The sequence below is a fragment of the Gopherus evgoodei genome, chromosome 6 (assembly GCF_007399415.2).
Source record: "Gopherus evgoodei ecotype Sinaloan lineage chromosome 6, rGopEvg1_v1.p, whole genome shotgun sequence".
Lineage (NCBI taxonomy): Eukaryota > Metazoa > Chordata > Testudines > Testudinidae > Gopherus > Gopherus evgoodei.
The window spans coordinates 63,563,691-63,635,779 of record NC_044327.1 but is presented as its reverse complement, the minus strand read 5'-3'; the positions used below and the strand labels follow the sequence as shown (position 1 = coordinate 63,635,779).

Sequence of the window (72,089 nt, the reverse complement as noted above, 5' to 3'; positions counted from 1 at the left end):
AGTGGTGCTCACAAGAGGTGAGTGCACCCCATTACATTCACACAAACACAATTTCTTGAATCTCTCAGCTTACAAAGCTAGGCATCTTAGTCACCATGAGTCCAGATGTCCAGAGCTCAGATCTCTACCAGCAACTAAAATAACTTTTCTAGCCACAAAATGTCAGGATTGCACCGTCTATGCCTAATAGTGAAAGCTTATGCTCAAATAAATTGGTTAGTCTCTAAGGTGCCTGTCATAAACAGATAAGAAAAGTTAATAGCACAGAAGTACTTTATATCTCTGACTGTAAAGGGTTAACAAGTTCAGTAAGCCTGGCTGTCACCCGACCAGAGGACCAATCAGAGAACAGGATACTTTCAAATCTTGAGGGAGGGAAGTTTTTGTGCTGTGCTGTGAGTTTTGGTTGTTGTTCACTCTGGGGGCTCAGAGGGACTAGACGTGCAACCAGGTTTCTCTCCAATCTCTCCGATACAGGCTCTTATAGATTCAGAATAGCGAGTACTAGGTAGATAAAGCGAGTTAGGCTTATGTTTGTTTTCTTTATTTGCAAATGTGGATTTGGTTGGAAGGAGTTCAAATGTGTATTTGGCTGAAAGGATTTTAATTTGTACTTGTATACTTAGGCTGGGAGAGTATTCCCAGTGTCTATAGCTGAAAGACCCTGTACCTATTCCATTTTAAATTTACAAAGATAATTTTTACTGTTTTTTCTTTCTTTAATTAAAAGCTTTTCTTGTTTAAGAACCTAATTGTTTTTTTATTCTGGTGAGATCCCAGGGGACTGGGTCTGGATTCACCAGGGAATTGGTGGGGAGAAAGGAGGGAAGGGGGAGAGAGAGGCTGATTTCTCTCTGTGCCAGGATTACTTTCTCTCAGGGAGAATCTGGGAGGGGAAGAGAGAAGGAGGGGGGAAGGTGCATTTTCCTCTCTGTTTCAGGATTCAAGGAGTTTGAATCACAGCGATCTTCCAGGGTAACCCAGGGAGGGGAAGCCTGGGAGAGGCAACGGTGAGGGAAAGAGTTTACTTTCCTTGTGTTAAGATCCAGAGGGTCTGGGTCTTGGGGGTCCCCGGGCAAGGTTTTGTAGGGACCAGAGTGTACCAGGCACTGGAATTCCTGGTTGGTGGCAGCGCTACAGGTTCTAAGCTGGTAATTGAGCTTAGAGGAATTCATGCTACCACTCTGAAAACTGAGATTTGGGAATCCTCCCATCCTAAAGGGGTAAAACTTCCATTTCTAGTCCTATAGGGAGATGAGATTCTAGCCTTTAATGTCATGATGTTGTTATGTATAGGAAAGCTGATACTTGTGGTTATAGGTGCAGGATCAAATCTTATCCATCCTGGGCTTCAGGCAATGCAGCTCAGGAGAAATATCACACATCAAGGTCACATATCTAGGACTCCTTCTAGGTACTCAGTATTGCCCACTCTCCTGTTGGAATTTCAGAGGGGGCTGGAGCTCATCTCATGCTGACATGAGAAGCTCTAGCCTTCTCCTCAAGTTCAACCCTTTCAGAAGCCTCTCTCTCATGGGCAGTGGGTGAAGCCCCACTTCAGGGAGGTTAGCCCCCAGCTCCGCCCCTTCTGCCCCCACCCCCTGTGGCTTGAACCCCCCTCCCTCCCATGGCTGGAGCCCCGAGACTCCCTGCCCCCCAACCCCATGGCCAGAGGAGCTTTGGGACAGCCAGAGCCCTGAGGCTGCCCCCACTTGGAGGAGCCTGAGGTTGGCTGGAGCCCCCTCAGCCGCTCCTCCCCTCTGCAGACCCCAAGCTGCCACCAAAATTCAAAAGCTCTTCTCTCTTCCAGAAGAAGAACCTGAGTTTTTGCTATGCCCCATGAAGCTTCCAAGGCAGCAGAGTAGGTGGTAGGTTTTACTCGGCATCCCAGGTTCATTAGTAATCTCCCTGGAAGCTGAATAGCACATACTGACTCCTCAGCCACCACAGAACCTGCATGGGGCATAACAATAAGCAAAATTTCCCCCCACCAAACCTGCAACCAGGGACCCACAGCAGTGGCTGCACGAGGGGGCAGAGCCTCGCCTGGACTATTATACCCACCACCCATGCTTTCTCTCTCTCCTTCACTCACTTTCTCACTGGGTGGGGTGGGGGGGAAGAGAGAGGGAAGAGGTGGGAGCAAAGAGTCCAGCAGCTCAGGATGGCTCCACTCTCCCTGGTGAGCAACTGCAACAGGATGGTGTCTCGGCTCCTTCCCCTTCTTCACTGCAGCACCTGGCCTGGGAAGGTGGGGCAGAGGCTGAAGCACTCCTGGAGCTGCTCCCCCAGTCTGGGAAGAGGGAGAGGGGACCTCACTGCAGGTGAAGAACCCCAGGAGGAACAGAAGTGAACTTGGGGCAGAGGCAGAATTGATTGGGAAGTAGAAGGCCAAACTGATGTGGGCAGTGTTGGGTAGGGATAGGATTGATTTGGAGTTCGTGGAGGGCATAGGACGAACATGCACACAAACCCTTAAGGAATCTAGCACTGGTAGGGTGGGCAAAAATTGACACCCCACCCGCACCCCGACAGGTGTGTAAAAGGCTGTAACAGCGGCAGGGTGAACTTAAATGGAGCTCAGTAAGAAACCAGCATATTTAAATACAGCATAATTGAGTATGCTCATGAGGGAAGTCTGAGAAGGAGATATGGACTACGGAGCACACCAGGCCTGCAGCGCTTCCACTTTCACAGGTAAGTTTTCTTCATGGCAGGTTTTCTGCTACAGCCACACTGTCTGAACTTCAAGGGAGCAGAATTGCCTGAGAACCATCCAGGAGTTCGGACTTGAACTGTGATGATGAGAGGTTGGGGTGGATTATAGTGCCCGATTCCTGTGTTGGGGAAGGCAAGAAGGCAAACTGCTGAGACGTCTATGCCATGGGAGATGCACCAATTCTTTATCGATGCTGCACATAAAGACTCGGATCCTGCACTTCCCTAGCCACTCTGTTGTCTAGCATTACTGTGGCTGAGTGGCCCCTGATGTGTAGGAAGTGATGACAAATGTGGCAAGCTGCCTGAGTTCCAGAATGTTGATGTGGAAGGACGACTCACAGGGAAGTCTGGGGTGTGACGTCCTGGAGATGAGCACCCCAAGCTGGTAGTGAGGCATTCATGGCAACTGTCCTTGTTGAGGATAGACATGAAAAGGAGACTCCCACACAAAGTTTATAGTGCTCTTCCAGTTGAGAGCACTGAGACACTCGTTTGGAGAGAGAGCGAGAGAGCTGGATGCATAAGTATATGCAAGTATGTCACCTCTTGACCTCCAGTATTCAAACTAGTGCAGAGGATCGAAGTATGCAACTGTCATTGCTGAGGCCACTATCTTGAAATGCTGCAAAAGTATTAAGGTGTTCAGAGTCTCAAGTCCAGGATTGGTCTCAGTCATCCTGTTTTCTTAGAAACCAAGTAGTATCTGGAGTACATTTCCCTATGAAATCAGGGAATGGGTTTGACTGTCCCCACAAGCAGGATAGATTGAATCTCCTGCCTTAAGAGACCCACATGAGACGGGCCTCTGGATAGAGACCAGTGTTGGGGAAGGAACTGGAGTTGAATTGGGTGGAATATCCAGTTGTAACCACTTCTAGGAACTACTTGTCTGAAATTATAAGCTCCCAGGCAGGTAGGAAATGAGAGACAAGGTTTCCATAGGGTGGAGGAAGCGTGGTTTCATGCAGCATGAGATCCAGAATAAGGAGTGATCTGTGACCCTCAACCAATGGGTCAAAACAGTCACTTATAGGCAGCTATCAGTTGCATCATCACTGTAGATGAAGGACCCTTTTTATGAAATCTGGACCTTTTTCTAGGTGGTTCTGTTGGTCTCAGGGAAGTTTGGTATCAGACTGGGAGAGATCATTGTGCCATCTGTGATTTACTGAATCTTCTCTTTGTTGTATGTGCACATATACACTGAGGAATCAGAGTCACCCTGGAGTCTTTTAGTGAATGAAGAGAATCATCTGTGTCATTGCTAAAGAGTTTACATTGGTATTTTGCACTGACTGGGAAAGCAAGACGCTTGTAGACAAGAGACTTGACACATGTCAATGGTGGTAGCCACTGAACACAAGGTTTTGTCCTCCATATCAACAGAAGCCCATAGCAAAGCTTTTGCAGTCATCTCGCCTTCTGTAATTAGTGGTTGAAACTGTTCTTTTTGGTCCTATGGCAATAGGATGTGAAAATTTACTGGAACTGGTGAAGTAATATTTTGCCATCAATACCTGATAGTTCACAGCTCTAAATTGGAGAGCTGTTAAGGAACAGCTTTTGTGATCAGAAAATTCCAAGCACTTTTTATTGGAGGCAGTCAACCTGTCAAAATATCTATTTCCGTCACTCACAGCATTGACTACTAAAGAATTAGGGTTGGAGATGAAGGAAAAAAATACTCCAAACCCTTAGTCAGCACATAATACTTTTTGTCAGCGCTCTTGTACGTGGGGCAGTTGGTAGCTGGTGTTACCATAACATACGGGCTAGTAAGAGTAATGCTTTGTTAATGGGAAAAGCAATATTTTCCTGAGGGGAGGTACGCAGAATATCCACAATGGAGTGTTGAGTTTCTTGAATCTCCTCCAATGGAATTTGTTGAGATTCTGCTATTCTTTTCATCAGGTCTTGAAGAACCCTGAAATCATCCACACAGGAGGGTGGTGGGGGCATACCCACCTTGTCAGGTGAGAAGGAGACATGTTGGATGGTGGCATGTCCTCCTCAATCACTAGCTCCTGCTACAGGTATCCTCCTGGCAAGAAGGTCCTGCAGTATTGGTGACTGTTTGTTAGTCTGAACAGATCATTGTGGGTGAGGGCACACTATAAAATACTGGTCACTATAAGGGGCCATGAGGTTCCAAAAAGTCCACTGTGATGGAGTGTAGGAAATGGGAGCAGGACCTCAAAGGTGTTCCTATCAGAGCTGATGTGGAGGACATCGGTTTGTTCTGGGGATCTACTCCTCAGGAAATACCTCTGGCAAAGAAGGTTGGAATGGGTAGGTGGTGGACTCCCAGACAGAAGTGTCCAAATCCGAGGAGGTGTCATCTCTCCAATCTGATGGAAGGGTTACTGATATCAGTACCAGCTGTCAAGGTGAGACTGGCAACCGAGTTGGTACTGGAGGCTAAGTCTTAGTATGGGGGTGTACTAGCACGGATAGGTAGAGCCCCGCATGGATACAAAATTTGTATCCGCATCCAATCTGTGATCCAAAAATATAGTCTGCAGATATCTGCATCTGGATATAAAGCAGATATCCACAGATTTGCAGGGCTCTATCAATAGGTACTTCAGCTCCAGAGGGAGTGTGGGTACTAGCCAGTGTTCTGTGTTGCTACCCCTTAGAAGAGGAGATTGGGGTTCCTCCATGACTTGGAGGTCCCACATGGGAGAGGAATCTAGTCAGCGCTAGTGAACCTGAGCAGAGCTCTACTACGACACTGAGTGGTACCAAGAGACAATCTGGGATGAACAGTCTGTACATTCTTTGTGGCCATGACCCCAAAAAGATGGTTCCACAACATTTGTCAAGGATGATTTCTCAGAGTCTTTGCTCCCAGAGGAGGGCCCTGATTCTGGTACTGATGACAGTGCCATACAAGGTTGCTTGCCCATTACGAGTTGAGGTGGAAGTCTTTTTAGGAAGTACCGTAGCTCAGTACTAGAGCCAGTAGAAATCTCACCAGTACTCACATCAGGGGACACAGTCTCCTTGTTACCTGATTTTAAGGGTGACTTCCTCTCTCCAGGGAATGGGTTTTATTTTTCTGAATACTTCAAAGCGTCCAAATCTACCCCAGGGTCTCTGTTTACCTAGGCCACAGAAGTCACCTGAGTGGTTAAGGCCGATGTACAGAAGGGAGATTTGGATCCCACAGGTCTTAGGGTTCACTCCATGAGGAGGAGCTTTAGTCTATCTGCTCTTGAAAACAGAGTAGACTTTGTACTTAGATGGGACATGGACCTCTCTGAGGCAACTGGAATGCCAGTCTCTGAAAGGAAATGACATGTGGCAGATCTGGCAGGGTGTGAAGCCAGGGGTCTTTGGCATAACTCACTCAGAAAAGGCTTCAAACAAACCAAGGCCAAAAGCAAAGGAGGCTTTGACTGCATGGAGGAGAAAACCATCTGGAAGCACAACCTTGTGTCAAACAACATAAAATGATACAAAAAAGTCAATAATTAAATAAATTTTAAAAATTGAAGAAAGCTACAATGCTAATAAGTGGACACCACAAAGCTCAGTCTCAAGCCAAAGTCTGTTGAGAAGGAATCAAAGCAGCAGCAGGTCTACCTCTCCCTATATATATCCTCATGCCAGAGCACAGGGATACATAGGGTGCAGGAGTGGACTTGTGGACACTAACAAATCTCCAGTCAAGAGTGACAGGCACAAACACATCCTGATGCAGAGCACCCATTGGGCTAACAACTCAGAAGAACCCCAGAGTACATTATGGAGAACGAATCACTTCCTGAGTCTTGCAGGTGACCGGCTGATTCTAAATATTGTACAGATGGTGTATGCACCATTTCATCCACTCTGACTTCCCCCGTAAGCAGTACTCTGCAGAATATGACAGTTGAAGGTGACCCTCTACTGAATTTTGAAATCTCTTCCCTCGCTATCTTACACTTCTTTACATTGAATTTCATAAGCAACTGACCTTTCCATACTCATGGTTTAAGTAGGGCATGCTGAATTTAGTTACTGTCCTCTTTTTGTAGAGATCCAATCTCCCTTTATATTTCTGCAGCTATCACGTAGCTGCAATAGTTTACTACTAGTTATTCTATTATGGTAGCACCTTGTACCTCCTACTGGGATCCGATCTCACTGTACTGTCCTGAGGAACTCAACATCTGAACAGATGAAACAAACAAAAGGAAGTATTATCAGTGCTTAATTTGTGCCAGGCTTCCCAGAAACTGGAACTCCATCAGCTGCTGTGCTTGGTCACTGGTTCTCCACAGATAATGCAGGAACACTCTTCCCTATCTCACCTCAGCCACCTAAGTTCCTTGTGACAACTTTTAAAAGCTGCACCAGAAACCTTCCTTACTGAGCAAGGACCAAGAACAGAGGGTTCATCCTGGCCTCCATTCTGAGATAACAACTTGGATATGGTGCCAGTTCCTGGAAAGTTATGACAGTTTCCTATGGAATTAAAGAGACAAGAGACAAGCTTGGGCACTTAAATTCATAACTTTGTTAGGCACCAAAAATCATACACTTAAGACAGACCCTGGATTTATGGCTCATTGGAACAATTTGTAACCCATTAACTCACCTTTGTCTTAGAACTTAAGAGGTATTAACCACGCACTTCACCTTGATCTCCTGTGACATATTAATTCTTGATGCTAAACAATCTGTTCCACCTTTTACTTAGCTATGACACTGAGTACCTTTCCCAGATCTGAAGAAGAGCTCTGCGTAAGCTCCAAAACTTCATCAACAGAAGTTGGTCCAATAAAAGATATTACTTCACCCACCTTGTCTTTCTAATATTCTAGGGCCAACAGGGCTACAACAACCTGTAAACAAATATGGATTTATGGGAGTTGGACTTCTGCCACAATTCTACTGAGTTGTCAAGAGGTCCTTTGAAATCTCCCAGAAGTTACTGCATCAGAGAGTTGTGTTGGGACAAGCAGGGCAGTGCACCATCTACAGCAGACTACCGTGCAAGTAATGATATGGGGCAAGTTACAGCCAAGTTAGCACAGCTTGTGTTAACACATAGCACACCAGTGGTACTTACACCATATTCTTTAATTGGTTCATTTCTCTAATGTAGATGCAGCTTCTGTTTATCTAGCATTTGGTGCTTGCTTTCACCATTTTCCCCTCTACCAGTTATTGACAGTAGATGTTATAGCTCAGTCCTCTTAAGAATAGTAAAAAAAAATCAAACAACCGAGCTCTTCAACACTTTGTACAGCACAGAAACACTTTACTGGAAAAATCTCAGCTCTCAAATCTTCTGCGGTATATTGTATATAAACATATCAACTCAGTCAGAAAAACAATTCTCTAAATAACATGGCCCTGGAAGTCCTTTTAGTTTAAGGAATGAAGCATCTGTAAACACAGAACTGGTTAATTTAATTTGAGATTAGCTGATTGTAAACCAAGCATATTTTTTGAAATAGAAACTCTCTGCGCTGATTAAATGCCCCCTCACTGAAATACGAATGTGTTCATTTTAAAAAAAAGTGATCTACAAAACTGCTGTATTTTTTAGGGCTGTGAGCTAGGCTGCTCTAGCCATTTCACATTAGGGTGACTGCATTCAGAATCAGCAGTAGTGTATTAACAAGCCACTGCATATTTTAACCCTTTTCATGACTCAGGTGATTTCTGCGCTTAGTCTACATGTACACTTAAAACACTACAGCAGCACAGCTGCAGCTGTAGCCCTTCAGCGTAGACACTTACTGCAGCTGTAGGTAATCTATGTCTCCAAAAGGCAGTAGCTAGGTCGATGGAATTCTTCCATCTGCCTAGTGCTGTCCACATTAGGGGTTAGGTCGGCTTAACTACATCTCTCAGGGGTGTGGATTTTTCACACTCCTGAGAGATGTAGCTATGCTGATGTAATTTTGCAGAGTAGACCAGGCCTTAGTCTAAAACCAAGACTACTGCTACTGGAGCAAATCTCTCTCTTGAGACTTGTCTACAGTTAGATTTTATAGCACTCTAACATGCTGGCTCAGGGAGGTAAAAAATCACCCCCCTGAGCACAGCAAGTCTGAGTGTTTTAAAGTGCTAGTGTAGACAGGCTCCGAGCTCTAATCTAAATCAATTTAAACCAGCATCATAATCTGTCCAAATCTGCCCTAAAAAGGTTACGTTAAACATAAAAACCATGTGTATCTATTTGATACTATTTTATTTTTCCATAAGCAGCTAACATCGACAAGAATTTTATGTAACACTGATATCAGGCAATGTATATGCATTTATGCAGAATGTATGTTACCATGATGAATATTAACCCCTCAACACTAACACACAAGCAAATATGAAAACACATAAAGAGTAAACAGAGTGGCTATTAATAGTACTAGTGCTTATGTAGCCTTTTTATTTTGCAAATATTAACTCAGGTCAAAATGTTCAGAACCTCAAATTAGTGGCCAGTATGCCAGTTGTTGGATGCCCAATCTGAGAGACTCTGAGTACCTTCAGCTCCCATTGACTTCAGCTGAAGTTGTGAGCACTCAGCACTTCTGAGAATCAACCCTAAGATGTCAAGTTGGGCACTCAAAGTGAGGCACTCATAATCAGTAGGCAGTTTTGAAAAAGTTGACCTAAATGAGTAGCTCAAGGCCCCGCATAAGCCATTGTCAGACCTGGGATTAGTAATCAGGAGTTCCTGGCATTTATCTGGTGCTAGTTAGCTAGACCATGGTGGCTCCTTGATGTAAATACAGTGGTAAATGTTGATATTTTCAATAAATGTGTGCTTACATTTCATGACAGCAGCATTTACTGTTATATTAAATCAGAAGTTCTCAAATTGTGATCCATAGAGCCAGAATTAGTCACTTCTCAATTTGTTTCCAATTATTAAAAGATTGTTTCCTACTCTATATGGACTTCTTCTCACACTGTTCAGCAATGCTCTTTCAACTGAGTTACCAGAACTTAGTTTAACAAAGAAGTAGGGTGACCAGATAGCAAATGTGAAAAATGACACTTTTTTCTGATGAGGGGAGTGGGTATAGTTGCATATATAAGACAAAGCCCCTAATATTGGGGTGTTTTGAAGGAAGGCACCATTTCCACCCAGTTCCACTCATGTAACTAACTGGCAGAGTCCTGAGTGAAGAATCTTTGTTTCCCTGGCTATTGCCAAAGCCAACCACCTCAAATACATTGTGCAGAGGGCCAGCAGGAAACTGAAGGAGCTCTGATCATTGGTCAGAGAGTGGGTTAGTGAGCAGCCACTAATGCCCCAGACTGGCTCCTGAGGAAGCTATGCTGGAACTAGGTTTCCATTCATATGTTTAGAAAACAAACATTTCCATTTAAGGAAGTGATTTCATTTCAAATAGCCAGAAGAGTGGCACAGAATGATTTAAAGAAGTGATATCTTTACCTTTGGAAAGAAAAGTGCTTTTATGGCATTCATTTGTTTTATTCTCAGTTTGTCATTAAAATTATAAGCCACTTTCTGCAGAGCACATTAGGAATCCAGTCTCCTAGCAACACCCCTCCCACAGTCAACAAGAAGGCAAGACAGTATTAATTCCCTCCCAGCGTTAGGAGATTCTGTTCACGATACAGATCGTGCTGTACATTTTCCATGGGAAGCGGAGCTTGAAAGAAGCTGTCCCTTGTTGAATAGATACCACATCAAAAATTCTCTTTGTGACTAAGACAAATTCCAACCTTGTCCTAAAAATAGACTTGGGAAACTGATGTCCTTTTTTCCTCCCCCAAGAGATTCCATGCACAGAGTTCTGTGAAGAAAATGTGTATTTAATATATACAAGCCCCCACTACCCTAACATTGATTTAAAAGAAAGCGTTTCTTTTAAAACAGGATGTTTCTTTTAAACAGCATGTTCCTTTTCTAATACACCACCATGATTTACTGGCTGACATACACAACCATACAACAATTCTATTAATAGAGTCTGGACCCTCATGAAAAACTCTGCAGCCAGCTCTTTTCAAAAATAATTGTCTGACTCAGACAGCACAGACTTTTAATGATTGTTTGTCTTAATATCTAGGCAAAATGCCCCGCCACCGCATATTTATGCCACAGTCTGCTTGAGGATATGTGATATTCAATCACTAAGGCCTAAATTCAGCCCTCAGATACATGACTCCAATTTGAAGGCAGAATTTGCCCTTAGTCTAGGACAGTAGCAGGTATTACGTGGTCAGGACATCTCTCCATCCATTTAAGAAAGCAAAATAACATGGTAGGGCAGTTCTCCAGTTGTCTGTTGACCACTTGTGGGTCTGGGAGCATATCTAAGCTATTCATTGAGCTATTTCTGTCACATCGATGAAATCTGTCAGTGTTCAGGCTGTAATGACTCCAGTAGTTGTAGCCCCATCCAGGATGCTTTTAGAATTTCCAAAGACTTGTTTAATGAGCTAAATTAAAGAAACGAGCACCTCTACACACTGCACCGGCTTCGTGCCTTGTTTCATTAGGGACTTCTTAGTGTGAATCTAACTATGATCAAATCTGAAGACAGCATCAAAACTGGAAGAGCAGACATCATTCTGGAAGCCAAAACCCAACTGCAAAGTGACCTGGAGAGATTAGACCAGAAGGAACTGCAAACATAAGGAGATTTGGTACGAATAAGTATATAGATCTATAACACTATCACAGCAGGGGGCAGACAATATAACCAAGCAGGTGTATCCATTACAATAAAACAAGTATAATTTAACCTTATCTCCTTTATGCTACCCTACTAGCACTATTTCATGTAAATAAGCACCACAGTAACTACGCTGCTGGGAGAGGAGGTGAGCCATAAGATGATGCAGTCTCATCATATCGTGATAACATTCTTTTCATTCCACTAGTATCTCTGGAGGATGTTAAACAGAAGCTACTAAAGTTAAACATTTTTAATATCTGTTTTAAAATAGCTGACTGTGGAGCTTAATGGACTGCTAATGTTGATTTTCAATAAGTTTTAGAGCACTGGGCAAGTTCCAGAAGACAGGAAGAAAACTAATGTGCCAATTTTTTAAAAGGGTGGATGGGTGACCCAGGTAATTATAGACCTGTCAGCCTGACATCAATCCCAGGCAAGATAATAGAGCAGCTGTTATGGGACTCTGTTAATAAAGAATTAAAGGGGGGTAATGTAATTATTGAAAATCAGCATAGGTTTATGGAAAATAGATCCTGCCAGTCTAACTTGGTATCTTTTTTATGAGATTACAAGTTTGGTTGAGAAAGGAAATAGTATTGCTGCAATAGACTTAGACTTCTCTAAGGCATTTGATTTGGTACTGCACAATATTTTGATTAAAAAAATTAGAGTGATATAAAATTAACATGGCACACATTGAATGGATTAAAAACTAGCTAACTGATAAATATCAAAATGTATTTGTAAATGGGGAATCGTCATCACGCTGGTGTGTTTCCAGTGGGGTCCCACAGGGATCAGTTCTTCACCCTACACTGTTTAACATTTTTATCAATGACCTGGAAGAAAACATAAAATCACTGATAAAGTTTGAAAATGACACCAAAATTGGAGAAGCTACAGCCCACTTCCTCAGATGCATAGATCTGCATAGATATGGCAACTTCCACCTTTTCATGTTCTCTGTATGTGTGTGTATATTATCTATATCTATCTTCTTACTATACATTCCATTCTATGCATCTGATGAAGTGGGCTGTAGCTCATGAAAGCTTATGCTCAAATAAATGTGTTAGTCTCTAAGGTGCCACTAGAAATACAGGGTAAAATGGAGCTCTTGCATCTCAAATGGCACTGACGTTCAATAGTGACATACATAACTATTGGCTTTATTGATCATGTCTGCACTGTACGAGTATCCATATGACTACACTGATGAAAACCTGCTCCAGCATGCATTGAACTCACTAAAACCTGGGAAGCTTTCTTTGGGGGTTGGAGGAAATGACTCTTAGTTGGTACTTTGAAATCCTTCTCAAAATCCCAGAGTAAATGTTCCCAGATAATACTAAGTAAAATGAAGAAAAAGTATTAATGATAATTACCCAGTTGTTTGTTCCTTCAAACCAAATTCCACATGACTGATTGACTGGACAGGGAAAGTTGAGTATAATATATACTGGATTTGAAGGGCAGTTAGTTAAAAACATAAGAATGGCCATACTGGATCAGACCAAAGGTCCATCAAGCCCAGTAGCCTGTTCTCTGACAATGGCCAATGGCAGGAGCCCAAAGGGAATGAACAGACAGGTTATCATCAAGTGATCCATGCCTTGTCACCCAATTCCAGCTTCTGGCAAACTGAGGCTAGGGACACCATTCCTGCCCATCCTGGCTAATAGCCATTGATGGACCTATCTTCCATAAATCTCCCTTTTGAACCCCATTACAGTATTGACCTTCACAACACCCTTTGGCAAGGAGTTACAGAGGTTGACAGTGCATTGTGTGCAAAAAATACTGTGTGTTTGTTTTAAACTTGCTACCTATTAATTTCATTTGATGGCCCCTTGTTCTTGTATTATGAGGAGAAGTAAATAACACTTTATTTACTTTCTCTATACCACTCAAAATTTTATAGACTTGTACCATATCCCCCCTTAGTCACCTCTTTTCCAAGCTGAAAAGTCCTAGTCTTATTAATCTCTCCTCATACGGAAGCTGTTCCTTACCCCTAATCATTTTTGTTGCCCTTTTCTGAACCTTTTCCAATTCCAAGATTTCTTTTTGAGATGTGGCAACCACATCTGCACTCAGTATTCAAGGCATGGGTGTACCATGGATTTATATAGAGGCAATATGATATTTTCTGTCTCATTATCTATCCCTTTCTTGATGATTCCCAATATTCGGTTCACTTTTTTGACTGCTGCTGCACATTGAGTGGATGATTTCAGAGAACTATCCATAGTGACTCCAAGATCTCTTTCTTGAGTGGTACCAGCTAATTTAGACCCCATCACTGTATATGTATAGTTCTATACATAGGTATATATGTATAGAAGCACAACTCCTCTCCGGCACACACACCCTTTTGAAACTAATATCCCTATTTTGGCACTCCTGTAACTTTAGCTAAATTGATTTTATTGCCAATTTTTGCACTAAACCCCACAGCTAGCTTGCTGAGTTCCAACTAAGAATTATTTTAAGGACAAATTATACATCTCTGAACACAGAGTCTTATATCACCACCCTTTAGACAGCTTACACTTGCAGTAGCATACCAGACACTACTATAACATCTAGGAAAATTAAACCTTATTCTATATTCTATACATCAAAAGAAAAATAAAGGGAATGAAGTTTTTAACCCTACTGGTGAATCCAACAGTAAAACAGGTGGCTTCAAATCACGTGTATGGCTGAAGTATCATAGACCACTACGACACAATATTTTCCTGTTGATTAAGTTGTTGAACTTGCATCAGTTAATATACAATAAGAGTAAGTTTGATTTGCTGCAAAAGTCTGACTACACCTAAAACTATTTTTGTGATTATATATTCTCACAGCAGAGCTAGAATGTAGGTCTCTCAGCAACCAGTAATCATAACAAATGTGGTCACTTGATTATTTAGAGTGTATTCTCTTCCCAAAGGATCTAGTTTTTTCTGTGGCACCTGTTGCGTGAATGTTTAACATTTTTGACCTGAAATGACAGGCTCGGCATTATGCTCTCGTAAGTTATCACTTCACATTTACAAGGTTGTCATGCAGCATATGTACAGTCATCTGACTCATAGCATACTATAGTTACTCAAATCACATTTCAATACATGCATTGCCAGATGGACCAGTCGTATAGCGTACACTATGTAATTACGGATCACACACAGAACTGATAATAAAATGACATCTTTTTTCCAGATCTTAGTATAGCTGTGCTATCATTTTTCCATGCTTCTGAGTTTATTTTGTTTTGCTTTACTACAGGTGTTGTAATGTCACTTTAGGCCCTATTCATCCTGAACACTTCTGTTCAATAGAGCACCAGAACAGGTATTAATGATGTAGCAAAGGTAGAAAAGCCTACCTGAGTCAAAAGACATACATAAAGGGAGTGTGGAATGAAGGTACAGTTGATGCCTAAAAGCAGTACATGAACCATTCCAGCCAAAGTCAGTGCCATGTGAGCCAGACATTTCACCATGCGTTTGTCCTCACACAAATGCAGGGTCTATATTGGGATCCAAAATTAGTGGAAACTTCTGACAGTTTTGGCTTTAATCTCTCTGTGCCTCAGCTGTAAAATGGGGATACAATACTCACTCATCTCACAACGGCATTGTGAAAATAAATTCATTAATATCTGTGAAGCAATCAGGGTTAGACCTTCAAAGGTATTTAGGAGGGTAACTCCAATTGAAATCAATGGGAGTCAGGTGCCTAAATGCCTTTCAGAAGCTGAGTTTTAGATTATCTCATGAACGCACCATAGAACCACCTAGGAGGAAATTAATAATGTAGTAGTCAGTGTAGGTTTGTTAAATAAAGTCCAGGATCACACACTGAATGAGGATATTGAACAACTGCCCATTTGGTGAGCACTATCCCTCCTGTGCATTGAATGAGGAAGGGGTCCTGTGGAAAAAATACTATGTGATCATGTAATTAAAGACTGTATCATAATATACCAGGGCCAACTCCAGGCACCAGCACAGGAAGCAGGTGCTTGGGGTGGCCAATGGAAAGGGGCGGCACGTCCGGGTCTTCGGCGGTAATTTGGCGGCAGGTCCCTCAGTCCCTCTCAGGGGGAAGGACCAGCCTCCAAATTGCCACTGAAGAATGAAGCAGTGCGGTGAAGCTGCTGCCAAAGTGCCACCAATAGCGGCTCTATTTTTTTTATTTTTATTTATTTTTTTCCCCCCGCAGCTTGGGGCGGCAAAAAAGCTGCAGCCAGCCCTGAATATACACACACAGAGGGCCTGAATTAAAGTTGCACAGGCAGCCTTAATTCTCCCATTTCCTAACTTTGGAGTACTTGACCTTAATTGTGTGTGTGTAACACATCCACCCACCTACCCGCTTGGTGTAAATCAAACAAGTCAAGGAAAAGATCTGAGATATTTGATGCTTTCAAGGGGAGGAGCATAAGATCAGAAAGGCAATAGGAAAGTAGAAGTGCATCCGAGATAAGGGGAGCTGCCCAGGAGAGATTAGCGAGACAAGGAAGCGTTGGGGAGAAATGAGAGACTCAGATGAGATCAGACTCATTAGAAAATTCTAGGGTGAAGACACTTGCAGTTTGTGACTCAAATAAACTTTAACATCGATTTACCAAAGTAAGTAGGCAACTAGCAGCTTAAACCATACACACAATTTATAATGCATTTCCAGAACTTACTCTCCAGAGCATAGCAACAAATTCCACACTAGCCAAGATGGAAGCAGAAATTACCATACAGACTACGCTACCGCAGCCTGACTCTTACAATGCACACACAGAATTTTGCAGCCATGTGCAGAAAACAAGAATACCCATAAAAGTCAGCAGCAGACTTGGAGGATTCCATAAAATATACATACAATTTAAAGTTTGATGAGGAACCTGCAGCTACAAAATATGCTGTGTACTATCTGCACCCACAGCCATTAACTCAAGGCCAGATTCTGAAAGCCTCATTCATACTGGGTATGACTCAGGTGAGTATTTCCAGCCTCCTTGATGTCAGACCTATTCTTGTGAGGAAGGTTTGCTGAATGAGGCCCTTAGTTACCAGACTACTAGAAAATATAAGACAAGAGGCCAAGGTCAGTGAAGTTGCACCAGTATAGCAGAGAACAAAAGTTGGCTTAATGTACTGAGACCTCATCCAAAAGAGAAATCAGATGGTGTGAATTTGCTTGACAATAGCAATGCTGCAAATATCTTTTGAAAAATATTCATGTGTCTGCAAATACATAGCTACATGGGGATTTTATCTGAGCATTTTATAAGCTGCTACAGATATTGTCTTTGTACTATTAAATCACTTTATATACTAGTAGCTGGTAAGATTCCCTTTCCATAGAACATTATAGTGCATTCCTAATTCTAAGAGTGAGTTAAGCCTATTTTAACACATTGTGGATTGACACAGACTGAACATGTAAAAAAATTAGGGACTATATCCTACCTTCCTGTAATGAAACCCACACAAAAGTGACAGGTTTGACTATATAGAGCCTGGGAAGAATGGGCCACCAGACTTGACTAGAATCTGCAAGAAAAGGAAAAACAGCTCTCCACAGGAATTGCCACTCTTTAGCGAAGGCTTGCCTTGCCCCAGCCATGGCAGCGATACTGGTTCTCCCCACCTCACCTGTGTGGCTCCTCCCTTGCAAGCTGAGTTTGATGTGTATGAGCAGGTGCAGAACAAAGTGGATACTCCTTCCAGCCCCCTTAATGCCTGTGTGGGTATTTGTCAGCTCACAAGGGGAGAGTGCTCTGAACTTCAGCTGATATGTTGGCACCATCTCTGCTGACCCACACAACCCTAATCCCATTGATTTAAGACAGAGTACTTTTTGAAGGCTCAGGAGGAAGGAAATTATGGCTGGAACAATTGCCTCTTCTCCCTACAGTAGCCCTTCACCAATTCTACTAGCTTTTTCCCAGCCAGAAGAAGGAAAGCACATAGCTCTGAGAGTGTAGTGGAAAGGACTTGGAGAATCACTGAAGCTCCCTTATGGCCCTGGACTTATTGTCATATGCAGCAAGATGTATATTAAGGATCTAGGAGAATGTAAATTGTGTAAGGACACACAAGGAAAGCAGCCCTCTCTTTTGGTTTGTAGGTATGACTCTTTTATTAAAAAAAAAAAAAAAAGGGGGGGGGGAGGCATCTCTCAAAGCAGGGTGCACTTGAAGTGGCCTGAAAGGCAAGTTGCCAGACAGAATACTCCAGGAGGCTACTCTGAGGCTGTTTTCAGCTTTACTCCTATTTACACCTAAAGGACCTGATTCTCCAGTTTTGCACCTTCTGCAGTGTAACCAACTATGACTTTTTGGGGTGAAATCCAAATCAGTGAGAAGTTGTGTCACCCCTGCCCTGCAATTTTGGGTGCCTCACAATGCTTTACTGCTGTAGCTCCCACCTGGACTGCTTACAAACAGCATGCATCCTGAGTGTCTGTGTACAGCCTCAGCCCTAGTCCAGCAAGTCTTATCCCAGCAGCCTGTCAGCAAACAACAACCACATTCTGACTTCTAGCAGCCTTGATTACTACTTGCAGGGTGACCCCAACACACTCCCAGTCCTGAATTTTCCCTCTAAAGGGTGTGTTCTGTACTGTGCAGCCCTCTCCTTGACATTCTAGATATACTAGGTTTTTTGCCTCTCTAAGGGGATCACCATACAACAGTCTAGTACCTTAAATGGAGTTACCCAAACAATTCACAACACTGGATTAGTGTTAAAGAATGAAAATTTTATTTTACTACAAGGCGTTAGGTTTTGAGCACAAGTACAAGGCATTAAAGTCAGAAATGGGTACAAGAGAAAAAGACAAAACACTTTAAAGGACTAAAACTTAACAAGCTAGACTTGGCTCAAGATGAAATTCTTACCACATGCTCCCAGCAACAGGGCTGACCAAATTTCAGGTCAGGATCTGCTCCCAAAGTCCAGTGCCTGTCTCCCTTGTTTTCTTAGGTGAAAGAAAGAGCTGAATAGGGAGAAAAAAACTTTGGGTGTTTTTACCCCTCACTTTTATATAGTTTCCTGAGGTTACCCCTAGATAAAGTTTATTCCCACTATGTGAATGGAAACAAGGAGTCTGGGTGAAGGAGATTCCATGCTCGTTTGCTAAGATGCAGATCTGTTTGTCCCCGCCCCCTTCCTTGCCAAAGAATGGCCACTTGATAGGTGATTGCCCAACAGCTTTGAGGACACCTGGCTAGAGGCATCTGTTTATTCTTTATCTTTGAGAAACAGGTTTACCCAATCCCCAGACTTGTCTGCTAAACACACTTCACTCATGATTTCAGCTTATGTTCATAACTTTACATATAACATTGCTACATTTCACCATGATATTAATCGACCAGCAAGTTATTAGTTTACAAATGATACCTTGCATGGCATATTTTGTACAAACACTATTACAATGGTGTGTAGCAGTGATGGGCAACCTGTGGCCCACATGCTTCTCATAGTTCCCATTGGCCAGGAATGGCAAACCGTGGCCACTGGGAGCTGCGGGCAGCCGTATCTATGGACGGTCAATGTAAACAAACTGTGGCACAGCCCGCCAATGGATTACTCTGGGCTGGCCACGTGTAACCCTTGGGCTGCAGGTTGCCCACGACTTGTGTATAGGGTGTGTATACAAGGGTGCATTCCGTCACACTAATTCTCATATTTGGAGGTTTTCTTAAACTCTCAGCTCCTGAAACCCAGCAATTAGGTGAGACTCACTGAACTTTTGTTTCTTAAAAATAGAAATGTTCTAGCTCTCAGATTGCGTAGAAAAGTTTGAAAATACGACCCAAGAGCACCCTAACATATCAGGATCCAGAAGACAAACTGAACATAATTATTATTTTTTAAACATTTCATAATTTTTAAGCCAATCTCATGATCTTTTGAAGCCTGACTTGTGATTGCTGAATGATTGGGGCTGGTCACATTGCTTCTATACCCATCTGCACCTATGTAAAATGGATGGAAACCATTAAGATTGATTTGGCAGCATATCACAGCCTCTTGCATAGGTGTAAATGACTGGAACGGGGCAAGGCAGAGAAGACTTGGGCCCAGTAAGTTTTAATATTGTATTTGTTCCTTGTTTTGCTTTAAGGAAAGCTGCTACAGCAGCTGCTGCTCCTTCAAGTGGGCTTGAGGTTAGGCAAGGGAGCTTCTTGTGCTGTGGTGTTATATTATATCTCCCCTTCTACTGATAGATTCCTGGGAAGTAGCAGATAGCAGATAGACTTTGACCTGGTCTGCACCTAAAACTTAGGTGAACCTAGCGGCATCACTCAGTAGTGTGAAAAATTCAGAGACATGGTTATGTCAACCTAACCCCAGTATAGACTCTGTTAGGTAGAAGAATTCTTCTGTTGACCTAGCGCAGTCTGCACTGGGGTTTAGGTCAGTATAGCTGTCTCTCAGGGGTGTAGATTTTTCACACCCCAAGAGCCACAGCTATCCCGCTGTAAGTCCCTAGTTTAGACCAGGCCTCTGTTGTTATGACTGAAACAATGATTTCTCCAATAGCAAAGCAGATAGCAGAACAGGTACCCCCCTAGAGGAGGGGCTTGCCCCTCATCTGATCCATAGTAAGTGTAGAAGTTATAAATGGGTCCATAGAAATTTGGAAGAGGGAATGTGTATGAATTGAATTTATAGTTATGAGATAGCACCTCAGCACCTGGGAATTTAGAACTATCCACATCAGGATTCTTTTAAGAAAATGTTCTGCAGGAGTTATTAGAAGCCAGAAAGTGGGGGGGGGGGAGGGAGTGGAGTGATGGTAGGCTCCTGTGCCCTACCCACTTATGACACCTCTATAAGCAGCTAATCTATAGATTACACAAATTTTCTACTCTTCCCTTTCCTCTCTGGAATGCTTGGCCAGCGGCAAAACAGTTAATTGTGTTGACATAAATAGTCATGATTGGGTTTCATAGTTAACTTTCCCACTGAAAGGATTGGAAGACAGCCCACCTCTCAGAGATATTGTTTCAGGCACTCTGCAGCCAAGGGAGCATTGATTTGCTACCACTTCACTTTTGAAAGTTATCTTCTCAGCCATAAAGGTTAGAGTTTTAATTTACTTTTAAATAAAAGATAAGATGCAAGCAGAAGAGAAAAGTACCAACTCTGTGAGCTGCTCTCTCAATTGCTGGCTATTAATTCCTGCACTTGTGTGTTTTCACCATGAAAGTCTCCATTTATTTATGAACCATCTCTCATCACCTAATATTCTCCAGCCTAAAATATCTCCACTGCTACATTTAATAGTAGTAATCAAACATTAAAAATACCCACCAAACCTATTCTATCTATACTTTCTACTATGCAGCATGCAGATTTCACAGGTATTGAACTTTCTCAGACACTGGAGATAAACAGAAAAATTACTAACCTCACTTTCTATGGAAAATGAAGCAAATACCCTAACGATTGTGCTATTTTGCAAGTGAGCTATTTTACTAAGCAAACCACACTTCCACTTTTCAACAAGTGTAACCATTATGATGTAAAGACAAGGTCACATAAGAGTAAGTTCCTCATTTATGTACAAGAACTAAAGGGCTAGATCCACAAAGGGACTTAGGCACTGCAATGCCTACCTTCTAGGTGTCTTGCCACCCAGGGGAATCTACAGTCCAGCATTACGCACCTAGGCTTCCTGTACAATGCATGGAGAGAGGTAGGTACTTACGCACCCTGTACAAGGTATGGAGACCAGGGCTGGCTCCAGGCACCAGCCCAGCAAGCAGGTGCCTGGGGCGGCCAAGGGGAAGGGGCGGCAGTCAGGCTCTTTGGCAGCAAGTCCCTCGGTCCCTCTCGGAGGGAAGGACCTGCCACCGCATTACCACCCAAAAAGAAAGTGGCATGGTGGAACTGCCACCGATCGCGATCGAGGCTTCTTTCCCCCCCCCCCCCCCCGCAGCTTGGGGCGGCAAAAACCCTGGAGCCAGCCCTGATGGAGACAGAGAGAGATTCATAAAAGGTGAGAAGGAAACCACTTGAACTAGCCAGAGAAATGCTGAGGAGCAGAAGGGGGTGATGTAAACCCTGCCCTCTCAAGAACTAGGCACTAAGTCAGGGCTGTACAGAGGTACCTATCACTGTTTGGGATTTTCAGCCATGAACCCTTTCCTGGAGTTAGGCATTGAAGCTGGTTTTTGCAAGAAACACCAGAGGAAAAGAAGGAGATGGTACTGCCCACCCCTCATTTGTAACTTTTAGCCCAGTGGTTAGAACACTCACTCAGGATGGGGGAGACCCCACTTTAATTGCCCCTTTGCCTGATGTAGAGATTTGAACTGAGTCTCCTCTCAGGAAGGAGCTCTAACTCCTGGACTCCGGGATATTGTGGGGCAGGTTTCTCAAAACGTCTCTCGAAGCTGTTTCATTGTGTATATGTAGTTAAACAGTTATAGAGCCATAGCTATGCTCTGTACAATAGCTGCTGTGTTTTACACCAGATATACCTGCACAGTAGTGATGACCAAACTAGATGCAAGAGTTTTGCAGATGAGTTTGTAAAGCACTGTAGAATCCTTCAGTGTGTAAGATCATTAACAGTCTAGCAAAGGTTGAAGTTAATTTTTGTTTCCATTATGTACTGTCACATAGGCCTAAGCATCTTTCTTCACAACTAAGAGTATCCCCTAACTAAGAGTATCCCCTATCACTAGACAAAATAGTGTTTAGATGTGCAGTTTTAAGTGTCATGTTATTAAAAATGTTAATCTTTGTAAACCATTTCTACTTAAGAGGATACATCTGTCTGAACAACTGGGCTTCCTATGCAGCCAATAACTGGCAAGCATGTTAACTAATAGGACAGTTTTGATGCCATTGCTTCTCCTCAGCCCTTGGGTCTTTCTATCGAGGGTGGTGAGCCTTTTTAAAAAGTCACCTTGTGGCCACTCTTGGACTAAAGGCATATGAAACGTGAACACGAAGTTACCGTAAATGCTTTATAACCCATGTATAAAAATCCATTTTCCTGGTGATTTATACAACTCAAGCCACATGTGCCAATCACTCTTGAGGAAAACTAAACATGAAACTTCTTAAGAAATGATTCCTAATGGTATTAAAGACTGTTTGGTACAGACTTTTATGGCTGGTGCTAAATCCAAGAATTTTATAGTATCTTTCAGCAGACTACAGTGTGTGTGTAAGAAATGAGACAAGGAATAGTTAAAGATGGGGGAGTACTAGGAGTTTTAAAATAAGTCTTGTAAAATTGCCCAGCTAGCATCAAATGGTACGAGGTCCTTCTGCAGAGGAAATATCTCCCTCCCACATGCATTGAAAAATGGATTTTAGAAAGGGCTATTTTTTATTTTGCTCCAGCAGATTAGATATTTTACAAAACAGTATAAGGAAATGGTCGCTGTTGCCTATGGAATGTCTACATTGCAGGCAGAAATGAGTCTCCTAGCCCAGCTTCCTAAACTCAGGCTAGCAGGGCTCACACTGGTGCTCTAAAAATCGCTGCAACAGGCCACAGCTCTAGCTCAGAAGCCTTTTTGGGGTGAGATTTGAAAGCCCAACCCACAACATGAAATTAACAGCTACTTCTAGAGTGCTAGCATAAGCCCCATGAGTGCCTGCCTGTGGAGCCGCAAAGGGAGGCTCACTCCCACATGCAGTTTAGACATACCCCTACAGTTCCTAGCTGTAGGGACATTCTTCCTGAATTCCTACAAATGCTGTTTTCACCATGAACTAAGTTAACATTCAGTTGCTCTTTGGCTTTCCAAAGAAGGCTAAAAGTTAGAGCCTAGAATAACTGTGCAGACAAACTGAAGCAGAGAATTTGTACTGCAAGGCCTTGACCACAGAGGTCTGTATAAGAACACCTACTACAAGGATTACAGTAACGGTCAGCAACATATTAGAGTACTAGTGCAGAGAGGATTCAAGAGTTTTTAGCACCATGTCATTCAGAGTTCCTAATGGCTAACCACTGGTGCTAAAACACTAGGGTAAAAGGATTCTTGTTTTCACCTTCCTTTCATACTGTAGAAACATATACTACCATTAGGAATACAATATTTCATGTGTTCTTTTCAAACCTAGGTATCCATGACATATCAACAAACATAATACAACACCATTGCTTGCTACTGATACGGTAGGGACACTTTTCTAATGTAGAGGCTCCTCCACAAATAAAACAACCCTGTTACCAATAAGTGAGCCTACCATTGCAAGAGCAACACACGCTCTCTTTGTCACGCAAGACTTTCTTAATGGATGTTTTCAGCTACCAGAAAAAATCCATCTGATATTGTTCATGTCTGAAAGTGATGCAAGAAGCATGATTCAAGTGAAGGGGTGATGGGAATTTGCATTGGGATGCTGGGTTGCTCTTTGCCCCTTGTGGTTAGAGAAATATGCCCAGTTATCTAGATTGGTGTCACAATTTAAGAAAAACTTTCACTTTTTAGAAATAGGGCACTCTTCCCTTTGATAAATAAAGAAGTTAGTGCGGGGTTCAGCCTCTGAAACTGACTTGCAGATAGTCTTTATTGGAGACTTTTTGCTATCCACCAGTTGGAACCAATTCTTTCACGTTATTCTGGAGCTTACTAGAAAACACCTCTCAGCCAGCTAAAACTTTCCCTATCAATAGCAAGACAAAGTCAAGCGCGATACACAGCAAAGGCTGGCTTTAACTAGGTCTCCACTTTGATGTAGCAGACACACAATTTTAAAAAGTAGTAGATGAATGGCACACTCTTATCACATGCTTCTGCAGTACAAAAGAACAACAGAGGGTCACAAAATAAAGGAACCGGAACTTCCTGAATAGACAAAATTAGTGAAACTTTTAAAATACATTGAAGCCCACGTCTCTTCTGACACACCATTTCCCAATACAGTTTTGTTTAAATTAAAAACAAACAAAAAACCTCTACACTCGTAAGGAGCAAAAGTACAAGAAACTTGATTTAGCCAGGGCCCAATCTTGCTGATGCCCTCAATTCCCATTTCAACATCAACCAGAGCAGGCAGCAGCTGTGAAAAAAGTGTGATGACAGAAGGGAGAGAGGAAGAGAGGGGAAACGTTAAAGACAGAAAGGACACAGAAGTGGCATGGAAGAGAATGAGGAGAGTGGGAATTAAGCTGCAGAACAGCTTGGGGGAGGAAACAGAGAGGGATGGTCAGAAATGGAGGGATCAGGTACAGGAGAAACTGGGCTCCCCAATTTTAAAATTTCCTTAGCGGGATTCATTCATTCCACACACAGAAAAATAAATTAAGAGGGAACATGGGTTGCAGCTCTTGGATACTGCAAGCGGGCTGAGCCCTGGGTAGAGGTAGTGCTCTCAAAGGGTAGGAGAACATTCTGGACCAAGGACTGGGATGGAGTGTGATGGTAAAGCGATTTTTCCACATTGACTAGTATGATTAGTTTTCAGAATGGTAGGTGGCAAGCGTGTTTTTTCAAGCCATAACCCTTCCAAGTCTAAACCTGGTTTTGTCAGCCACTGAAGAGTTTCCTCACCCAAGCTCCATTTCATAACAACTTTAAGCATGTTAAAGTAAGGAAGAGTTGTCCTTCTTGAGTAGGTCAGACATTTTATTTGCATCACTCCATACAAATCTGATTACGTAGTGTTTCCCTGAACCTAACTCCTACTGAAGTTGTCATCAACTTAGTGTCAACAGTATCAGAGCTCACAGAGTTAAATTTGAATTCACTGTTTCTTCCCAACCTGATTAGCAGGCTTTTGAAACTTGTCTGCAACTATTAATTCCAGACAAACTTGACATACATTGTTCTTTCACCTTATTTAGGAAAACAGGCAGATAAACCTCTGTGTGGTTCTGGAGAGTTTGTGTTGCTGCAGATTTCATGTTTCCAATTACATTGCATAGCATAAATAGAACACAGTTGAGCACAGTAACTTGGGAGTCAACAGCATGAGAAAAATGATCTGTAAAAGTGCTGCTGCCCCAGTGCTCAGATACCAGTGACAGGCACAGTATAAGAACTAAACAACAAAAAAATTAATACTTGTTCCTGTTTTTTTCAAGAGACTATGCATGTGAAATTAATGAAGTAAATTTATAGATTGAGGAAGCTTGGTCTTACAGTGAAGTCACAGGACAGACATGTTCAGTATATCCGATACATTCTCCAGGGAATTTTTTTTCGCCAGACAAAAAAAGTATATTTTTATTTTTATATATTTATTGCACTTGAGTTAGACAGATGGTGCATTGAACATGGCTGAAAGCATAACAAAAAGACTGTGTTGTGCCAATGGTAAGAAATGACAACCAACAACAAGCAATAGAAAAACAAATCTATGTTTGTATGTCAGTTTATATTCAGGGTGCGAGATTAGGCAGAGCCATAATACTGCTGGTCCACACGTTTTCCCATTGCTATTTCTTCCAAACTTATATATGGAATTTGAATGAAGAGAAGCCAGACCTTGCCTCATCAACGCCCTGGTCACTCTACTGAACTTCTGGCTCACACAGTACAAAACTCCTTTCTTCTACGTTACCCCAAAAAGTGAGTTAAATATACTTGAGAGAATATTTGAACCATTAAAATGTGCAGCTGCTTATCTGAGTAACTGCACATTCTCACTGTACAACTCCTTGGTCTACTTCATCCTCTCCCTGTTGCTTGCTACTCTGACTCACTGTGTCATGTCTAAATCTAAATGAGCAAACTTGAGTACTGAGCAGTACCTACTACTCTTTGGGGCACTACAAAAATAATCTAACTCCAGAGATCCCAAATAACAAACAATGAAAACATGGTTCAAAGCTTTGCATTCTGCAGCCCGCCTCATGAGAGAATATCGTCTCATTGCTCTATACACCTCCACTCCCAGCTCTCCAGGCCCCTATATTTTTTATTCTGTAAACTTCAGGAAAAAGGCTTCAAAGCCCACACGTTTTTGCTAACTGTTTGGTGACAGATTATGAGTTTTCCTAAATTTTGTTCTGAAAACTGCTAATTAGGTTTGGTTATGCTGTAAACATAAGCAGATGTAATATTTAACATTTAAAATGGCACTATTAACCGTCTGTTACTTTTGTGTACTTTCTCTCCATCAGCTACAATGTCTTTTGGAAACCTGAAGTTAATTTTTCCTCTGATGCCTGTATTCAGAACCCAAACAGTTCCATTATAGACAGCAGTCATGTTTAGTTCCCTTTTGGATACAGTCATTAATAGCAGCAGGAGGAAACGTCGAAAGCTGTAGCATCAGCGTTTAGCCATTCTTACCTTGATAGAAAATGTCCTCTCTTAGAGATGCTACAGTAGCTCTTAAAGAAAACAGATATAGACTCAGCCAGTTGTTCTCCAAAACAATTTTAATTTAATTTGCATTTTGGAGCCTAAAGAGATTAAGAGCAGAGAAAAAAGTTTGTTATTCCTTTTTTACATTCCTATTAAAGCTTAATTACTTCACGTAAAAAAGAAATTGCAGTATTTCAGTACACTGAGCTAGCCCTGCATAGGAAGTCTGTGACATGATGGGACGTTTATACAAAATGAGTTAAAAATCAGGTAAACAATCACTTTTCCACTTTGTCATCAGCGAAGGGTCCAAATCCATACAACAGTTATTTTCACACTTACAGAAGCCAAGGGATTTGTACAGTATAAAAAAATAGTGTCCTTCAAACTACATCAGATTATCTCTTCCCCTAATTTCAAATGTACTGCCAACAACTCTTTTCCCCAAAAATTACTTTGTAATACCAATTACCATGCCCTGTCAATTGACTTTACAGGAAAGACGATCAACATTAATACGTCTTCATATTCATTTGTCAAAATTACATAATCTAGTCAGCGTTCTACTCCTTCCATTTGAAATATCATTTAATGAAATTTGCAGCATAAAGTAGTCACATACACAGCCACTGTTACTTTGCAATTGATATGAAAGAGATGTTTTTCCTAATAAGGATTTTATCCTTTTGAATAAAGTCTGCCATGACATTCCACTCCTTTTTTAAATAGCTTTTCAAAAAAAAATGGAAATAATTTATGTTCATCCCATTTTAAAATGAGTTGACTGTCTCATTTAAGTGGCTAGAGAATAGATGTCTGTATCACAACAAAAGCATTTAAAATGCTATCTGAGACACTAAGGATTGTGTACTGATGAAGACTAAAACATTACCCTTTCCCTCAAAAATTTTGGTCCTCCAGTTCAGGAAGGATGTAAGTTTTCTCTCTCTGTTCTAGCACTAAACATTAGTACTCCTGTACATAATCTGCAGATAACAGATGGCTCTCAGTTCAGCCCCTTTCACAGACACAATATTGACTTAAAATTAGAATGCAAATGTCAGAAAGCCTATCTTTTGCATTTGCTGAAACACCATCACACTCATACTTTAAAAAGTATCTTTACTTTGTGCACAACTGCAGTCAGAACCACCAAAGATAGCACAAACATATGAAGAGTACTTGCTATTAGGATGGCAACAACAGAGAAATATAAATTTTACTGTAACATTCTGAGGGGGAAGAAGAAAGCTTCATTTTATACCACTAATTTTCATCTCCCTGGCTGAAGTATTCCAATAAAAACTCTGAGTGGGATGAAAAACAAAAACAAAAACAAAACAAAAATCCTTTGAGTGTGCGTGCGCAAGCGCATATATGTATTAAAAAATCCACCTTCAGATCTTTCAAGAAGCAGGCCTCTTAGGGGTATCGGTATCCCATTTTCTTAGGAACATGCTGTAGATTGTTTAAATACTTTAAAAATGTGTTGTACCCCAAAAATGCATACAGTTGTATATAATGTCCTTGACATGTGTGGCAGTGGGTGGTACTTCCGGAACAGTACATTCCAGTTACAGAAATATGTAACAGGAAGATAACAGATGGAAGGGGAAAGAAGATGTTAAGTAAATAATGACAGAAAGGAGAAGAGAAAATAATTTATCATGTTCTGAAGGTCCTTTAGTTCCTTAGCATGCTTCAGTTTCAGCTAACAGTGCTGCTTCATTTTTGCATTCCTGTGTTGCACTAGGATAACTCCATTCCCAGCATTAAAGGAGTAACATGACCAAGATCAAAAGTAATCAGAACCTTCTTTCAGGTGGTGGACAGCTAAATTTAGAGTCTTATTTACAAACTCAATGAAAGCCCACAGCACCCTAACTTATTACCTTCCAATGGAGTCTGGACTGCTTTAATTTGACAGTGCAATAAAAATTAAGAAAGGTAATGGGAACGTTGGTGGCTAAGTGGCAGACAGGTTTAAATGTGCCAGCCATTACCTTCTGGAAGCCTAGATTTAAATACCTGGAGATCATAGAAGTTCATTAGGTGGCTTCATCCCAATACAAACGCAAAATTCAGAACAACAGAGGTGTTGTAGGTCAGGATAGAGGTACATTGGTAGATATACAGGGAAAACATGCACAGGAAATTAGTCCCTCCCATACTTTACAATATTTGCATACATTTCTTTAAAAACAAACAGTAGAATAAACTTTCATACAAAGTCTTGGCAATCTTCTTTGGATCACTTTTTAAAGAAAATGATCTGTTCCCTAAGGTTTTTGTAGCCAGAAAACTAATGGGTACGCTTTTAAATTCAGAAATTTTGCTAGCACTAGAATAGCAGCACAGTATTCCTGTTGTTTTTAAAAATCACAGTTCTGGACTCTCAAAGGTAAAAAACTCTTGGAGAAAATTGTCCAATCAAACAACTATAGCTATCTATTATCCCATTTAAAGTTAGAAATTTAAACTATTAACAACGAAGAGCAGCACAGATTCTAGAATACAAAAAACAATGTTCTAGAATCCCTTTTTCTACTCTCTATGCTGGAGCTCCAAACACATTGTGGCTCATTCCTGCAGTGTGGTGTTGATAATTAATTAAATCTTCTTGCAGAATGATAAGCGAAAGGGAAGAATGTTGAAAAGAAGAAACTGAAGTAATGAAACTTGTTCTTACGATCAACAATTGGTGTAGCATGCGTTTTAATAATTATAAATCAAAGAAATTCAGATAATTGAATAGAAATTTACTCGTATCCTTGTGAAATTAAGTTAACTCATACGTTGTTTCTCATGCAAACAATGCAAATGTGCCATGGGACAAAAGATAAAAAGTTGTTTCAATATATTTTATGCAGTTTTCAAACTTTGAAATATGTATAAACGACAGTGCTTCTGACATGACTGCTGGCTGTTTAAAAGTCATCAAGATCTGAAGGTGACTCAGCCACTCCGCTTCACTTTTCCATCACAAGCTAAGGGAAGGAGAGAGAGAATACCTAAACAGCCAAAAGGTAAGGAAAGCACTGCCTTTTTACACACTGTCAAGGGTATGCTCATCACCAATGCAATTCACAAACATCAAAAGACGAAAAAATATTCTAAAATCAAATTAAAAAACTAAAACCATTAAGTTCAAGTCACCTTCATAAATTTCATTAATTTGGCTTTTGAAATTCCTCTGCTATTATCTTTGCAAGTTCATAATCTGATGAAAGTCTAGATAAACCCACTGAATTTCTGGAGTTAAAAAAACCATTAAGTATGGTTACTGACCATCACTGAAAAGAAATGCCAAGTCAAATGACATCCACCGTGCTTGACCATTGAATTGGCAGTAAGTTGTACTCTACTCAACCCAAAATAATTTTTTCTCTTGAGAACATTTTAAAGACATTTGTAGGGCTAATGTGCCAGAATAAGTTTTACTCTGAATCAACAATAAAGTGCTGAATTATATTAATTACCTGAATCTTACTCATTTAGAATCTTCACTTGCAGATTTCTAATCAAGTTGAAAGAGCCCTTTCTGCTGAGATAGCTAAGCTGTTGTGCAAATATTATAAAAATAGGTAACTTTCAATAGAAGCTATGTACACACCACAACCTCTGGTGTTTAAAGTATGGCTGACAATACGAGAGGTGAAAAATGCATGCAAATTATCTAAAAGGGTATATTTAAAATGAAGGAAAGGGGCACTGCTATGGAATTTTTGATACATTATGAGTGGCTCTCTGCCAAGGTAATATAATTATACTATATGTCTAAACCTGGTTTGACAAGTATCATGCCACCAACATGCTTTAGTTCCTTTTGTAGGTAAGGAAGTTGACTTGTAATTTCAAACTACTGCATACATTCAATTTATTTCTTATTCAAGTGTATTATTAAGTTTGAGGTTAAAAATTTGAGCAAACTCTCTACATCTAGTCACACAATCAGCACAAACAAGACATTAGTGCAGCGGGAAAAAGTCAGATGTACATGATAAAGACTCTTCCCTTTGCTGCATGATGCATCAGAATGACAGACTTAAATTTCAACTGTGTTACCAAGACAACAAGAATAGATTTTTCCCCAAATTTAGCACATATTTCCAGAGGACTAAGAGAAAGCAACCTCAGATACAGCTAGAATAGAAGTCAACCCAAAAAGTTTGGACAATTGACAGGTAGCTCCAAAAATTGTCATGCTGTGAAGGAAGTGTTCTCAGAAAAAGCTCCATAAAACTGCAAAAAAAATGCTGTTTGAGCTGAAGTTGGCCAACTGCTGCATAGAAATATGCTAACACACAACAGTCATGTTTAAGCCAGTGCATAGAGAAGATAAAGCACTTATGGTAATTGCAAATGTTAACAAGTCCATACAACTTGTTCAGTTTAGCAATGAGTTCATAGAAAAAAAAACAGAATTTGAGTACAAATGCACAAGCAAAAACAAAAAAAGGTGACCTTCCAACTGTATAAAATCCACATACCAGTAATAGTAAAAAGACACCAGTGAAAAATATTAATCTCAGTCCCAAACACCCAACAGGCAAATAAAACCAGAGTAGACAAGCCTTTGGCAGACAATTTTAAGAGAGAGTCTAAATATGGCATTACATTTCTAAATAATCCACAAAATAGATTATATGGCATATTCATATTAAATACTGGGTAGCCAATTCTGCAGATCTGATGCTAATGATTCTTTAGCCAATGAGAACACAATAGGTCAAGCTAAATGAACGCTGGTGTATCACAACAGTGCTTTAGAAAGCAATGTCACCAACTCGTGCTTCAACAGTTGTCACACTATCATCTATGGAGCAACACAAAGTCCTCTAGCTTTTCAGGGACGTGCCCTTTATAACATATGCTATGATTCACTATAACACGAGCAGCAAGACATTGCAATGTAGTATGATTTATGGGCTGGATCAAATTTTTTGCCATTTCCTTCTCATCCAGCAAGTCACTAGCAGTTTGTTTATGCAGGTTTGTGGTGTCAAAGTGTGAACCTGACTTGATAAGAAGATTCATGATGTCTGGATGGTTGTTCAGTGCAGCAATGTGCAAGGGGCTGTTATCATCAGAGTCTCTGACATTTACATCAGCACCACATTCCACCAGTATAGCAGTAACTTGTAAAGAGGGGAATTTGCAAACAGGGTAACGACCCACACATGTAGTATTCTTATCAACAGCAAGATGAAGTGGGCTGAAGTTATTCTTTCCTCTAGGCTGCAGTTTAAGAAACCTGTAAATAGTCTGCTTTTTAAAATGGTCTTGTTCTGGACTGCAAGGAACTTTTTCCAGCAAGCAAATTAAATGCAAAATGATAGAAAGAGCTTTGTTCAGCTGTATTTGGTCAGGTGGACACTGAGTTTGTTTGATAGCCCGATCTATTTCGAGGACACTTTTGCACAGTATTCCCATAAGATCATCAAATGTAACAGTGGTGCCTAGAAGGCCTTTTGCCCTATCCTGTAGCATGAAGGAAAAGAGTTCAGCAAATGATAGTAAACTGCTGGCTGTCATAGGGCTCAGGGGATCTAAATTGCTTTGCTGCATGTCCAAAGCATATTTCCATAGGTTGATGCATCGTTTAAAATTTCCAGAGTCTGCATAGACGGCACCTCTGTACCTAATATAATAAGATGTATCTGGGTGAGAAGGACCAAGAATACGTTCTCTAATTAAGAGCGCTTGCATTCTCATCTCATCAGGGTCTGCAATAAGGTTTTCCAGCTCTTCTGCACTATTCACCTCCTTGGCATAGTCATAAGCCATAATTAGTGTTTGTGGCACCGGTTTGCTGAGGATATTAGTCCTGTCACTGTACCTCATGTCCATAGCTCTTTTCCAGTATTTCAAAGCACCAAGCAGATCTCTTTTTTTGTCCACAAATGTTGCTCCTAAAAGCTCCAAAGCATTAATACGTTCTGCCTTACTGGTCTGTACATGCTGTGTCAGGAAGTCCACAATATTTGTATGACCTGTCACACTGGCTGACAGAAGAGGAGTCATTCCATAGCCATCTTTTTCCATCTTTGCACAGTATTTAAGAAGCATCTTCATGATGTCCAAGCTTCCAGATTCTGCACAGTCATGTAATGCAGTATTTCCTGACAAGAAAAGAAAATCATAATTGCACAAAAATCATGGTAAATTGACAGAGCTATACTAACAGCTAAAGGAGAAATACTTAGTGCATACATGTCAAAACAGGCAAGTTGATAGCTGGAATACGCAGGACTTAATTAAAATACCAAGGTTGTCAAGCAGCTATACAAGTGCAAAGTTACTTGATAAAATTAAAGATGTTTCAAGTAAACTTTTGTCTCATTACTCCAAAAACAAAACAAATCCTGAATCCTCCATTCTATGGTAATTTCATATTTGCTTTTAAAGATAAAACATTAGCTCTAAACATGCTATCTCTATCCTTCCAGACTTTTCATATATCCTTCCTCCTTTCTTCTAACTAATTTAAAAAAAAAACAAAAAACCCCAATAGGTATAAACTTATGACAACTCTTCAGAAGGTTCATTTTCTTGCACACAGTACACATATCCTTTCATCTGGGTCTTCAGATAGTAAGCCTTCCAGGGCAGGGATTTTTCTTTCTTTATTTGTACAACACTAGTATAATGGGGCTCCAATCCCAACGAGGGCTTTTTGATGCCGTCATAACATTTAAATTATCTAGGAAATATGGCTATTTCATTTGTCTAATCTATATAAATTCAAACACTCTCATCTTTGTATTTGATTAAATTATTCTATGGACACTGGGTTGACAAAGTAAAACGCATATAACACATTTTGTCCACCTAGTCTTTATCCTAAAGTCCTAAGCTTTATCCCCCTGCTATTCTGGTTAGGATTCCCAAAGCCAAGAATACGTTAAGAGAAGAAAAAATTAGCACATTGTTTCTTGAAAGATATCATGGGTGCCATATACACAAAAGAGTGGAAATTGTAAAACACACCTGAAGAATGCATTTTTAGCTATGGATTATTTCCCATCAGTACCACACTCCAAATGTATCTTGTAAAATATACTGTGTTCTAATGCTGTGTGTTGGAAGAATCCAGAAAAATGACAGCAAGCATTAATGACATTTCACCAAAAGCCATGTTTGCAGCAAAGTTGAAAGGAAACATTAGAAGCCACAGTCCACCAAATCTTCCATATACTCCGAAGTACTGTAGCTGAATGTCTTAGTTTAAATATGTACATTTCACCAGCAAAAAAAGATAACCAAACAATGTCTCTAACATAGCTGATTTCTTGAAAAAGTCCACAATTTAACACAAGCTGTTCTTTAGCTCTTCATCTGGTACATGCATGCGTTCCATTTTAACACAGGACTCCTACTGCATTAACAGGACACTAATTAGAGAAGTATCAAAAGTTCACACAAAAATCCAGCTACAATTGCAGTGAAAATTCTAGCAAAGAATACATTTCCTACAGCATCAGAATTAACTGGAAGTCAATTGAGGATCATATAACCTATTAGAATTATTATTTCCTTGCTAGCTGGTCAATATTTTTGGTGGAAAACTGTCACTCCACAGGAAATTAGGTATATTATCTTATTGTCAGATTTTCCCAACAGAAGAAAACATAGTTTTCCTACTATTACAGCTGCCGCAGCTTGGATTATTATTGCTCCAACCAGCCACTTCACCATGTTCTCCTGCTCCATATTGTTCATGTATTCTCTGGGCCAGATGCTCAGTTGCATTCTAATGGTTTTGTGCCACCCAGGAGCACAAAGATTCTAAATCTGGTCAGCTAGGAAATTCTCTGGTGTGTGGGAGTTCCCAGCTGATACAAAGCCAATATACCTGCCTCCTGCACCACCCACCCACATTCAACCCAAATGTAGGTGGTGTGTCAGTCAGGAGCAGGTATAGTTGGCATATGCTATGCTCCAGCTATGCTCAATTGGTATAGTCTCTTAGAATACAGCCAGCTGTCATTGTAGCACAGGCCATTCTACGTTAGACTGTAGCTCAATCCCAGTAATCAGAGATTGGTCACTAATTTCTCTGATAGACCCTCCTTTTCCTTAGCACAGCAGACAAACATTTTCAGATTACACCTATTTATGACACAGTATCAAATATTGCTATATGCAGTGTTATAGCTGCATTGGTCCCAGGATGAGAGAGAGAGAAAGTGGGTGAGGTAATATTTTTTATGGTTTCTCTCACCAACAGAAGTTAGTCCAATAAAAGATATTACCTCACCCACCTTGTCTCTAGTTTCAGATAGTCATTTACAGAATCTATACCTTTACATGACTTCTCTAATCTACAGTTAATCTTGAATGAACTATAGTTCACCAAGATACATTTGCAGTGTCCTAACCTGACTTCTCATCACTGTATAAAATTAATTTAGTCACATCATCCCTACTGTCCTTGAGAGTGTAGGGAAAATTCTTTTTTGTCCCCAACTAGCCTACTCAATTTGCCAGAGATTTCCAAACTCCAGTGGCAGGTCTCAAAAGTAGATGAGATTATGGGGCTTTTATTCTAACAGACGTCTCTCTTCTTATTGCAACCATGGTCTTGGCTACACTGACACTTTACAGCGCTGCAACTGGGGTGTGAAAAAACACCCCCCTGAGTGCTGCAAGATACAGCGCTGTAAAGCATTAGTGTAATCAGGGCAGCAGCGCTGGGAGCGCGGCTCCCAGTGCTGCACGCTACACCCGTAAGGGATGTGGTTTACATGCAGCGCTGGGAGAGCTCTCTCCCAGTGCTGCCGCTCTGACTACACTCACACTTCAAAGCGCTGCCGCGGCAGCGCTCCCGGGGCAGCGCTTTGAAATTCCAAATGTAGCCATACCCCATGTATGGGTCCACAGGATTCCTCCTTGATGGATGCCCTAAGACTTCATTAGGAATTAACAGGAAATACAGGACATTGAGACCAAAAACAACAACTGGGATTATCCATAATTTAGTATAAAATGTCACTTCACAAAATAACGTAATGTTTTGTGACCTCTTACAGTCTTCAGATCCTTTCTTGGTGGTGCACAAAATAAAATATTTTGAGAACCAAGTCATGGAGTAGAGGAAGGATCAGAATGTTGGGTGGGGACTATAAATAATAAAACAGTCTCTCTTATACAAAACAGTCTGTAAAACAAAAGGATGGAAAATGCTCAAATGTTACTGAGCACTTTGTAAATGGTTTAGACCAAAAAGATAGACAACTCTCCTGTGAAAATAAATATTCTACTAGAAATTGGCAATGGTCATAAAGCTTATCAAAATGTTAATCTTTTCGTGGAAAAACAAACAAACAAAAAAAACCTAGATCCTCTACTCCACTGTGCTTACTACTTACTACCAAAAGTAGCACTATTGATTTCCAGCAGCAGAAGTACTATACTTTACAGGCCTGAACCTGAAAACACTGCCATTTACAAAATACTATGAAAAAAAAATCTTTCAACACTTGTCCAGTCCGGTAAACTGTCTTTCAAAAAGTGTTTTAAACACAAATTTTAATACTGATTTTGGCTGCATTGTCAACCAAATATCCACATCTTCACAATGTGTTTTTCCCCTTGGGGGTCTATGTATTCATTTTAATCTGATTTTACTTGTATAGTTTATAAGGAAGTGTAATTCTCCCACTGTTCCACACCTCCCCGTTTTCCTTTTTGGCAGGTTCTCAGCTGTGCCTTCTGATGGAAGGTCTGCCATAATATTTCAAACAAGATAACTGTCCCAAAACAGGACTGAAATCAAAGTGACAGTCTCGCAATCGCCACATGAATTTTGTGACAAGGATATTTCCTGTAACTGTGTCCTACCAGTCTAAACATATTCGATTTACCTTACAATTTTTGTTAATTTTTTCCTTAATTTTAGCCTCTTAGAATTGCAAAGCATTTATTTACTGAAACTGAAGTGAAACGCTAAGATGTGCCAGACATATCTAAACAATGGAACAATATATGGGCATAACAAACAGGACTGAGGTATTAGCTTTGTAGTAACTCCTACTTTCTGATCATCTATTGTATACAAACATGGAGACAAAAAAAAAAGGTGGGGAGGGAGGAGGGGGGGACAGTGTTGTAGGTTTTATTATGTATAAAAATATATTTGGTGTTATGTAATTTGCACACATACATGAAAAAAAGACTTTCATACCTTATGTTTTATTTTCAAATTTTATTTCACAAGGAGGAACAAAAAATCCACCCCACCCCACCCCAACTCCACTTGCACTTTAATAATTTTAATTACTTTTGTCCCCAGGGCATCTTGTACAGGTCAACAATGTCAAACGTTCTTGAGAATATCTTGTCTTTTTGCTATTTAGTTTATGTGGATAACTATGTTTACTACCAAGGTATGTCCCTTACCAGAAGGGAACCCACTGGAGTCATGTCAACTTGACAGCAGTATCCCAGGACATGACTTCCCTGCAGTGCCCCCTTAGGCAAAGGGTGGCGTTTCAGGTACTCCCCCTCAACAACCCAGTCAGTCAACCTCAAGGTCTCCTGACTCAATAATACCCTCCCTGGGTTGGTTTATTATAAAATCTTGTGAAAACAGATCAAACAAAAGTCTCAAATAAACAAGAGGTTCTTCTGGTTTTCAGGGTTTCCACTGAAGCCCACCCTCTGAACTCGGTTTCCAATCCCCTCAGTTGCCATTCAGCCTTTGTCTCTCTCCTTACAGCAGGAACCCCAGCCCTCTTCCTGGAGATGGGAAAGTCAGCCACTTATCCCGCTTTAAACAAGAAATTCCCAGCTCTGCTGGACCGGGTTGTAATTTAGTGCTTTGGAGGGCCTTAGCCAGTTCCTCCCTCAGCTGGCACTTTTCCCCTAATTAGCTTTCAGGCTCAAGGGATCAGCAGGCCCATCTTCTACTGCTGGTGTCTGCCTTACTATGGAGGTAGTAAAAGCAGCATATATGCTACTCCCTATCTCCCAGCTAATTCCAGATTGGTTGGGTGAGGAGGGGAGCTTTGCCCCTCTGTCTTTGCAAGGTTCCTTCCTTAAGCCCCTTAAAGATACAAGGGTGGGATTTCCTCCCAAGCACCATTCATTCCCAGGACCTCTTCCTCTCTATCCATATCCCCCTAAGGTTCTTATCTTGGACATTTTAAATCTGTAAAGAGCCATGCCTCCTGGTGAGGCTGGCTGACCACTAGGGCCTACTGCCTTTAAGGGGCAGACTATTCTGTCACAGGTAGCATAGTTGCTTGTATTTCCTTCCAGCAGTGCCTGCTATATGCTTAGCAGGAAGAACTTTCCTTTATATATGGAGATATATCTATCTCACAGAACTAGAAGGGACCCCGAAAGGTCATTGAATCCAGCCCCCTGCCTTCACTAGCAGGACCAAGTACTGATTTTTGCCCCAGATCCCTAAGTGGGCCCCTCAAGGACTGAACTCACAACCCTGGGTTTAGTAGACCAATGCTCAAACCACTGAGCTATCCCTCCTTGCACCATTAGGACCACAGCCATGGTAGTGATATCTTATGGAAGAGAACCTTAAGTCCATACCTTTTATGACCAAGAATACCAAGCAGGGTAGACTCCCTCCAGTCACTCTTCTTCACTATCTATTCTTAAGAGGCATGAATAAGGGCAAAAAAAAATATTCAATAGCTATCTATTCAGCGACTACCATTCAACTTGGGCACTGAATGAGGCAAGAAGCATTTAGAAAAAATAGTATATAATCATATAATTAAAGACTGCATCCTAATGCATACACATAAGGAGGCCAATTTAAGGTGGCACAACTAACTTTAATTCTGGCATTTCCTAACTTCTGAGTACTTGACTTTGCCATTTTAACATCAGTTTATTGTAGCTTTCTTTTTTAAATTATAATTTCACAGGTTTTTAAAAAAGCAAACTGAAAAAAACAGATATCATGTAGAACCATTCTCACTGTCCATATGGGTCATCAGCAGTGTTGGAAACATTAGATCCAAATCACAGATCTCTACCATTTGAGCTAATAGAGTAACCAACACTATGTAGACCAGCCACTAGAGGAAGGATGGGACACTTTTAGCCAATCGGTTTTACATGTATTTGTTAGCGAGCACAGAACAAAGATACTCAGATATCCCAAGTTCTATTTCTGGTTCTAGAAGGAAGCATGTCTAGGAATTACAGACCCTTCTGCCCTGATCTCCAGAGCCTGCTCCCTCTTTAATCTCTGCTCTTGCTTCAACCTGTTCCTCTCCTCTGCATTTCAATCAGGCTGCCAGGCTTCCCAGACCCCCTCCAGCTTCTGGTTTAACTGGGGACAGGGAAGTGGAGGGGCAGGGCACGGGTACAGAGGGGGGCGGGAGCACAGCTATAACACTGCAAGAGACACACATTGTCATCATGACACATTGCAAAAACCCCAAACACTTAAAACTAAAATTAGCAGTTGCTGAATAGATTCAACTCTAAATCAAACATCTTTCCATTCTCATGAATTTACCATAAATGGACACACACAGAACCATGAAAAAAGTAGAATATTCTACAGAGAATCTCACTGCTTTCTCAAACTAGTCTTCCATCCACAAACAGGTAATTTTCCTTTTTACCTATGCTGAAAGAAACCATTGTTCTACCAGTTATCAGGCTGGAACTACCAGAAGTAGTTGGGTTTTGTTTTTTAATTTGTATTACAATAGTATTTACAGGACCCGACTGTACAGAGAACAGTATAAGCACAGTAAGAGAGAGTCTCTGCCTCTAAGGCACGGGTGGGCAAACTATGGCCTGTGGGTCACATCCGGTCCTTCAGCCTGTTTAATCTGGCCCTCAGTCTCCCATTGGGGACTGGGACTTGCCCTGCTCCCACGCTCCAGCCAGGAAGCAGGGTCGGAGACCGCTCCACACACGCGTGCCAAGCCTCCCAGAAATAGCAGCATGTCCCCCTCTGGCTCCTACATTTAGGGATAACCAGGGGGCTGCACACGCAGCCCCCATCACAAGTGCCACCCCCTTTGGCCGGGAACTGCAGCTAATGAGAACTGCAGGGGCAGCCCCTGTGGACGAGGCAGCGTGTGGAGCTGCCTGGCCGCACCTCCACATAGGAGCCGGAAAGGGAGGAGGGACATGCCACTGCTTCCAAGAGCTGCTTGAGGTAAGTGCCTCCTGGAGCATGCACCCTGATCCCCTCCCATGCCCCAACCTCTTTCTGTAGCCCAGAGCCCCCTCCTGCACTGTGAACTCCTCATTTCTAGCCCAACCCCAGAGCCTGCATCCCCAGCCAGAGCCTTCTCGCCTCCTCAACCCCAATTTTGTGAGCATTCATGGCCCACCATACAATTTCCATACCCAGATGTGGCCCTCGGGCCAAAAAGTTTGCCCACACCTGCTCTAAGGCAATATCTACACTTAAAACACTAGAACAGCACAGTAGAGCCCTGCACAGACACAAAATTTGTATCCGCATCTGATCCATAATCCACAAAAATAATCCACAGATGCAGATACCCGCAGATATTGCAGGGCTCTATAGCACAGCTCACAATAGTGCTTCAGTTTAGACCCTCACTATAGCGACAGGAGGGGTTCTCTCATTGCTGTAGTTAGTCCACAGCTAGGTCAACAGAAGAATTCTTCCATCGACTTAACACTGTCTACACTGGGGTTAGGTCAGCATAGCTACATCCCTCAGGGGTGTGGATTTTTCAGAGATGTAGCAATGCCGATGTAAGTTTTCAGCGTGGACCAGCCTTAAACTTTAAACTAAATTAAGATGAAATGCAACAAGTGTTTGGAACAATCAGAAGGGACACAAGGAGAGGCTAGGGGAAAGGTTACAAGAATACACATTTACATTGGCCAGGTATATGCACAGAGAGATGGCTTTGGTTTGGCTACATTTTAGAAATAATATATTGTGAACTCGCTGAAACCTTGTTACAGGTTGGGTTAAAGCCTCTTTGAGGTTGAGAAATATGTACTCACTCTTCAATTAATGTAACTGTAAATATAAGTCAAGCCTAAACCAAAAGGAGTGTGTGAACCTATTTAGGAGCTTTTGGGATGAGTACTGTTTTGTGGGGGGGGGGGGGGGAGGAGTGAGAGAACACTCACATACTAAGGCTGCTCACAGACAAGAACAGCAAGAAAAGGCAGGGGAAAACAAAAAGCCTAGGAGGACACAGGAGCCAGTAAGCATAGTCTGATCCTGGAAAAAGCAAGACAGAGAACTTTTGGGTCTGGGGTTGGCTAAAGAAGCTGCTCCTTTTGTTCTTGGTTCCTTCTGGATTCAGAAACACAAGACTTTGAAAAGAAATAAAACTGTATCAAAGAAATACCTGATCACCAATTTCTACTTCCAACTGGAACATCTCCAGGGCCCCAAACTTTGATTAGCTGCTCAGGTCAAAAGGGGCAACAGTCTATCAGTTATCTATCTAGTAATCATCAATTGTCAATTTGAGGGGAAATTTGAAGGATGGGGTGGTGGCTGTAAGGACTATTTCTATCCTTAAGAAGGCTATTCCGTGCATTACCAAAGAATTTTGAAAGTATTACAAAAACACACCTATTAATAAAAAGTACAAATGTTAAATATTAATTAAGACTATAAAGTGGCTCAAATATCAATATGACAAACAGTCACTAAGTGGATAATTAGCAGACTACTCTGCTTAGCATCTATGAAGAATTTTCACCCTGAGGAGTAAAGGGATTAGAGTGGAGGAGAGGATGGTTTGTTCAGAAAAATATTCATACGAAAGGTTAGTTATACTACTAATAATTCTCTGTCCCTGTTACAGGTGCATGTTTAAGTCAGCATTCTTTCAGTGTGAGACTAGTTAAGTCGCAAGCACGACATTAGTTTGTTGTCACAAACATGATTTGCAACAAATTCAGCATTATAACTCTCTGCTAGATCAAATGAGGAGATAGCTGGCAAGGCAGGAAAAGCCTATGTGAAGCACCTCTCTTTTGATATGTAGTTTCCATACATCACATATCCAAGGGAAACAACATACAACAGTTGCTAATGTATGGTAAAGAAATGGTGCCAAACATTTTAAAGTCTTTCTAAAAAAAAATTAGTTATGATACTATCATCACCTTAGAAGGCTCAAAGTAAAATCTCTATTCAAATCAGTGTCTTCTCTTTTCCAAGTTAGTTTTCTTACACCATGTCTAATTTCTTTTCCATCCAAGAGTTATGGAATCTGATCACACATCTAGATTCTGGATATTCACGTGGATCAGTATGACAACGAACATGAGCATGCACTATTCTGAAGGGCATAAATGCTCTCCTCAAACTACCGTAAGGAATAGAATATAACCAGAATTGTTAATCAGTTAGAGAAGTGGATGCATGTACACGTTAAATTGTTATTCATGTTTTTGTTTTTTTTTTTAAAATAGGAATAAATTAAAAAGCTGTTGCTGATTTGCACAACACCACTGTTTCACCCTAAAGAAGTCAGCAACTTCCTTCACTAATAAAAAATATTAAGATACTAGTAAAGAATCCTGTGGCACCTTATAGACTAACAGACGTTTTGGAGCATGAGCTTTCCTGGGTGAATACCCACTTCCTCAGATGCATGTAATGGAAATATCCAGGGGCAGGTATATATATATGTGTGCTAGCAAGCAAGCTAGAGATAACGAGGTCAGTTCAATCAGGGAGGATGAGGCCCTGTTCTAGCAGTTGAGGTGTGAAAACCAAGAGAGGAGAAACTGGTTCTGTAATTGGCAAGCCATTCACAGTCTTTGTTCAATCCTGAGCTGATGGTGTCAAATTTGCAGATGAACTGAAGCTCAGCAGTTTCTCTTTGAAGTCTGGTCCTGAAGTTTTTTTGCTGCAGGATGGCCACCTTAAGGTCTGCTATAGTGTGGCCAGGGAGGTTGAAGTGCTCTCCTACAGGTTTTTGTATATTGCATTCCTAATGTCTGATTTGTGTCCATTTATCCTTTTCCGTACAGACTGTCCAGTTTGGCCGATGTACATAGCAGAGGGGCATTGCTGGCATATGATGGCGTATATTACATTGGTGGATGTGCAGGTGAATGAACCAGTGATGGTGTGGCTGATCTGGTTAGGTCCTGTGATGGTGTCGCTGGTGTAGATATGTGGGCAGAGTTGGCATCGAGGTTTGTTGCATGGATTGGTTCCTGAGCTAGAGTTATTATGGTGTGGTGTGCAGTTACTGGTGAGAATATGTTTCAGGTTGGCAGGTTGTCTGTGGGCAAGGATTGGCCTGCCACCCAAGGCCTGTGAAAGTGTGGGATCATTGTCCAGGATGGGTTGTAGATCCTTGATGATGCGTTGGAGGGACCCATGGGAAGGAGACTCTGGAAAAATTCCACCATGATTTCAACAGCTTCCAGCCCACCATCAACCTCAGCCTAGACCAATCTACACGGGAGGTCCACTTTCTTGACACCACGGTGCAAATAAGTGATGGTCACAATAACACCACCCTATATCAAAAACCCACCGACCGCTATGCCTACCTTCATGCCTCCAGCTTCCATCCCGGGCACATCACACGATCCATTGTCTACAGCCAAGCACTGAGGTACAACCGCATCTGCTCTAACCCCTCAGACAGAGACCAACACCTACAAAATCTCCACCAAGCATTCTCAAAACTACAATACCCGCATGAGGAAATAAGGAAACAAATCAACAGAGCCAGACGTGTACCCAGAAGCCTCCTACTGCAAGACAAACCCAAGAGAGAAACCAACAGGACTCCACTGGCCATCACATACAGCCCCCAGCTAAAACCCCTCCAACGCATCATCAAGGATCTACAACCCATCCTGGACAATGATCCCACACTTTCACAGGCCTTGGGTGGCAGGCCAATCCTTGCCCACAGACAACCTGCCAACCTGAAACATATTCTCACCAGTAACTGCACACCACACCATAATAACTCTAGCTCAGGAACCAATCCATGCAACAAACCTCGATGCCAACTCTGCCCACATATCTACACCAGCGACACCATCACAGGACCTAACCAGATCAGCCACACCATCACTGGTTCATTCACCTGCACATCCACCAATGTAATATACGCCATCATATGCCAGCAATGCCTCTCTGCTATGTACATCGGCCAAACTGGACAGTCTGTACGGAAAAGGATAAATGGACACAAATCAGACATTAGGAATGGCAATATACAAAAACCTGTAGGAGAGCACTTCAACCTCCCTGGCCACACTATAGCAGACCTTAAGGTGGCCATCCTGTAGCAAAAAAACTTCAGGACCAGACTTCAAAGAGAAACTGCTGAGCTTCAGTTCATCTGCAAATTTGACACCATCAGCTCAGGATTGAACAAAGACTGTGAATGGCTTGCCAATTACAGAACCAGTTTCTCCTCTCTTGGTTTTCACACCTCAACTGCTAGAACAGGGCCTCATCCTCCCTGATTGAACTGACCTCGTTATCTCTAGCTTGCTTGCTAGCACACATATATATACCTGCCCCTGGATATTTCCATTACATGCATCTGAGGAAGTGGGTATTCACCAACGAAAGCTCATGCTCCAAAACGTCTGTTAGTCTATAAGGTGCCACAGGATTCTTTGCTGCTTTTACAGATGCAGACTAACACGGCTACCCTCTGATATAAGATACTAGTGACTTTCAACTCTCACCTAGTCCTCCCAAATAGAGGGTAAACCTCAGTTGGCTTTGGGCCTTTACATTTTAGAGAGTTATATTAGAGCCCCTCTTTAAAATAGCCAACACAATGAAAAAGCACTACAAAAATGCTACATATTTCAGTGTAACTAATTCTTAAACTCTCCAGTGCTACCAAAGTCCATCTGGAGATTCACATTTATAATGAAACTATTTTTCTCCCCCACATCCAGGTCGCTATCAGAGGCAAATCGTTCCAAAATAAATAATTTGCCTGCGACAGGGAGGGGAAAAGAAGAGACGCAGTTAACACAGATAGTAATTTGGCTGGACTTGAATGAATATTTTGTAAATGTATTAAGTAGATTTAGTTAAAGCTTGATCATGTTTCTGGATTAGTAAAACAATATTAGAAAATTAAAATTAAGTCATTCTTACCATTTCACATGCAAAGCCTCACTCCTGAAAATACCTGGGTCAGATACTTAACATCACACAGCTGAAGTCACATTGAGTTCAACAGAATTATTCAAATGTGTAAAGTTATGCACGTGCATAAATCTTCACAGGTTCAGGACTCAATAAAATTAATCATCTTCTTAATTTAAAGATTGTTTATATTGCACTAATTTCAAGCAAAGCACAGAGGAAATAAGTCATCTAGTAAATTGATTATTTTAGTTTTAAAGACTGATTATATAAACATATTGATATGTATATAAACTTCAGGGGTAGAGCCACAATGGGACTTTAGGCACCTAAATCCAACACTGAGGTGCCACTGAGATCCTCTAAACCCTCTCTTAGCTGCCACTTAATTCTGGATGTGCCTAAGTCCCATGGCACATAAACTTTTGCCAGTGAACAAAGCTGCCTAGGTCCCAATGCCACCAAGTGGCTTGGCACTAATTCACACCTGAACTCCAGAGGAATTGCAGTCTAGGCATTCTGTCACCTCTCTTACCTGCAGGGGACGGGGGAGGGTTAATCCAGTAGGTGTTCTCAGAGTGCGCCTAACCCTACAGATGGCAGAGGTGGTGCTCCTCTTATACCCAAACAGCCCAGCGATTAGGGACTCATCTGGGAGATGGGAGCAAATACCTCTTCTGGCTGACATGGAACAGGAATCTGAACCCACTTCTCAGGAAGAGTGTCCTAACTACTGGGCTGTGGGATATTTTGGGGCAGGTCTCCCAATCTCTCCTATGGAAACTCTTCCAATTGTACAAGTAAATATTAATTGAAGCAGTGGGACTGAAACATGGGTCTCCCACATACCAGGTAAATGCCCAAACCACCAGGCTAGTGCAGAGGTGGCTAAATTTACTGATGCGTCGAGCCACATACAACAATCTTCAGAAGTTTGAGAACTGGGGCATGCCTTCCAGGGCTTCAGCCACACAGGAGGTGCCTATTGGGGCTTGGGACTTCAGTCTCCTCCTGCTGATGCCTTGTGCCCCAGCAGGTACACCCTGCAGGGTTGAAGCCCCAAGAATCCCTCCCTGATGGGCAAAAGCCAGAGGTGACGCATGGGGCAGGGCACTGGACCCCATGTGATCTCTTCCTCCCCCCAATTTTTTTCCAGGGTTTGCTGGCCCCACTCAGCCACATGATGCCACCAGACCCCCTCTCTCCAAGGCAGCTGCTGAAGCTGACTAACTGGGAGCTGTGGCCATGGGGAGAGGCAGCACCAAACAGCTGGTAGCTGCAGGGGGAGCTGCTGCTTTTGCGGTTTCCTCTCCTTACAGAGCTAAAGCAGTGGCCCCTTCCTGCAGCTCCAGGCTCTTTGCCACTACCTGTCCACCTGGAGCTAACACCTGAGAGCTGCAGGGAGGGGCCACTTGCGGTAAGAGGGGACGAGTACTTGGGTGTGTGTGATTCAAGCTGTTGTGGGGAGTGAACCTTTAAATTGTGCCCCCCGACTCACAGCAGGCACCAGTCATCTCTGGTAGAAGCTCCAAGCCCCACCCCGAGCTCCCTGCAGTCTGGTAGGTGGAGAATGGGTAAATACTGGGGGGCTCTGTGCACCACACTAACTGTAAAAGAGCCACATGCAGCTCATGAGCCAGAGTTTGGCCACCCCTGCTACAGTGTATAAGTAGAAAAACACACCTTCATTTTTCATGAGAGGACTGACCCATCTTAGGCCCCTAACACAGGAAAGGATTCACAGCTGTGAATCCCAGTGGAGGGAGGTGCCTCCCTGCAGCCCAGAATTAGGCACCTAAGCTCCTCACTTCTGCATATTCTATTAGCTATCCTAGGTGACTCCCAGCTCAGCTGCCTAACTCTCCCCAAGCATTGTATAGTGAGCCTGAACACCTGACTTGGATTATAGCCATAAATGCCCAGTTGCATAATATATCCACATTTAAACTGCTACACCAGTGCAGCTACAGTGCTGCAATTGGGCCCCTGTAATACTTTAGCGTAGACACTACAGTGAGGGGAAGGGTTCTCCTGTCACTGTAGTTAATCCACCTCCCCAGGAGGTGGCAGCTAGGTTAACATAAGAATTATTCCAATCAACCCAACAATGTTTACACTGGAGGGGGGGCCAGGAGGGGTTAACTCATCTTAGCTACATCGTTCAGGGTTGTGGATTTTCATAGTCCTGAGCAACACAGCTGAGTCCAGCCTGTCTTATTAATGCAGATCTGGCCTAAAAATTAGGTGTTACAATGATTAAGTCCGTTTGTGGACCTAGACCTCTGTTTTATTGATGTGTACTTCTCCTCCTACACTTACTGCTTTATAATTATAAAACAAATAAAATAATGCAACCATCTAAGTAATTGGTGCCCTCATTCGTTATTGATTATGGCTTTATCCGGAAGATACTCAACTAAACCACTAAGAATTTTTATGGTATGGTATTGCAGGAAGAAAACTAAAGCTGTGCCCTCGTGAATAAGCTTAAAAAAAGTCAAATGGGATAACGAAATAGACAGGTTACTAATATCAACAAGTCTTCATGGTTATGTTATGTTTTAATCTAATTTCTCAGACCACGAAAATAAATACTATGGAACAAAGATCTTTTTGTTCACAGATCCAGCTCTCTCTAAATTACATTTTCAAGATTATTGATGTCTCAACATTTATGAATAAAGTACAAAAATATTTGAATCACTTAGTTTCAACATCCCCACGCTCTCCCCCCCCCCCCCCGTCATTGCAAACAAAACATCTTCCTTCTTTTAACTGCATCTTCTTTCATTATTTAATTTATTGGGCTGGGTAACAGGCATTCCTGCTACACTTTAGTTTCACATAGCCTTCATGCTCAAAATACCCTCACAAATGTAATGCAATGTGTCATGTAATACATCCAGGAAAAAGACAGAGCACATTTAGAGCAAGGCCTTTATTCCCAGGAAGCAGAGCCTTGTTTTTCAAAATGAAGCTTGGAAAGCAGGCAAGATAGAAAACCCCGAAGAGAAACGAACTTGTCAGACTTCTTGATGTTTACAATTAGATTAATTATTTTTAATATACAATACATCACATGCTGATTTTGAAGAGATCAGAGTGGCTCTACCCTATTTCAATCTTTTCTGGAGCTAACAGGTATTTAGAGGCAGCGATTTTGCTTTTTAACTCCCAGCTTAGGAAATGTTAAACACTTTTCAGTCTCCACCTAAGTTAAAGCCTTAATATAGTCTTCATACTTAGCCATAGATTCAAGTCTTATACCTATCCATATGACAAAATAAACTGAACAAGATCTGCAGCTGTTAATTTAGAGAGTTGCTATATTGTATTTTACATCAATGACATCTTGTGGATTTTGCCAGAAGCTGGGAATGAGCGAGAGGGAATAGATCACTTGATTACCTGTTCTGTTCATTCCCTCTGGGGCACCTGGCATTGGCCATTGTCGGAACATGGGATACTGGGCTAGATGGACCATACTTGGTCTGACCTAGTATGGCCGTTCTTATGCTACAGGTCTTATTTGCAGCCATAAGAGAATATACAGCTTGCAAAACATGATTTTCTCCAAAAATCTCTCATGCTGACAGACCCATTACACCTGTCTTCTATACCCCTTCCTGCTAAGCAGGGAAAAATTTGCCAGACTCACCAGAGATTAAAGGGTGTGAAGGAAAAGAGGAGATAGGAAAAGGAAGGCAGTCAATAAGGTCCAGGAGCGATGCCTTAGTTAAAGAGACTCCTTACTCCCAGCTGTTGAGAAATGCAAGAGTGCAGTTCCTGGACTCCGCTCAGACTATCTTCATATCCTTTGAAGCAGCAGCTCTCTTTCCCTCCCAACCTAACCACCATACAGAGCCTCATGGCTGTTAGACAGGGTTCATCAACTACACCCCAATATCCTGGCTAATGAAAAGGGATGGTGAAATTTCCACTACTCTACCCCTTATCCTTTAACCATGTCAATCTGTAACATGACCAATGACCAAAATAACTCCTGTGTTTTGTTGAGTGTTATAATTGACCACTTATAATGGTTTTTAGATTAAAAACAGTAAGAAAACTGTCTGTAAAATCTGTAAGAATTAAATAAGCTAGTGTTGTTAAAAGAACCCACATGAATCATCACAGGGTTTGAAACCTCAGCCTTCAGAAATCAGCACAGACCACTACCACTTCAACAGAAAAAATGTTTACTCCTGCAGTTAATCAGCCACTAGAAAGGCATGCTGCACACATTTTTGCCAGGGGGTTACACAGCTATTCAATAGCAAAATGCTTGGATCAAGATTCTCAAGTCTTGTTTCTGACTCTGGGAAGGGAGTGCTGCCCAGTGTGTACGTAACACTGCCACTCTTCCCAGTGGAGTGGGGAACAGTCAGCTGAATTCATCCAAAATTGCAGAACAGTCCTGAAAAATCCAGTACACTTGAGAGATCTGTCCTTCACTTAGGGCCTGGTTTTGTGGTCCTCACCATGAAAAACTCCAGTGCTACTACTAATAGCTTACCCAAGTAGGGTGACCAGACAGCAAGTGTGAAAAATTGGGACGGGGTGGTGGTGGGGAATAGAAGCCTATATAACAAAGACCCCAAAACTGGGACTACCTCTATAAAATCAGGACATCTGGTCACCGATTACCCAAGCAACATGATTCTTGACAGTTCCTCTACTGTCCAGAAGATTCTATGAAACTTACCACAGTATTGTTAATTTCAATCTGCTGCTGCTAAAGCCAAGAGTAGTTATGCTGGAACAGTCTCCAACATTAGGAAGACAGTGCTGAATTGGTTCACATTTGGAAGTTTTGTTTTTCAAATTAAAACTTCAGTTCTACAGAAACTGTAGATATTCCCTCATCCATACACAATACTGAGTGGGCAAAAAGGTTTTTCAAGTCCTATCTGTCATTTTTCCCTCATCCATACTTTTTGCGTGACCTAAACAAGTTCTTTTGTGACTATTTGAACTCTTTCCTCTATCCTCCATAGGAATCTGTGGAAACTGTAAAAGAGGATTCTGAAAAATGCTGGTAAAGAGTGAAAGTTGAATACACCTTGAACCAAGATGATTCAATACTCAGAAAATTTCAGAGTTATAGGCCATCTTCTATAGTATAGCACTGCTGTGCATTTTAAACTTTTTCCTCTCACCCACTGCCATCACCGCCTATGAGGCACTGTTATCATTTGCTCTTATCTTGATCTTGACTCAGCTGAAATTCTCCTGTCTTAAATCACTTACTATCTTTACTACTGCACTTCATTATATGCTGTTCCCAAATCTCTACTTTCCAAACTTCAGTAATCCAGAATGCTATTGCTAAACTACTCATGCATTCCAGTGAAATCCATCATTTTTAACTGCTTCAGTATCCATCTTTTCAATGAAATTTGTCATCCTGATTTTTGGAGCTCTAAGGACCTACCCCATAACCCACCCCATCTTCTCCAACCCTAAAATATTCGTCGCTAAAAAGTGAGTAGTCATTTTTCCAGAAGTGAGGTTCTGGGGGTAAATGGAGAATCATGCATGGTACAGTAACTCCCCACTTAACGTCCTGTCGCTTAAAGTTGTTTCAGTCTTACATCCCTGCTCAATTACAGAACATGCTTCATTTAAAGTTGTACAATGCTTCAGTATAGCGTCATTTGGCTGCCTGCTTTGTCCACAGCTGGCAACAACCCTATCAGCTTCCATACGCCCTTCCCCTACAGCGCCTCCTGCCCACCGGCAGACCCCACGGATCAGTGCCTTCCCCCTCGTTGCCACAGGCAGGAGGTGGCAAGGCTATCAGCAGGCTTGCGGTGTTCAAGAGGCAGGGGGAGCCTGCGCATCATGTCCTCACTCCTCCCCTCTCCCTTCTGAATGCCGCAAGCCAGCTGATTGCCATAGGCAGGAGGCAGGGGAGGGAGGGGGGAGAAGCAAGGATGCAGGGTGTGGAGTAAAGGGGGAGGAGGGGGGAAGAAGGGATGGGTTAAGGGTGGGGCTTGGTGAAGGGGGGGCATGGGCGGGCCGAGGGTTCAGCCCCCCACCCCCGGTGCTTGCAGAGTAGGGGAAGCTGCCGCTACTGCTGCTGCGAAACATGCTTCTAGCCTACAGCACCGTCAGCCTCCTTGCCTGCCTCACTGTCTCCAGTGCCAGTGGGCTGTGCCTGTGTGGGGTACGGCGGGGGCACCTCCTAACTATAGTACTGTACTGTATGGCAAAAAAAATTTCCCTGGAACCTAACCCCTTCATTTACATTCATTCTTATGGGGAAATTGGATTCGCTTAACATCATTTCACTTAAAGTTGCATTTTTCAGGAACACAACCACAACGTTAAGTGAGGAGTTACTGTATGTTATAACTCATATTATATAAAAATTGTTTGGAGCTTTATACCCCCTACTTCCTGTTTTCAAGAAAATATCTGAAAGACAGCCTCTGGCGCTCCTTATAACAGCAGCTTTCTAGAGGTGCCCCATTTAATGAAGATATAATATTTAGTAGTCTTAGGCTACATCTATACTACAGCCAGGATCCACGCTCTGAGATCAATTCACCAGCCGTCAATTTAGCGGGTTGAGTGAAGACCTGCCAAACTGACAACAGATCGCTCTCCAGTCGATCCCTGTACTCTGTCTTCCAATGAGAAGAGTAAGGTAAGTCGAGGGGAGAGTTTCTCCCGTCTACCTCCCCGCGGTAACTTGCCCAAAGGTTATCCACATAGCTGGAGTTGCATAGCATAGGTCGACCTACAGCACTAGTGTAGACATAACCTTAGACAGCTTTACATTTTCAAAGTGCTGTACAAATAATTAAATAGAAAAGCTTCAACAGGTGTAAAGCAGAGGGAAACACTAGAAGGCTCCCTCAACAGCCAGGTTAGGAAGCAGGGGCAAGAGTCAACACATGCACACACATGCAAGCCAGTAGTAACAGAATACTGGGAAAACCTACTTCTTAGATACTTAGGGCTTGTCTAGACCTACTGGGGGTTCGACACCCAGTGACCTATGCACTGACAGTCGACTTAGTGGGTCTAGCGAAGACCCGCTAAATTGACCGCTGATCGTTCTCCCATCGACTCCTGTACTCCACCAGAACAAGAAGCACAAGGAGTCGACGGGAGAGCATCTCCAATCAACATCACGTAGTGTGGACCCCATTGTAAGTAGATCTAAGTACGTCGACTTCAGCTATGTTATTCACATAGCTGAAGTTGAGTAACTTAGATCGACCCCCCCATAATGTAGACAAGGCCCTACTGGGTACACTCCCTTAAAATCTCCCTCCTGTGAGCAGAGACAAGTAAATATTAACATATCCAAAGAACATAGTATTTGTAGGAAGAGCAACAGGGACATCTATAGTAACTGCTTTCTTTGTCCATAAAAAGCAGCAACCTGGACTTTTCTTTCCCACCTTCCTATGAGGCCTCTCTACTCACCATCAAAGTGGCGCTCTCTTATAAAATGGGAGAAGGAACTGAAGATATGCCTGGCCAGATTCTCTCTTTCTCCCAGCACTATTCAGAATAAGGAATTCAAGGAAGCAAGAAAACTCTGCAGACTCATCTACACAGCATGGTATTGAGCGCTAAAGCTCACCAACAGTTTGGTCAAAAAAATGGCCCACGTATACCCTTTTGTTGCACGCTAAAAGTTCCCTAATGCATGTTAACGTAACACTGTTTCAACAACAGACATATTGAACAGTGTAGACAAGCTGAGAGAGGAGTCGCCATCTGATGTCATCAGCAATGGGTAGAGTCTATTTCCGAAGGGCAAGAAAAGGCAGGACATACTACATAAAAAAACCACTATACACACACACTAAAAAAAATGTAATGGCCTTTACTAGGCTATAACAAATCCAAATCTGACACACCTTTTTCATAACACAAGGATCAGCTATGCTGTAGTACTTCAAAAATCTCACCTTAAAAGCTCTCATCTTTAGATTATGGTTGTGTGACAATACTATAAGAAAGATGAATGCTTGGCATAATAGAGAGGTGTTTAGTTCTGAAAGCAAGTGCCTTTAGCAGCAGTGTGCTTCTGCTGTTCACAAAATATTGTCTCTCTTGGGTATTGCCAGAGAGGTGAGACTTGTCCAGTTGTGCTTAAGTCATGAGTCATGCAGAAATCGAATAAAGTGAAGAGGAGAAATGAAAATAATAAAGGAGATGAGACCAATGAGATAAAAAATGCTTATAAGTAGGTGTCTATATGATGGTTATTTAAATAGAACAAAGAACAAATAATGTCTGCATAATGGTATAAAAGATGATATTAAGGATCAGTAAGTCTGAGACTATTAACAGTCCATTGGCAGAGAGAGAAAAAGGAGTGGCCTAAATAAATGATTTTATGATACATCAGACCTTTACACAGCTGTCTAGTAATTACCCCCAGTATATAGTTGGAACAATACACAAGTCCATAGAGACTGATGAGTGGCTTTATGGCTTGGAAGTTATTCTTCTTACAAGCAGAAGTAAGTTATTACATTCTGCCCACTGTGTATCTCATATTTCTACCACCAATCAGCATTTAGCTTTCTTTATATTACTCCCCACATATTTTCACTTGTACAGTATGTCTTTAAGCCAATGGACATTTGCAGTGCTGTTGTATCCATGCTGGTCCCAGGATATGAGAGACACAAGGTAGTGAGGTAATATCTTTTAGTGGATCAACTTCTGTTGGCAGGACAGACAAGCAGAGGTGCTAATTTCCACTTCATTTGAAGTGGTTTCTTGCAACATGCGTTAAGCCACTATGCTTAACAACCTGTCCCACCTTATATTTAACTGTGACACTCTGGTTACCTTCTCCAGATCTGAAGAAGAGCTCTGGGAAGCTCAAAAACTTGTCTCCTTCACAAACAGAAGTTGGTTCAATAAAAGATATTATCTTACCCACCTTGTTTCAGTCAGTTAGGTGTTCATCTTTTTTTCTGCTAACAAGTCTTCATTTAAACAAGTACTAAAGATATCAAACAAACTATATTATAGAAATATTTAATGTTTGGAAAAACTTAATAAAATTAGCCAGAAACAGGAATTAAAGCCTGTGTATGACACAGTATTTCTAAGGGGAAATACCCTTGACATGTATCAGAAATCAACTGTCCAAACACAGATCATTTTTCCAGGGTTAAAAATGTGTGGCACTCTGCACTAACCAATACACCTTGTGAGTCAATACAACAACATTAGTAAGTACACTGGTGATGCAATTAAAAAGCAGCAACATGCCCACAGTTAGAACAAGAGGTCCATGGAATGATGATCATAGCAAAAAGGCAGAAGTCTTTGCTTTGAACAATAGTGCTAGGACCATTGTAAACAGAAGCAAAGAGACATCTGTTGTGATAACAGCACCACTGTTTACTGAAACTCTTTTTTGGCATGATCACACTCGCATTGGTCCTTATTTTTCACCCTAGTTCTCATTACTTAGTTACTGTAGCTCATAGATCAACTGAAGAATTCAAGAATCAAGGGTGGAAATTTTAAATACAGAAAAGGACTTCCTCCATTTTCCTATTCTGATCTTAACAGTCCAGGCCAGTGAATTTTATTCAATGCACAGTATATTTGTTTTGCAAATGAACAAATTTTGCATGATATAAGTTTATCTACTTTAAAAAGTTATCATATGACCCACTACATTTTCAGCAAAAAGCCAATTAGTTTTTTACCTACATACTTTAGCCAGGAGTATGAATCTATGTAGCAAAATCTTTTAAAAACTGGGGTTTATAGTTTAAAACTTGTTGATTTAGAATGAAATTTAGTGACTTTTTTAAGAAATGAAACAGCAGGTACACTGAAAGATCAAACTGAAAAACTTACATAACTACATACAAACTATAAACACAACACTATAATTTCAACTTCTTGATAGCACTTTGAATAATTTACATTATCTAGTCAGATGAATATTTTTGGATGGTGGTCTCCTACAAGAAAAAAAAGGTAACAAGAAGATAGCCTCAGGAACTTTGCTACAAGAAAAATAGGATATTCATCTTACCTTTAACACTTTTTCTATTAACATCAGCACCTTTTTCAAGCAAATATTGAGCAATTTCTTTGTGTCCTTTGTAACATGAGATCATCAGGCACGTATGCCCATGTCGGTTTGATACTTCCAAATCAGCTTTATGCTCCACAAGGTACTTTACTATTTCCAGGTGCCCATCAAAACAGGCTGCCCTAAGTGGGGTTGAATTTGTCAGTGTTGTGTTGTTGACAGATGCTCCATGATCTAACAGACATTGGACTACCTTCAAATGACCAGCAGCAGAAGCTGCCCATAATGGAGGAGCCCCCTCGATGGTCTCACCATCAAAATTCACTGAGCCACCAATTTCTATAGAAGCACAGCAATGCTCCAGCAAGTATTCCACCATATCAAGGTGTCCATAACGGGCTGCCATCAAAAGTGGTGTAGCACCACTAATTTTTTCAGACATCAGCAAGGTCACCTCTTCTTTAGTTTTGTTTGCCAGTAACTTTGCAAGGAGCCGCAGTTTGCCATCACGAGCTGCATTGAACACTGCTGTCTTTAGATCCATTTAGTCTGTGCCCCTGTTATCCTTCAGCGAAACAGATAATGGGACTACTGGAACTACAGAGTCCAGACAGAAGACCCACACCCTTTTCTTAGATCTGTGTTATCTCTGTGAACAAACATGAAGATTGATTAACTGAATTAGGTCCTAACAATTACACAGACTGTGCTCAGCAATCTGCAAGAGAAAATAAAATTGAATTTTTTTTGACTCTTTAATACACTAAATCAGTGGTTTTAAACCCGGGGGGGGGGGGGAATCCGTGGACTAGGAGGGCCGAGAAAGGAGGTCGAACAGTGATTTCCAATCTGTGGTCTGCAGATCCCTGGGGGTCCCCAGACTAAGATTCCCAAAGGAGTCCATGCCTCCATTCGAAATTTTTGAGAAATCCGCAAATGAAAAAGGGTGAAAACCACCGCACTAAATGCAATGGCACTTTCCTACGCCTTTGCTCAAACTGACCGCCCACTGCCTGTGCTATACACGGCACCAATTCTCCCGAGAGGAAAGGAAGTGCCACCTTCGGGGGCTTCCCCGGGCTTTGGGGAGCGCCCCCTTCTGGGAGGCTGGCGGGAGGGAGCGCTCATCCTCCCCTGCCTCATTCACACGGGTTGCAGGAAAGCCCCCGCTCTGCGCTGGCTGCACGAGGAGCCGCGACAGCTCCAACTTGTGCGGGACCCAGCCCGGGCAGGGAGCCGCTGACCGCTCTCTCTGGCCTGGCTCCTCCGACCGAGCCGATGCACCCGGCTCACCGCCCGCGGGGGCACATCTGGGACCAGGCAAGGGGAACGAGACCGACCTTGGCTCCGCACCCGCCCGGGGGAGGCAGCCCCGCCGGCCCCTCGTCCCTCTCCTGGCCCCACGTCGCCCCTGCCCAGGCAGGTTCCCAGCCCCCTCGGACCTGCCTCCTTGTCGGCTGGGGCCCGGGGACCCCGCCCGCCCAGAACAGGCGCCGATCTACCTTCCCCAGGCGCGGGCGCCCCGCCGGCTCCCTCTGCTCGGAGCCGCCTTCACCGGGAAGCCTCCGCCGCGCCCCGCGCCCCAGCCAGCTCCTCCATGACAGGCGAGTCCCCACAGCAACGAGCCTCGGCGAGCGCCCAGCCCAGCGCCCAGGCGCAGCCGAACCCACTCTCACGCGGCCTCTGCCAGGAGCTCCAATGGGGAAGGGGCCGCCCCCCAGTCAGCCACTTAGAGCGGCGGAGTGCCGCGTGGGGGGCGGGGCTTCGCCTGGCTCACGCTAGGCTGAGAGCTCGCAGAGACGGAGTTGCTCCGTTGTGGGCGGAGGGTGCTCAAGTTTCGCTGCAGCCGTAGCTCGCCAGGGGGCTAATGGGCACCCCGTGGAGCCGCGCGTGCTGCCTCCTCGCCTGGAATACAGAAGCCGGCCTGGGGTGGCAGGTGCTGGAACTAGGGGAGCGCTGCACGACCCCCGCTTGAAGTGACCCTTATATACAGGGTTTACAGTTTGATTCAAAGGCTCTCAGCACCCCCACTATACAAATTGTGCCAGCACCACTGTGTGGTAGGGACGAGAGGGGTCTGGCAAGGCCATGGTCCATCCTAAGCCAGTCACTGCACCTCTCTGCCTCAGTTTCGCCTGGTCTGAAAAATGATTTCCTACCTTTGTAAAGTGCTTTGAGAGCTACAGAGGCAACAGAAATGTAGGAGCTGAGCATCCTGTTTAGGGTGACCATATTTCCCCAAAGGGAAAATGGGACACTACACAGGGCTGACCCAAGCCCCCCCCCCCCCCCCCCAGGCCTAAGCTCTCCCTGCCTCCTGCATGCACGGGGCCAGCCCAACAGCTCCCTCCCGCATGCGGGACAAACCCCTGCCACCTGCCCAATATAGTAGCCAAAAAAATACAATAAAAAAGGCAACATATCATAGACCAGGCTGATGTTAGTGCATTTGTATACAGCACTGGTGAGACCACCCCTAGAATACTGATTACATTTCTGTGAACCTTAGAATTAGACGGATTAAAACAAATTGGAGGGAATTCAGAGAAGAGCAATTAAAATGATTAAAGGCCTGGTTGTATTAATGTATGAGGAAAGATTAGAAGTAAATATCTATAGCTTGGTTAATTGTTAAAGTAGGGGTAAGGGGAATATAGAACTGCCTACAAGTATTGAAAGGGGGGGAAGGAATATTTAAGATGGTTCAGGGGTTTTCATGAGCAGTAATGGGATGAAATTAAGCAAAGGAAAATGTATGCTTAATATCAACGATCCTTTGGTGATGAGGATTGGATTTGGATTGGAATAGTCACCTAATACGTTGTGGAAACCCACAGCTTTGTTCATTTAAAGTTAGACTGTATACTGTACAGTCTAGATTGTATATACAAAGAATATGCTGTAGGGAACAATTCTGTGCTGGCAGGGAGATAAGATAACCTAATAGGTCTTGTCTTTCTAATTTTTAGAGTATTCCACATGATCACCTGGAGAAAATGTAGGACATAATCTTTTACACACTTCCTACTCCTTAGAGGCTCTGATCCGATAATGAGCCCTGCTTGGGAAGACCTTGGTGCTTGCATAAAACTCATTGTAGGACTGGGCCATTGTACACTGCTGTAAGTAGTCCTGTTGACGTCCGAGGGAATATTAATGGTGGTAAGTACTAGATCCAGAATTGCTTCACGGGATTGTAATAAACTGTAGACACAGAACTGTTGTTGTATAAATAAGACTGGAGGAATGTTGTGGCAAATTTCTGAGGGAAATAAAGAATTTGTCTTGACATTTTAGAAAAGTAATTGAAAAATCCTGAATGCAGGCTTTGATGGATGGATGAATGAATGAATGAAAGAAATAAAATGGCATTGGCAACCTGTGTGGAGCCCTTCTGCTATCCTTTTCTCCCATGCATAGTTCCTTTCCATACTTAGGCATCTATATATCTTTTTTAGTTCTTTCAATACCTTTATAAATGTAGTAGTCATGAAAGTGAAGAATTTATAGGGCTGTAGGTATATTTCTGACAATCCTGCTAAATCCTGACCTGCATCATCCCCTGATATTCCATTCCTGAGCTTCCACACTATTCTGTTGAGCGTGTACCTAACCTGCAATGCCTGGCCTTCTAGTTCTAGAAAACAGAGACTGTAATTATGCCAAATTGTATTAAAGTTACAGTGATCTGGATCCACTAGGATCTAGAATGGATCCCCCCAAAGCCATTTTGCTGTATCTAATGTATCCAGACCTATGTATTAGTCTATTGTACCTCAAGCCCTCCTAAAAACGATTTCGTGGTTACCACTTCACCCTTCAAGACCTCAGCTTAAATTTTGATGAGGCACACTGTTGTGTTCTTTCCTCTGACGTGCTCTCAGTATTCTGGCTGTAGATAGGTGTTAGCAACAGCATGTGAAGTGATAATTTCTATCACTGCCACTGGGTTCCTTCTCACCCTGAGTTATTCTTGGTCTCACATTTATTCATTCTCTAAATCAGGGGGTCCCTGATAATATGTTCCGTATATTAATAGGGAGTGTGCTTTGCGGATATGTACTGTTCTGTTTTCAATTGCCAGGCATCTCATCTCCCATTTATGATTGTATATTATCTTTGTGGCAACTACAGCAATTGGTTACATGAAAAGTAATATTAAATGAAAATACTTAATGCATTTTTAGCTTATTTAAATGTGAGTTAGCAGCTGGAAGTAAGTTTGTACCTATAACCTTAATTCAAGCTTAAAGAAGGTGGAGGTTTTTTTTTTTTTTTTGAAGTAATTTTCAAAGCAGATCAAAAAATGCAAACACTGTTAGGTTTGGGCACATGTGAAATGTAAAAGAAGCTATATGTTTTTATACACCTATATTATTAAACAGTTGTCCACAGGGGTAGGGGCACAAATAACACAGGAGACAGTGGAGCCCTCTCTGCTAGTTTTATACCAGCTGAGAGTTCCTTTGCATAAGGTAAATTCTTCACTGGCTCTCTTTGACCACTTTCTTCCTGCCTGCTTGGTTATAACAATATTTTGCTGTCTGATTTCATGCTGTTGTACTTTGTATTTAAAGGGGGGCGGTGAATGGGGGATGGGGAGGTTGGAAGAAAACATACAATCTGTTTGTTTAATGCTACAATTTTACACATTATACTAGTTTTACAGATGAGTATGATTAACTTAGGAACAATGACCAATAATTTCAACGCTGTAATGAATGAGACAGCAATGGATATTCTTGGGAAACACCATAAGACGACAAAATCTTGGGTCACAAATGAAACACTACATATGTGTGACATTATAAGAGAACTCAAAAGAGAAGAACAGCACTGAGCAAGCTGATACAGAGCGGTGGGCGGAAAAATCAAGAAAGGAATGAAAGTGGCCAAGGAGATATGGATCGAAAAACAATGCTCTAATATTGAAGAGTGTATCAATAATAAAAATAGCAAACAAGACTTCCACGTTGTAAAAGATCCAACGAAGGAAAGATGGACCAAAGCTAACGCAATTCAAGACAAGGAAGGGAACAGTCTTAAAAGAAGAAAGGGACATTATTGATAGGTGTACAAACTACTGCTCTGATCTATGCAACCACCAGACAAATGGAGATCCTAGTGTCTAAGACAGCCCAGATTAAACAGAGGATGATTTTCCAGTACTGTATGAAGAAGTGGAGACAGCTGTGAAATCACTCAAGAATGGAAAGGCTACAGGTATTGACAACATCCCAGCCAAACTAATTAAATTCGGAGGAGAAATAGTAATAGATGTACTCACCAAGATCTGCAACAATATCTGGCAGACAAGTGAGTGGCCCTCCATGTGGACACAGTCGCTAATCATCACTCTGCCAAAGAAAGGCAACCTGTAATTGTGTCAAAATTACCAGACCATAAGTTTGATTAGCCATCCCACAAAGTCATGCTGAAAGTCATATTGAACAGATTGAAGCCACAAGCAGAGAATATTGCTGAAGAACAGGCTGGCTTTCGTGCTAGAAGAAGTATCACAGAATAGATTTTCAACCTTTGTTTTCTATGTGAGAAGTACTTACAACACCAGCAGGACATCTACCACGTCTTTGTTGATTTCAGGAAGGCCTTTGACGGAACATGGCACAAAGCTCTCTTGGCAAACATGAAAATGTACAATGTTGGTCATAAGCTTATTCATACCTTTAAACAACTGTATGCCAAGGCCAGCAGTGCAGTTCTCATCAATGGCACAGTAGGAGAGTGGTTTCGCACCACTGTTGGAGTCCAGCAAGGCTGCCTTCTTTTGCCCTCACTGTTCAACGTCTATGTGGAGCACTTAATGACTGATGCCCCAGAAGATCACATATGCACAGTCAGCACTGGGGGGGTGAACAATCTCAAATCTTTGGTTTGCGGATGACATTGACGGCTTGGCAGGTAGCAAAAAAGATCAACTTGCCAACCTTGTGAAATGATTGGATGAAACCTCCACAAAATATAGCATGGAAATCAGTGCAGAGAAAACCAACCTGATGACAAACAAATGTGACGGGATAAGCTCACATATCACTATCAGCGGACAAGAGCTGGAGACTGTGAAACAGTTCAAGTATTTGGGGGCAATCATCACTGATTAAGGATCAAAGGCAGAAATTCTGGCAAGAACTGCAAAAACAATAGCAACAGTGGCAAAACTAAAGCCAATTTGGAGGAACAAGAACATCTCCCTGGAATCCAGACTGAAATTGCTGCACGCACTAGTCAGCTCCATTTTTCTGTATGCATGCGAGATATGGACCCTTATGGCAGAATTCAAATGGAAAATACAGGTAGTAGAGATGAGATACTTCTGTGAAATCCTACATTGACCACGTCACTAATGAAGAGGTCTGCAACATTATCACCTAATGAGCTGGGTCATACAAAGACCTCCTGACGACTGTGAAGAAGAAGCACAAGCTGAAGTGGTATGGACATGTAACAAGATTATCTGGCCTATTCAAGATCATCCTCCAAGGGACAGAACAGGGGAAGAGAAGAAGAGGTAACTAGAAGAAGAGATGGATTGACAACATAAAAGAGTAGACAGGAATGGACTTTGCAGAAACCCAAGCACTGACACACACTCATCAAAGGTGGAGTCAATTGGTTGATTGATCATCAGTGATGGTGCCCCAACAACCAATGCAGTTATGAGAGTGATGATGATGATGAACTTCCCCAAAGGGCATACACTGCTTTAGTAGCAGAAGGCTTGTGTAATACACATTGTTGGGTTGTTCAAGTATACCTTGTGAAACTGCTGCTGCTCCATGTGAAATGGATGTTTCTGTGAGGGTATGTCTACACTATGAAATTAGGTCGATTTAATAGAAGTCGATTTTTTAGAAATTGATTTGATACAGTCAATTGTGTCCCCATTAAGCGCATTAGGTCGGCGGTGTGTGTCCACAGTACCGAGGATAGCGTTGACTTCCAGAGCGTTGCACTGTGGTAGCTATCCCACAGTTCCTGCAGTCTCTGCTGCCCATTGGAATTCTGGGTTGAGCTCCCAATGCACGATGGGGCAAAAACATTGTCGCGGGTGGTTCTGGGTACATGTCATCAGGCCTCCCCTCCCTCCATGAAAGCAACGGCAAAAAATAGTTTCTCACCTTTTTTCCTGGGTTACCCGTGCAGACGACATACCATGGCAAGCATGGAACCTGTTCAGCTCACTGTCATCGTATGGGTCCTGGGTGTTGCTGGCAGACGCAGTTAGGGTGACCAGATGTCCCGATAAAATCGGGACTGTCTTGGCAATTTGTCCTGATATTTTGCACTCCGTTTTTTTTTTTGCTCTGCCCATGGCTCCCCCCAAAGTGTCCCAATATTTTCTTCCTCTCATCTGGTCACTCTAGATACAGTACTGCAGTGCTACACACCAGCATCCCCTTGCCTTGCCGACGGCAGATGGTGCAATACGACTGCTAACCATCGTCGTTGTCCCATGGGTGCTCCTTGCCAACCTTGGTTAGATTGGTTGGGGGTGCCTGGGCAGACATGGGTGCTTCTGGCCAGCCTCGGTGAGGTCAGTCGGGGGAGCCTGGACAAAAATGGGAATGACTCCAGGTCATTCTCTTCTTTTAAGTTTCATCTAATGGAGATTCAGTCCTACCTGGAATATCATGCCAGCTGGAGGCTTCTGCCTCAGGCTGCTCTCCCAGTCAGCAGCACCACGCGGTCACACCTACCCCAGCCTGCTCCCACGGCTTATGAAGCCTGACCAGTAGTAAGGAGCAGTTCAGCTATTGGCTGAGCAAGGGCATAATGGTGGTAGAATGTGCCTTTGGACATTTAAAAGCTAGCTGGTGCAGTTAACTGACTCAGTTAGACCTCAGCCTAATCAATATTTCCATTGTTATTGCTGTTTGCTGTGTATGGTGTGAAAGTTCTGTTTGTGTCTCCTTGATGAAAACCCTCCCCCTTGGTTCACTCTACTTCCCTGTAAGCCAACCGCCCTCCTCTCCCCCCTTTGATCTCCACTTGCAGAGGCAATAAAATTATTATTTCAAATTCATGCATTCTTTATTAATTTGTCACACAAATGGGGGGATAACTGCCAAGGTAGCCCGGGAGGGGTGGGGGATGAGGGAAGCACAGGGCTGGGGTTGTTGTAGGAGCACCCCCTAGAATGGCATGCAGTTCATCATAGAAACGGCATGTCTGGGGCTCTGACCCGGAGTGGCCGTTTGCCTCTCTGGTTCTTTGGTAGGCTTGCCTGAGTTTCTTAATTTTCACGCGGCACTGCTGCAGGTCCCTGTTATAACCTCTGTCCTTCATGCCCTTGGAGATTTTTTCAAATATTCCGGCATTTTGTCTTTCGGAACAGAGTTCAGATAGCACAGATTGGTCTCCCCATACAGCGATCAGATGCAGTACCTCCCATTCGGTCCATGCTGGAGCTCTTTTGTGATTCTGGGACTCCATGGTCACCTGTGCTGATCAGCTTGCCACACTGGCCAAACAGGAAATGAAATTCAAAAGTTTGCAGGGCTTTTCCTGTCTACCTGGCCAGTGCACCTGAGTTGAGAGTGCTGTCCAGAGTGGTCACAATGGAGCACTCTGGGATAGCTCCCGGAAGCCAATGCTGTCGAATTGCATCCACACGACCCCAAATTCGAGCGAGCAGGGTCGATTTCAGCGCTAATCTCCTAATTGGGGAGGAGTACAGAAATTGATTTTGAGAGCCCTTTAAGTTGACAAAAATGGCTTCGTTGTGTGGACGGGTGCAGGATTAAATCGATCTAACGCTGCTAAATTCAACCTAAACTCGCAGTGTAGACCAGGGCTGAAGGTACAAATAGGGCAGGTACATTGATACTCTGAAAGGGAAACTCCAGCGTGTTGTAATTGTCTAATTAATCTACATTTCTGCTTACTATTCTGATGGTCTGTAGTCAAACTGCATAAGATCAGTATTTTTTTTTCAGGAGTAATTATTCAAGATCCTGGGAAGGTTTATTAACATAAATTGAGATTTTTCAAAGCAAGCTAGGGAATTTAGACACATATCTGCAAGTAAAAGTAATGGCTTCTCTAGACCAGGACTTGTCAGTCTTTTGAAAGCTGAGCCCCCACTATGATAAAATGAAAGCAATTCTCCACCTCCCCTCACCTGGTAACCCTAAACATGTGATGTAAAAGGCCTATTCATCTTTACACATTTTCAATGCCCCAACTACTCCTTTGCAGTCCCATTCTTTGGGAAATGCTGCCATAGATTGCTATGAAAATCTCAACTGTAGTATAATGTCTAGTAACTCAACTTGCAGTTTGAATGCAGCAATTTTTAATATTGAAAAAGTAATTTAAAAAAATAAAATAGTGCCCTTATTGGAGGCAGACAGCAGCACAGAGTGGAGGCAGACTGCAGCACAGCATGATATTTTCATGTTGCTTGCCACTATCAAGCACAAGAGGTATTTTGCCATAGTATGGCCGGAATGTTTATGGACTACCAAACTGGCTTGTTTGGCATGTGTTGCTGCTTCTCTAAGGAGGAACCATGGAAGTTGCACAGGCACTGGAACTAGGATGCTGCTGCACCCTCTGGCTTGAAGTGGTTTCCATTATATACACTTTGGTTCAACGGCTTTTGGCACAGCACCCCTGGTTGTTTGACGAATTTTCTGCTGTGTTTGCATCCTAGCAACACCCTTTTACCTTCAAAAGACTCCTACTGACTGTGGCATGGTCCTTGGTGCATTACAGAAGTGTAGCTGTCTGAGCAGTCTTGTACATCATATCAGATTCCCTCTGTCTCCCACCCCTTACTTCATATGAAACACCCTCGTACACCTTCTCCTCTCCTTGCTCTCGAGCACAGTGAATATAGATATACAATGTAAATATAGATATACAAAGCTCTAGGCATTAAATCTTCATGTTAAATATAAGATTTTCATAGTGGGTAAAGAACCACACCCAATACCTCCTGCTTTCTAAATAAAAAACAGACATTTCACTTACAATAGAATCTACCAGACTAGTCGTGATGCATGTGAGTATACACACCTAACCCCCTGGACATTGCAGAGTAATTACATAGCTGATTATTCAGGGAACACAGTAAACTGGTAAAGAGCTTTAAAGGCTCAATAGGGTACATTGTGGTTGAAAGCTAGCACCCATGTAGAGTTACTGTTTTAGTTTAATTTTCCTGAAATAAACATCAGTAGAAGAAAAAAAAAAGCCGGGGGAGGAGGGTAATATCAAAGAAACGTTCCATTTAGCATAAGAACCAAATAGTATGAACACAGTGAGCAAAGAAAACAGAATACAACTGCTAGGCAACGATCTGGATTGAAACACTGCAGTTCCTGTAGACGCTAATAGCTGACTGAGAACATTGTGATAGTATTTCAGTCCTTGACTTCAGATGCAGATTTCTGTTAAGTGTCTTTATATTTTAGGCCATGTCTACATCTAAAATTTTGCAGCGCTGGTTGTTACAGCTGTATTAGTACAGCTGTATAGGGCCAGCGCTGCAGAGTGGCCACACTTACAGCAACCAGCGCTGCAAGTGGTGTTAGATGTGGCCACACTGCAGCGCTGTTGGGCGGCTTCAAGGGGGGTTCCGGGACCGAGAGAGCAAACCGGGAAAGGAAACCAGCTTCGCCGCGGTTTGCTCTCTCGGTCCCGGAGCCAGCCAGCAAACCGCAGGGAAGGAGACCTGCTTGCTCGGGGTTCCGGGACCGAGAGAGCAAACCGGGAACGCCGCGGTTTGCTCTCTCGGTCCCGGAGCCAGCCAGCAAACCGCGGGGAAGGAGACCTGCTTGCTCGGGGTTCCGGGACCGAGAGAGCAAACCGGGAACGCCGCGGTTTGCTCTCTCGGTCCCGGAGCCAGCCAGCAAACCGCGGGGAAGGAGACCTGCTTGCTCGGGGTTCCGGGACCGAGAGAGCAAACCGGGAACGCCGCGGTTTGCTCTCTCGGTCCCGGAGCCAGCCAGCAAACCGCGGGGAAGGAGACCTGCTTGCTCGGGGTTCCGGGACCGAGAGAGCAAACCGCGGCGAAGCTGGTTTCCTTTCCCGGTTTGCTCTCTCGGTCCCGGAACCCCGAGCAAGCAGGTCTCCTTCCCCGCGGTTTGCTGGCTGGCTCCGGGACCGAGAGAGCAAACCGCGGCGTTCCCGGTTTGCTCTCTCGGTCCCGGAACCCCGAGCAAGCAGGTCTCCTTCCCCGCGGTTTGCTGGCTGGCTCCGGGACCGAGAGAGCAAACCGGGAAAGGAAACCAGCTTGATTACCAGAGGCTTCCTCCTTCCACGGAGGTCAAGAAAAGCGCTGGTGAGTGTCTACATTGCATTACCAGCGCTGGATCACCAGCGCTGGATCCTCTACACCCGAGACAAAACGGGAGTACGGCCAGCGCTGCAAACAGGGAGTTGCAGCGCTGGTGATGCCCTGCAGATGTGGACACTCTCAAAGTTGCAGCGCTGTAACTCCCTCACCAGCGCTGCAACTTTCTGATGTAGACAAGCCCTTAGACATCTGCAGCTGTAACTGTCATTGGAAGTTTGCAAAAGTACATGTGCTGAGTAATTTATACTAGTCATGACCTCTCAAACTGTCATACTTACTAGTGTCTCTCGTATTCCTAGCGAAAAATCAAAATTCACAGCAATCGGTGTGTGCGCGCACCAAGGTGGGTAGTATTATATATGGAAATGCAGTATGTTCAGAGCTCACATGCAATGGGCTATTTTGGCTCATTTCTGTTTACTGTTTAGTTTTCTGCTCATATTTCCTGTTTTGAGTCATCTGGGAGTAGCTAGCTGGAGGTAAGAATGTGACCAGTTAGCCCATGGACCTGTCTGGGAGTAGCTTCCTGTTAAATTAATAAATTAACTTGCCTGTTGAATCTGCTCTGTGTGATGACTTAAACCTGTCTCTAGAGCAGCGTTTCTCAAAATGGGGGTTCTGACCCAGAAGGGGGTTGCAGGACTATTGTCGTGGGGGTGGGTTTGTGAGATGGTTTGACATTGCCACCCTTAATTTTGTACTGCTGCTAGCGGTGGTGCTGCCTTCAGAGCTGGGTGGTTGGAGAGCTCAGAAAGATGCACCAACACCAGCAGCTGCATAGAAGTAAGGGTAGCATGGCATGGAATTTTTGAGGGGTGGGGGTTATCACAACCTGAAATATTTTCAGAGGGGGTCCCAGCAAAGAAGTTTGAGAACCCCTGCCCTCGAGAAACTGAGAGTAGGGGTAGATAGGGTAGCTATGTTCAGAAGCATAGTTGCATTCTGGCTTGAGAAGCATCAGCAACCCCAGTGTTTGTAGGTGTCATGTGGTCCAAATACTGATGTTCTGGTTGGTCCTCTGAGGCCAAATATACTGCTGTAGAGCAGGGAGAGTGAGAGTTGGATCTTCTACCCAAAGAGGAAGTTGTGCTGGCATCAGTTCGTAAAAAGCCCAACAGGCCATCTGGAATGAGTGAAGGAATGAATATAGAGAGGACTTGCAACATCCTGTTTGTACCATTCCTCTCTCTCCCAGTTTCTATCCCTCCCTTCTGTGTCACCTATCTGGGTGCCTGAGGCAGGTTGGCCCAGTTTCTTCTCCAGCAGTAGCAATCATCAGAGACGCTGATGTCATTCTCATTCTGATTTAACTGCCTATTGAAGAACTGTGCCTATCCTTAGTCAAAGAGAGTTGTAATCTGGAAAATCCTCCTGGATTTCTATCTTCTCTAGCATTCTTGGGTGGCAGTGGTGTCCATAAATTCCTTTTGCTAGCTGCATTTGACTAAGGAGTTACAACTTTTACTCTTATTTAGGCCTTGCAGTAGTTATTTATTTAGTCAACTTCTCCCTTTATCTAGGTGATATAGTATGTGAATGCCTACTCTGTGCTCTCCAAATTGGATTACTAAAATGAACTGTCAAAGACCCCTCAGAAGCTTTAGTTACAGCAGATTGCAGCTGTTTGCTTGCTTTGTAGTGCTACCTGTAGGGAGCTTATTAGCGCCATAGATTACATAGGCTCTCATTTTATGTCTATAAATCCTCTGAGTGTTAGCTACTCAGAGATTGTCAGAATGATACATAAGGAAAGAGGCAATCTATGTCAGATGAGGTGCTCCTAACAGGCTGAGTTGAGTTCTTAGGGACAAGTGGCAGTGCTGAAATGCATTCTCAGTGGAGGGCCCTTGGTTCTGGAATTTGTTTCCTTTCTTGGTCCCACAGAGCTAGAGTCTGTTGATATTCAGGGAACAATGGAAGACGTATGTATTTATTCTGCCTTTTGTCTTAGTGATGGATGGGAGCTGGGGTGAGATAGTAATGAGGACAGTTCATGTTATACCATTTGTTTGGTTGGTTGACAGGTATTTTCTATATGCTCCCAGAAGTTTTGTAATGGGTACATTTTTCAAAAAGAAACAACCAACTAAATGGCTTAGTCATGTTAATTATAGCCTTAGCACTTTGTTAGGCCTTTAGGGAAATTAAAATGCATCACTTATAATCTGTAGTATAGTCAGTCAAAATATATAATTATACATACAATATAATTACACTTGGATAATGTGGGTCTTTGTTGAGCTTGTCTTCATACAGATACTACTTTCATCTTCCTGCCATAAAAATCTCTATGTACCTTTTTAATACTGCACTCAGCACTAGGGTATCTGAAAAAAGAACAGGAGTACTTGTGGCACTAACAAATGTATTTGAGCATAAGCTTTCGTGGGCTACAGCCCACTTCTTTGGATGCATGGAATGGAACATATATTGAGGATATATATATATATATATATATACATACACACACACACACACACACACACACACAGAGAGCATGAAAAGGTGGGAGCTGTCTTACCAACTCTGAGAGGCCAATTAAGTAAGAGAAAAAAAACTTCTGAAGTGATAATCAAGATAGCCCAGTACAGACAGTTTGATAACAAGTGTGAGAATATTACAAGGGGAGATAGATTCAATGTTTGTAATGGCTCAGCCATTCCCAGTCCCTATTCAAGCCTAAGTTGATTGTATCTAGTTTGCATATCAATTCCAGCTCAGCAGTTTCTCGTTGGAGTCTGTTTTTGAAGCTTTTCTGTTGCAAACTAGGATATCTGAGCATCTTATAGCATTGTGCTGGCATTAGAATGTTTCTGACCAAAAGTGGTGCTGAACAGGAATCATGACAGAATTTCAGCTTACGACAGACAACAGAAATTTGATTTGGCTGAAGTCAGTAACTAACTCCCAGCCAGATATCCACTTAATTGTCAGGGACAAGGTGGGTGAAGTAGTATCTTCTATTGGACCAACTTCTGTTAGTGAGAGAAAAGCTTCTGAGCCACACAGAGCTCTCCTTCAGGTCTGGAAAATGTCTCCAGCATCACAGCTAAATGCAAGGTGGAACCGATTATTTAGCGTAAGTAGTTAGTACATATTCTAAGGGCTGGTCCACACTACGGGGGGGAAATCGATCTTAGATACGCAACTTCAGCTATGTGAATAACGTAGCTGAAGTCGAATATCTAAGTTCGGATTACTCACCCGTCCACACCGCGCGGGATCGATGTTCGCGGCTCTCCCTGTCGATTCCGGAACTCCGTTGGGGTTGATGGAGTTCCGGAATCGATATAAGCGTGCTCGGGGATCGATATATCGCATCTAGATTAGACGCGATATATCGATCCCCGAGCAATCGATTTTAACCCGCCGATATGGCGGGTAGTCTGGACGTGGCCTAAGGGACCATTCAAGGTCGAGTGGCCCATTACCACCTCTGCAATCAAAAGACATTCTCTCACCAACAGAAGTTGGTCCAATAAAAGGAATTACTTCACCCACCATGTTGGTCTAATATTCAGGGACTGATATGGCTACAACTCCATTACTTAATTGTCAGGCAATCATCAGCTGGATACCACACTGAGGCTTTAGCTACACTACACAGCTTTTAGTGACATGGCCGTGACGCTAAAAGTCAGGCAGTGTAAATGCTGTTACTTCCACCCCCTACGAGCAGGGTTAGAGTTGTCAACAGGAGAGTGCTCCTGCTGACAATAAGCCATTTGCATTGGCACTTGCTGCGGCAAAACTTTTGTCTTTTTTAAGCACCTTTGAATGACAAAAGTTTTGTCGTTCAATTGGCAGTGTAGACAAAGCCTAAGACCTTGGCCTGGTCTACACTATGTGTTTAAACCGATTTTAGTAGTGTTAAACCGATTTAACACTGTACCCGTCCACACTACGAGGCCCTATATATCGATATAAAGGGCTCTTTAAATCAGTTTCTGTACTCCTCCCCAACGAGAGGAGTAGCGCTGAAATCGGTATTACCATATCGGATTAGGGTTAGTGTGGCCACAAATCGACGGTATTGGCCTTCGGGCGGTATCCCACAGTGCACCACTGTGACCACTCTGGACAGCAATCTGAACTCAGATGCAAGTGGCCAGTTAAACAGGAAAAGCCCTGCGAACTTTTGAATTTCATTTCCTGTTTGCCCAGCGTGGAGCTCTGATCAGCACGGGTGGTGATGCAGTCCCAAATCCAAAAAGAGCTCCAGCATGGATCATACGGGAGATACTGGATCTGATCGCTGTATGGGGAGACAAATCTATCAGAGCTCCGTTACAGAAGACGAAATGCCAAAAAGCATTTGAAAAAAATCTCCAGGCTACACAGTGCTGCGTGACAAGCGTAACAGAAAGCCAAAGAATCAAATGGACGCTCATGGAGGGAGGGAGGGGGTACTGAGGACTCCAGCTATCCCACAGTCCACAGCAGTCTCCAAAAAATATTTACATTCTTGGCTGAGCTCCCAATGCCTGTAGGTTCAAACACATTGTCCGGCGTGGTTCAGGGTATAGCTCGAAAATTTACTCCCTCCCCCCCATGTGAAAGAAAAGGGACAGAAATCGTTTCTTGACTTCTTTCAGTGTCACCCTATGTCTACTGAATGCTGCTGGTAGACGCGATGCTGCAGCAGTGAAGAGCAGTATCCACTCCTCTCCCCTCCCTGGTGGCAGATGGTGCAGTAGAACTGCTAGCCGTCCTTGTCATGAGCCCGTGAGTGCTCCTGGCTGGCCTCAGGTAAGGCTGGCTGAGGGTGCCTGGGTAAAAATAGGAATGATTCCCGGTCATTCCCAGTAGATGGTATGGTAACCATTCTCATCATAGCAACTGGGGGCTGAGCTCCATCAGCCCCCTCCCTTTCCTGTGTAAAGAAAAGATTCTGTACTGCCTGGACTATCATAGCAGCAGGATGCTGGGCTTCTCTCCTCCGCACCGCTTAATGTCCTGCCTGGACTGTCATAGCAGCGGGATGCTGGGCTCCTCTCCCCCACATGGCTTAATGTTCTTCCTGGGCTGTCATAGCACCAGGAGGTTGCCTCCCCCTCATTTTATCTCACTAACAAGTCACTGTTTCTTATCCCTGCATTCTTTATAACTTCATGACACAAATGGGGGGACACTGCCACGGTAGCCCAGGAAGGTTGGGGGAGGAGGGAAGCAACGGTTGGGGTTGTTGCAGGGGCACCCCCCGTGAATGGCATGTAGCTCATCATTTCTGTGGGATCTGACACGGAGAAGCTGTGCTCTCTGATACACTGGTTCTCTAGTACACTTGCCCCATATTCTAGGCAGGACTGACTATTTTTAGAAACCATAAAGGAGGGATTGACTCGGGGAGTCATTCCCAGTTTTGCCTTTGCTCCCCCGGCTGACGTCAGCCAGGGGCACCCATGATAGCAGCAGACAGTATAGAACGACAGATAACCGTCATCTTACTGCCAATATACAATGGCAGCAGATGGTACAGAACGACTGATAACAGTCTCTATCATGCAAAAGCAAACGAATGCTGCTGTGTAGCATTGCAGTAACGCCTCTGTTAGCGGCATCCAGTACACATACGGTGACAGTAAAAAAAAAAAGCTGAACGGGCTCCATGGTTGCTGTGCTATGGTATCTGCCAGGGCAATCCAGGGAAAAAGGGCGCGAAATGATTGTCTGCCGTTGTTTTCCCAGAGGAAGGAATGAGTGATGATATTTACCCAGAACCACCCACGACAATGATTTTTGCCCCATCAGGCACTGGGATCTCAACCCAGAATTCCAAGGGGTGGGGGGAGACTGCGGGAACTATGGGATAGCTACAGAATAGCTACCCACAGTGCAACGCTCCGGAAATCGACGCTAGCCTCAGACCATGGACGCACACCGCCGAATTAATGTGCTTAGTGTGACCGCGTGCACTCAACTTTATACAATGTTTTACAAATCCGGTTTATGTAAAATCGGAATAATCCCGTAGTGTAGACGTACTCCTTGTC

The 72,089-nt window shown here is 42.8% G+C and overlaps 1 protein-coding gene across 3 annotated transcripts; it reads right to left on the bottom strand.

Annotated features, from left to right (window-relative positions):
- Window positions 1–29,405: 29,405 nt before the first annotated feature.
- Window positions 29,406–56,422, bottom strand: FEM1C (fem-1 homolog C). 3 transcript variants are annotated; one of them, XM_030566749.1, is made up of 3 exons: window positions 56,276–56,422; window positions 54,774–55,491; window positions 29,406–32,783 (listed from the first exon to the last, which is right to left on the bottom strand). In XM_030566749.1, the coding sequence occupies exons 2-3, from the start codon at window positions 55,315–55,317 to the stop codon at window positions 31,474–31,476; spliced, it is 1,854 nt and encodes a 617-aa protein (XP_030422609.1). In that variant the 5' UTR covers window positions 55,318–55,491; window positions 56,276–56,422; the 3' UTR covers window positions 29,406–31,473. The 3 variants fall into 3 exon arrangements, with proteins under 3 accessions (XP_030422609.1, XP_030422608.1, XP_030422610.1); XM_030566748.1 differs by having other exon boundaries at window positions 54,774–55,422; XM_030566750.1 differs by lacking the exon at window positions 56,276–56,422 and adding an exon at window positions 56,216–56,234 and having other exon boundaries at window positions 54,774–55,422.
- Between the last annotated feature and the right edge of the window lie 15,667 nt (window positions 56,423–72,089).

Bases quoted from the DNA above. Each gene is read 5' to 3' on its own strand.
- FEM1C (XM_030566749.1), bottom strand. From the start codon at position 55,317: ATGGATCTAAAGACAGCAGTGTTCAATGCAGCTCGTGATGGCAAACTG. The intron at 32,784-54,773 runs GTAAGATGAATA...TTTTCTTGTCAG, and splicing joins TAATAGAAAAAGTGTTAAAG to GAAATACTGCATTACATGAC.